This window comes from Rattus norvegicus, chromosome 10 (genome assembly GCF_021556685.1).
Source record: "Rattus norvegicus strain SHRSP/BbbUtx chromosome 10, alternate assembly SHRSP_T2T, whole genome shotgun sequence".
NCBI classification, from domain to species: domain Eukaryota; kingdom Metazoa; phylum Chordata; class Mammalia; order Rodentia; family Muridae; genus Rattus; species Rattus norvegicus.
In genome coordinates this window covers 22,397,925-22,470,013 of record NC_141543.1, presented here as the reverse complement: position 1 = coordinate 22,470,013, position 72,089 = coordinate 22,397,925, and the positions used below count along the sequence as shown (strand labels likewise).

The 72,089-nt window shown below is 41.4% G+C and overlaps 1 protein-coding gene across 9 annotated transcripts; it reads left to right on the top strand.

The window, feature by feature from the left end:
* Nucleotides 1–12,014: 12,014 nt before the first annotated feature.
* Crebrf (CREB3 regulatory factor) lies at nt 12,015–70,406 on the top strand. Of its 9 annotated transcripts, XM_087571565.1 has the most exons (11): nt 12,015–12,139; nt 12,631–12,749; nt 34,112–34,306; nt 36,399–36,524; nt 39,128–40,217; nt 52,209–52,403; nt 54,098–54,287; nt 56,622–56,695; nt 57,770–57,892; nt 65,054–65,189; nt 66,611–68,904. In XM_087571565.1, exons 3-10 carry the CDS (start codon nt 34,298–34,300, stop codon nt 65,167–65,169), a joined length of 1,923 nt encoding a protein of 640 aa, XP_087427691.1. In that variant the 5' UTR covers nt 12,015–12,139; nt 12,631–12,749; nt 34,112–34,297; the 3' UTR covers nt 65,170–65,189; nt 66,611–68,904.
* Nucleotides 70,407–72,089: the final 1,683 nt, after the last annotated feature.

Below are 72,089 nucleotides of genomic sequence, written 5' to 3'. Positions count from 1 at the left end.
ACGGGAGCCATTCCCCAGAGAATTTTGAAACCACTGCACCTTTAAATAATTTCAAATGACTTGGTTTTTCTGTTTTTGTTCTTTTTTCCTTCTTTCTTTTTTACTTTTACAGCACATTCTTTTTTTTTTTTAAACATTTATTTATTTAATGTATATGAGTACACTGTTGCTCTCTTCAGACACACCAGAAGAGGGCACCGATCCCATTACAGATGGCTGTGAGCCACCATGTGGTTGCTGGGAATTGAACTCATGACCTCTGTAAGAGCAGTCAATGCCCTTAACCACTGAGCCGTCTCTCCAGCCCCCTACAGCACATTCTTTAGCAAAAACATAACCTATTTAAAGACTTATGGGGGGAACTAGAGAGAGGGTGTGGGTCCCAATTCAAAGGGATTTCTGTTCTTCCAGAGGATCCAAGTGTCAGTTCACAATTGTTCATAACCCAACTCAGGAAATACAATAGCCTTTTTTGGCCTTTTAGACCCTTACTTACATGTGGTATATAGACACGCCCACACACACATACAGAAATGTTTCATTTTTAACTTTTGAAAATGTTTTTATGTGTGTGGATATTTTGCCTGCATATATTTCCGGGTACCATATGTGTGTCACCTTGGTGGCCAAAAGATGGCATCAGATCCCCTTGTCTGGAGTTGTAGGTGGTTGTGAACCACCGTGTGGGTGCTGGGAACCAAGCCCAGGTCCTCCGGAGGAACCGTAGTGTCTTAACCACTGAGCCATCTGGCCAGCCCCGAAGGAAACAATACATTTAAAAGGCAAGTGTAATGCATGCCTGTAAGTCCCTGGGAAGTGGGAGAGTCTCAAATCAGGGACCAGCCTGGGCTGCAGAGTGAATTCCAGACCAGCCTGTACTACATAGCAAGATCCTGTCTCAACCAACACAAATGTAATAATTTAATAAAAAAAAACCATTTATTGATAAGTTAGAATATTAGAAGACAATAACTGTGGATTATAAATGTTCAATGACAAATGCATGGTAGGAAGTAGTCCACCGTACTATCATAAATGATTACTTCTTTCACAATTTTGTAGCGTTTTCAAGTTGTCCCAAAGCATGCATTACTTCTTTTTTTAAAAAGATTTATTTATTTATTTTCTGTATGTGAGTACACTGTCACTGTCTTCAGACACACCAGAAGAGGGCATCAGATCCCATTACAGATGGTTGTGAGCCACCATGTGGTTGCTGGGATTTGAACTCAGGACCTCCGGAAGAGTAGTTAGTGCTCTTAACCACTGAGCCATCTCTCCAGCCCACATTTCTTCTTAATGTATGCTTTTCTTAATGGGGGGGGGGGTGTTTCTTGTGGACTACTGTCAAAAAAGTTAGTACTTCCCTCCTCCCCCACACCCCCTGAGCATTCAGGATCAGAGGAAGTGAAGTCAGATTTGCTGAGCCACAGAAGCTATTCTGAGTCAGCTAGAAAGCAGTTGGCTCACAGGGACCTTGTGAACGGCCCTGGCACGTCAGACCCTTCAGGGTGTGAGGCCTCTCCTGGGCTTCCTTTTGTGTAGGTGTTCACAGTGACCTTGTAGGGGTGATGAAAGGGAACATTGATGCTGATTTCTGCCTGCATACAAAGTGGAAATGTGGGGCTGTGAATGTGCTGGGGTCCCACACTGGTTAAAGAAAAGCCCCAGTGTTCCAGCCAAACAAGACTGTTTTAGACTATCATCAGGATTTTGGCATGTTTTCCAAAGTGTCTTCATACTGACCAAGAGCACTACTACTGTGGGCTGCCGGTCCAAAGTGGAACAAACTGGGTAGATGTTTTATAAGCCCGTGTTTGAGGAAGTAAGACTTAGGAAGCTGAGATCGACTCTCTCAGCACCCCCCCCCCCCGTGCTTTCAGCTGGTATTTCCAGCCCCTGTTTGTACAGGGGGAGCCTACATGCAAATGATAAACAAACTGGTCACCCTGCCCCGTGCATCAAGGAAGACACATGATAAAGCGTTGTTTATAGGGCTGGAGGGGTAGTTCAGAGCTTGTCTAGCAAGCTTAGACCCTGAGTTTGATCCCCATCGACCTTTTTGTGGGGATGGGGTTTGGGGAGTGTTGGGAATGGGAAACGGCTAGAGAGATAGTACAGCTGCTCTTCCTGAGGCCCCAAGTTCAGTCCCCAGCACCCACCCATACTGGGTGGCTCGAAACTGCCTGTAAATCTAGTTGCAGGAGATCTGACACCCTCTTTTGACCTCTGCTGGCACCCATATATATGTGCTCAGACACATACAACACATGTACACATAATTGAAAATTTTAAATCTGTTTGCCTTATGTGTTTACCCCAACTCCCACCCCATCCAGTGCTTCCTAGGAAAATATATTTACTAAGTAAAGCTTTAATGCTGGGAGAAAGGATTTTGAAGGAAAAAAAAATGGCCTCTAGTGGCAGACTCATAGAAGGAGAGAGCTTAAAGAATTCCAGGCTGAGAAGAGAAGAGGTTGCATGGCCCAGGAGAGGTAAACATGCAGGGATATGGTAAACTGAAAGAAATGGAAGCCGGGAAGCAGCTGCCTTGACCATAGCTGTCAGCTCCTAAGGATCAGAGTGGCAATGGACTGACTGCAGGACAGGGATGGGGAGAGCAGGGAGAGGCTAAGGATCGCATCCAGGTCCCTGGTAGAGCAGATCTTACAGCATTTCAGCTGTGATCAGGACACAGAGTGAAGTTCAGCAATAGTCAGGGCTCAGGTGTCTGCGTGAGATAATGACCGGGACTCCATTGCATGGGGTCTGGAGGCCAAGAAGGTCTAGCTGGAGATGAGAATGGAAGAAGGTGACACAGACAGCTGGGGTCATGTGTATGCATGATTGTGTGAGGAAAGGAGCTGTCTAGTGGTCGTCACACTCATGCACCCCTCCCCAAGAGGCAGGCCAAGGAAGAAGTCTGTAAGGAGGAGCTGTCTGAAAGGCCCATGGCCCAGGTAGCTGTCAGCACCACCCTCCCCTATGATGTATCAAAAATTGTATGGACATTAACTTATGAAGTAAACAGACCACAATCCTATTGTAACTGGAAAAACAGGCCAATGGTGTATCGAATTCTCCTCTCTGAGGCTCTGCTGCCTGAAAGTCCTAAGTTATAGAAGCCCATTTGGGGGACTGTAATGAAATACACAAGGCAGGCTACTTTATAAAGAAAAAGGGTTTATTCTAGCCTACACTTCTGGAGGTAGGAAGTATAGTGCTCACATCTGGTGCTGACAGTAGGGACAGTGTCCAAAGGCAGCACAATGTGTCACACGGCAGAAGATGAGACACGTCCAGTCTATAAAAACCAGGAGATTCCAGCACAGAGGCTTCACCAGAAAGGTTTTAATCTCCACCATTTCCCAAAGGCATCAAAACACCATGGTAAGGGTCCAACCATTCAGCTGAGACCTACATTAGATACAGAACGCGTTGGGGGACATTTAAACCAAGAATAAATAACCAGACTTTGTTCAACTCACCCTATACCCATGTCTCACCCGGCTTCTGAGACCTTGGTGCTTTTAGAGCTGTTTTGGGGGTTGCCTTGGCTCACTGTTGTTTGTCTAGCCTGTAACAATGTGGCAATTCCATCTACCAGTGCTTGGGCCTCGGGTGCAACAGCAGTTGAGTGAACGGCCAGAGAGATGACTCACTGGTTAAGAGCATTACTGCTCTTGGAAAAAAAAAACAAAAAACAAAAAAAACCTTGAGCTTGGTTCCTGACACCCACATTAGCTACTCACTCCTACCTATAACTCCCGCTCCAGGGGATCCAATGCCCTATTCTGGCCTCTGTGGATACCTAGACTCACAAGTGCCCACACCCACATATAGATACACACATGATAATTAAAACATAAACAAATAAATAAACCAAAACACAGGAGAGTCTGCTCTTAGGGCCCAAAGCTGCCAGTGAGTGTCCTTGACATTTTTCCAGGGTAAAACTCCTCCCCTTGATCAGTCATGGTCTTTCTCCCCTCTCAGTTACGTGGTACTTACAGCTTTCCCTAGCTCAGATGGTTCCCTCGTGTCTAAACATGTGCCATACCTCCTGTTAGAAGCCTACTGGGACTGGTGACACATGCCTGTAATCCCAGCTACTCAAGGAGACTGGCGGAGGAGGAACTTGAGTTCTAGGCCAGTGTCTGTCCTTGGCAGCAACACCTCCTTTCTCTCAGCTCAGCTCAGCTCTGTAAAGCCCAAGATCTCTCCTAAGGGTACTTGGCGCCTCTGGCTTCTCACAGCAATCTTTGCTTATCTCTGTGGACACAGTTGTCATTTGGTTTTGGTTTGTTAGTTTGGTTGGTTGGTTCTTTTGAGACAAGGTCTTATTGTGTGGCCCTGGCTTGCTTAAGAACTCACGGCATAGATGAATCCTTTGAATGCTTAGAAATCCTGCCTGGATTCTAGGAGTGAGCCACCAGACCTGCCTGGCCTATTCTGGCATTTGATTCCCATAATCGAGCTTGCAGGAGGCATTCAGCGATGCTCATTTACTTAAAGTTACTATGGGGAAAAAAAAAAGAATCTCATGGGAGATGACTTCTAATTTAGTAAATTCTGATCTTTGGGAATTGAGTTAACACAAAGTAATGCCACAAGTGCTCTAAAGCTACAGAGACTTTTCAATGCTCTTTCTGTGTTGAAAGCTGTGATGTAGGTGGTGGCGGTGCACACCTTTAATCCCAGCAGGCAGGAAACAGAGGCCAGCCTGGTCTGCAGAGTGAGTTCTGGGGTAGCCAAGGTTACATGAGAAACCCTGTCTAGAAAAATAGAAGAGAGAGAGAGAGAGAGAGAGAGAGAGAGAGAGAGAGAGAGAGAGACAGAGACAGAGAGAGACAGAGAGACAGAGACAGAGAGAGAGACAGAGAGACAGAGAGAGAATGAATACTTTTTCTCTTCTTTTCTGTATTTATGGTGCTTAGTACTAAACCCAAAGCTTTGTGCATGTGTTGTATTAGGCAACTGCATAGCCACTGAGCTGCAGTCCCAATTCCCCCACCTCCACCTGTTCTTGAACTTGAACCTCCTGTCCCAGTGTCCCTAGGATTGCAGGCGTGCGTCACCAGGACAGTCTCGGTCTGTCCATCATTTTTGAGCCTGGGTCCTGGCCTTTCCGTTTCTTATTTGACTCTGAAGATTATATAGCTGGTCCTGCATACAAGGTGCCTCTCTCTGAGCTCCATGGTTCCCAGGTGGGATCCCTAAATTCCTGCATCTATGGTGTTCTTTAGCCTCCCCCCACCCAGAAATGTTCAGAACCATTTTTATTAGTGATAACAGCCAGTGGTGGTACCTGCCTCACTCCCAGCTTCTCAGAAGGCTGAAAGAACACGTTTAAGGCCTGCTTGTGCAATCTAGTGAGACCCTATTCCACATAAAAAAATAAAAGACGCCAGGGTGGGGTGTTTCTCTAACATAGCAGAGCCCTGGGGTAGGGTTCAAGCCTTTGTTCCTCAAAATAATTACAATATTAATAGCTAACATTTCAGCATTGCTTGCCATGTTCCAGGCTGGTTGTATATGTTGCCAGACTGTGACTGGGCTGGATCAAGGCAAAGAAAGAGCAGTAGAGCACTTTGCTTCCTTCCTGATCTCAGCTCCTCAGTTATCAACCCTCCGAACAGAAGAAACCCACCGCTGGATCCTCCCTTCTCCCATGGTGTTTGCAGGAGCCTAAACCCTGCCCTTACCTCCCTTGTTAAGAGAAGGGGTAACCGCTCTACTCTTTGCTCTAATCCCCACATCAGTTCCCTCATTACTCCACTCTCACAGGGGTGGCTGCCTCCTCTGCCAGGCTGGGAAGAGGGGACTCTCTGGCAGACAGGCGCTAGTTGCTAGGAGCCAGTGAGTTCCAGCCAGCTCTGTGGGCAGACTCTTCTGGCTCTCCTGACCTAAGGGAGCAAACTTCAGTGCAGTATTAATTAGCAGGTGCAGGCAGGAACTGTTTGGAAAGGCAGGCTACCCCTGGGGGGACCTAGAGAGAGACACCTTGCAGGCTAGGTTAAGTGCGGAGATGGGGACTTGGCCCTTCTCCTAGCATTCCCTCTCTTGACAAAAATCTGCAACTGCTACTCATGTCTTGTTAATCATGTTTGCAACTTGGTGATGTAGCGGTGGTTTGTCGAACCCATTAATTACTTAGTGAGCCTGGGCTTTGTGAAAACAAAAGGGAAACTAAAACTTAAAAAGCCATCAGCATAGCTGATAGGCATGTCCTGGGTTTTTCCTGCATCTGGGGGGGGGGGGGGACTTGCGACCTTGTAAATTTACATTAAATCAAACCTTGGGTTACAGAGGCCCCCCCCCCCCCCCCCCCCGGCTCTACCCTCCCCTGTCTTAACTTAGTACTACTTCTTTCCCTTAGAAATCTTTCTGAATTGTTTACTTCCTGCCCTCTAGAAGCTAGCCTTGTGGTTAGACCAGGCTTGGTTTTTTTTTGTTGTTGTTGTTTTGTTTTTTTGTTTTTTGTTTTTTTGTTTTGTTTTGTTTTGTTTTTTGGAACAAGCCTCCTCTGCCTCCTCTCCCTCCTCTCCTAGTTAGAGCTATTGTGGCTGTGGGTCTGGGTTCCTGCCTCTTAATCTTCTGTCCCTCTGACTCTGGCTTTTATCCTCCCACTCTGGCCTCGCCAGCAGAAAGTCTTATTATACCTGTATGTAGGGAGTCTTTCTACAACAAACGCTAGATTGTTCTCACTCCCCGGCCTCCCGGTTTGCTCTCATGTACGGCCACTGAGCAGAACAGTGTATGTTCAGCTCAGCACTGATAAAACAAAATTAAAAGCCTGATTCATTGTCCCAGGAGTGTTCGGTCAGCAAAAGAGATGAAACAATTTTGACAAGAACGCCGCAGTGAAAGATAAGGGAGCCGCTCTGCCAGAAGACATTGTTTTCTCTCCTAAGAAGTTTCTGGTCACATTTCTCCCTGAGAGGCGGAGATGGGGGAGCCTCTTATGTACCAATAGTCTTTCAGATCAACCTGGGAGGCAAGTGGGGAGAGGGATGTAGTATCAGATGGGCTAGGAATTTGCAGGAGTAAGCTGACAGAAAAGGGCACTGAAGCCTGTGGCCCACACTCCCGTCAGCGTGAGGGTCCCTTCTTATGAGATTGATCATCTCCCCTCACTAGTATCTGAGGTCCTTCAAGGGGAGGACAGTGTCTCCTGTGTACACGTTCAGTATTTCACAAACAAATGTCCATTTCTCTCCTTCCCCTGGGTCGTCAGTAAAGATAGGCTTGGCTGTCTAACTCAGTAGCTGTCTCGAATGCCCACTTGGCGCACTGACGAATAGCTCCAGCATGCGCAGCATGAGTATCACAAGTGTTATATGCTGTGCTTAGATGGGTCTTGCACCTTGGAAGATGGGCTAGGGTTTGGATCTCTTGGTTCATCAGATCCACAAGTCTGTCCTATGCAATGGCAGGCCTGCTGCTGAGTGTGGGGTAGACTGAGGAATCAGGATAGATAAATAATGGGGTGTTTCAGGCCGAACTTGGTATTTTTAGAGAGAAAGAGAAACTGACACTCAGAGCTATCAAATAAGGACACTGTCCCATTGTGAGACCTCCGAGGGGACAAGTTCTCCCCCAAAGAATACATCTTAGGCAGTTGGCGATTTAGCTCAGTGGTAGAGCGCTTGCCTAGGAAGCTCAAGGCCCTGGGTTCGGTCCCCAGCTCTGAAAAAAAGAAAAAAAAAAAAAAGAATACATCTTAGATGAGATGAATGAGGGATGGGATCCAGTTACCAGCGTCAATGAGTCTCTGTTAGGCTACTCAGCAAGACTGCCATCTTCTTAAGAAAAAGTCGGTGCCAAATGTCAGAGCGACAAGGCTTTTCCTGGAGATCGGCCAGGTTTGAGTTAATTAGTCCCACTTTTGAAGCTGTGACGTCTGACCGTATCCCACAGTCCAGATTGTCCAGAGAGAAACGCTTAGTCCCAAAAGGCTGACACTTAAAAAGATGTGTCGGGAGTCAGCAAGCAGAACCCAGTCTGCTAATGAGGGTTCACACGCAGCATAATGTTTAGGTCATAAGGCAGTGTAGGGCTGGGTGTGCTGGTGCCCACCTGTGATCCCAGCACTTGGGATTCAGAGGCAAGAGGATCAGGAGTTCAAGGACAGCCTTAGGCACGTAAGGCCCTGCTTCCAAACAATCAGAAATAGTGAGAAAATGCTAGGCTTTCGACAGATGATTTTTTAAAAAAAGAATAATAATTTCTCTGTTTTTCATGTCACCTGAATTTTTGGTTGCACATGCCAGCACTACTTTGCATGGCTGGGCACTCCTTTTAACTTTTAATTCTCTACTAGTGCACACAGGATCATAAAGAATGATGGAGAACAGCTGGAAACCCGGCTGCCTTGGATCTCATAGCTCAAACTAGGCCAAATTTTGTTTTCATTTGTTTGTTTGTGTATGCGTTTTTGAGAACAGTATCTTACTGTGTCTCTCTGGCTGGCCTAGAACTCACATAGGTCTGCCTCCCCCTCCTCAATACTGGGATTAAAGATGTGTGTCACCATTCCTTTCTATTTCTGAGAGGGAATGAATACAGAGTTACCCAGGCTGATCCTAAAGCCCTGGCCTCAAGCTGTTCACTTGCTCCAGCCTCCTGCACTTAAGGTTTAAAGTGAGGGAGATGTCCATGTACACAGCGAATACCTGAGAAGCCTCCGCAGAGCCCTAGCGAGTTAATGCTCATCAAATACATTTTTGTACTTTGGGTTTTTTGAGGCAAGATCCATGCTCACTATGTAGTCCTGACTGACCTACTGGAATAGAGGCATGAGCCACTGTGCCTGCTTCTTTCTGAGCTTTTAAATTATTTTGGAGAATTTAGTGGCATCCAGTGTATCTCTTGCTTGTGCCATTGTCTCACCTTTGTGGAAAACTCTTGATTTTCTGATTCAGCCTCTTGACATAAACTTTCCTTAGGAGCATCATTACACACTTTTGGAAATGGCACGTCAGCTGGTCACCACTTTGTGGCTAGGAAAAAACCTTTTACCCCTCAAGCCAACACTATCCCACAGTCTTTCTGCCAACTCTGTGGTAGAATCTGGCTGCATCAAGCCCCCGCCCCAAAACCACTGATCAATTAGGAGCTTGTGTTTGACTCCATTCAGAGCAGGGTATAGTCAATAACAGACCTTGATAGAAAGTCTCCATTGCCCAAACTCCCTCCCTTCCTAGATAACAGAAAACATGAAGACTGGACAACAGTGTAACTGATCAGTAGACGCCACTCATGGCAGGGCCCTGTGATAGGATAGGAACTTGTATTTGCAGATATACAAATGCCTGTGTCTGAAAGGTAGGTAGTGTGACAGCAGAAGGGCCAGCCTTCTGCAGTAGAGCTTCCAAAGATCGAACTCTGAGAAGATAAATAAGCAAGGGTCAAACTCCTGGCATTTGAAAGCATGAGCCCCACAGAAACAAGTCCAGGGAACCTGGCTCCAATTCCCCAAGCCAATTTTATTATGGATTTTCCCCACCAACTTTCAATTCCACCTAATGGGGAAAACTAGAAGGAGCTTTGGTCAGACTTAACGAGGTAATTATAATCCTTTTAGTTCCCGTGTGGTAACTACTCATTGCCTCGTTGGACATCAGGGTCCTATTTGTGGTTGGCATATTGGGGGAGAGATTTACAGTTACCTATTCATCTGAAGTCCCAAAAATTTGTTTCAGCCCGACATGGTGGTTCATACTTGTAGTACATGTGCTCAGGAGGCAGAGGCAGGAAGATTGTCACGAGTTTGAGGTTAGCTTGGTCTAGTGGCTGTTAAATTGTTGAGTCGCCTAGGATTTTCCTCATGTGCTATTCGGTCTACAGCTAGCTGGTCTTCCAACGATGCCCTTGGGATGTTACTGCTGTTCACTATGTACTAACTATGTGGCAGGCGCTCTGGCATTTTTATATTATGTATATGCATCTGTGGATACAGTTTGTGTGTGTGCATGTGTTTGCTTAAACTCATGAATGCAGGCATGCACGTGTGTTCCAGTGTCCACACTGTTTGAGATAGGGTCTCACCATCACTGCGCGTCAGGCTGGCCGGCCGGCCTGTGAGTTTCTGGGGTCTCCTGTCTCAGACTCCCATCTCCCTGAAGGATGCTGGGATTACAGCTGTTCCCGATACACAGCCAGCTTTAACGTAGGTTTCTGGAGATTCAAATTCAGGTCCTCACATTTGTGTGATAAGTGCTGTACCCGCTAAGCCATCTTACCAACCCTATGTAAATTATTTGACCCAATTCTTACACCAATCCCATTTTTACAAACGTAGAAATTTACCTTCATGGTCCACATGTGGTGACACAAGGATTCCAATCCAGGTTATTACTAAGCCAGTGACATAGTGACCGGCTATATAATATGTCTAACATGGAGGGTGGAGGACAAGGGGACATTACTAGTCCCACCCAACCTTTGTCAGGATTATGATCTAGGTAAACTTTTTATTCCCAAATCCATGGTTGCTTGCTTTTGAATCAGGGAGCAAATTACAATGTGGCTCCTGTTTGCCTTGAATGGAGACCCACCTGCCTGTGACTCCCCAGTGCTGGAGTCACAGATGTGTGTCATCACGTCTCATCCCAGCCCATGACTGTAACAGTGAGATGCTACCACAGTGGTTCTCAACCTGTGGATTGTGACCCCTTTGGAGGTCGAATGACCCTTTCACAGGGGTTGCCTAAGACCATCAGAAAACACAGTTATTTATATTACGATTTATAAGAGTAGCAGAATTACTGTGATGAAGTAGCAATGAAAATAATTTTATGGTTGGGGTCACTACAGCATGAGGAACATTCAAGGGTCACAGTATTAGGAAGGTTGCTCTACTGTTGCCTGGATCTATGTGCATGGGGGAGGGCTTTCTTATTTTGGCAGGGAGCTTATGGGTGTTTTGAGACCTGCTCTTATAAAGACCTTGCATGTAATTCGGTGTAGCTAGGAATAAACTTCAATCCTCCTGCTCTCACCTCTCCAGTGCTGAGATCACAGGGGTCAACTACAACACCCCCTTCCTCGATCCCTGCCTGCTTTGAAGCCACGGGTTCTCCCAATGCAAAGCTCATATTCGAAGGGAATCTGATGAAGTTTCTCTGTCCTTTAATCTTCTTTTCCTATGCTTAAGAAAATACATTTTCTGTGTGCAGACCAGTAACCCCACACCCAGAAGACTAAGACAGGAAGATCCAGAGATAAAGAGAATCCTGGAAACAGGCTGTGATAATTAGGTAGGTTATTTCTTTGAACAATAATTCTGAGGGTTTTCTTTTCTTTTGAAAAATGGTTCTTATTGTGTCTGTTGGGAGAACTATTTGGGATAATGAACCTACCCCAAACTACACATCCGATCAACTGTCAACCGGATTAAGAGGCATAAATCAATCACATCATCACTTGTTAAACAGCCTTGTCCGTAGAGCATCTAGTAGCAGTTTGTACAGCTGAATACAGGGGTCCTATCCCGAAGATGCCCGCAGCTGACTCAAGGTCTGGGGATCCAGACTCAATAAATATGAGTTGATTAATGAATAAACAACTGAAGGCCAATTCTATCGGGGAACACGAACGTCATTTACTAAACAGAATGTCGATGTAGCCCCCTACTAATTAATATTCCTTTAATCTCCCATGGTTCAGTTAAACTGTAAAGTGGGTATTCAGAATCCTCGGTTCTCATCTTAGTTCTGAGTCTACAGACAGACTGAATATGGAAGCCTCTGAAAAGAACATCACGCGCGAACGCTAGCTCGCTGCTTGCCATCCCCAGCGGCCCACGCCCACGCTCAGCAGCAGTCTCCGAGCCCCCGCTCCGCCCTCTCTTCCTGGTTTTCCCCAGCAACCCGCCCCTCGGGTGTCACGTGACAGGGCGCCAGCCGGGCTGAGCCCCTGATTGGCCAGACTTCAGGGCGCCTTGCGATTGGCCTGGGGCGGCGGGCCCCCGCCTCCCTCCTCCTCCTCGCCGCGGCCCACGTGAGGGGGGCGAGTCACGCGATTTCCGGGAACCCGTCAGGAAGGACATAAACAAAACAAACCGAGGCAGCATGGAGAGGGGCCGCGGCCGCTGCAACGCGGCCGGACCTAGTGCCTGAACCGCTTTCAGCCTCAGGTGAGTGCCGAGCGGCCGCACGGGCAGGCGGGATGTGGCGGCAGAGAACCGCGGGAGTGAGGCGCGGGTGCCCGGCTCCGGGCAAGCGGGGCGGGGGCCGCCGGGCCGAGGGCGCGCGGAACGGGGTCGCCGATGCGAGCCGGACCGGGCTGTCCCCGCGGCCGACCGTTATATAAAAGACGGGCACGCACGGGCGGGCGGCCCCGTTAGGGCCGTGCCCTTTGCGCTCCCGGGAACCGGAGACCGCGACTGCCGGCAACCGGCCTGTCAGAGCGGCGAGCGGGTGGGAGGGGCCGGGAGGGAGGGGAGGAGAGGGGCGTGTGAGGGAGACCGGCACAGCTGGCGCTCGGAAGGCCAGGGACGGAGGAGTGGGCCGGGAGAACTCAGGGCAGGGGCGTCGTGGGGCTGCTGTTCCCCCCGGCCCCTCCCCGGAGGCGGCGGGCGACGGGGGCCTCCCTCTCGGGATTTGTTTATATGTCCTCTCTAAGCAGCTTGAAAGGTCCGGAGGCGGAGCCCTCGCTGACGAGTGGCGGCCGATGCTGTCCAATGGAGGAGGCGAGCGGGGGCCGTGGCGCCAATGGGCGCAGGGAGGCGGTGCCGCGGGCCCCCAGTAAGTTAGGTTGTGCTGGGGGTTGGGCCGGTGGGGCGGCCATATTAGATGGGAGGGGACGGGGCTGGGGGGCCACTGAGCGGGGCGGAGACGGGGCAAAGGGCGCAGAGCCGAGCCGAACTGAGCGGGGCCGGGGGCGGGCCGGGTGTGGGCTAGAGTCCTGGAGGACCCGGAAGCCGCTCGGAGGAGCCTGACCCGGCTCGGCCGCTCCCGAGTGGAGGCGGCCAGGGAAGTACCGAGGGCAGTCTAGCCTCCCAGGGGGCGGTTCCTGGGACTAGATGGAGCTTAGTCTCTGGCTTCTTGGTAGGCACTCTGCTGCTTGATAAATCCTGCCGCCAAAACCTGTAATCGCCCTTCTTTAACCCAAGAAAGCAAACAGTTTCTGAACAGGCTTGAGTCTTAAGGACCACCTTGAGCTATTTCGGTAGTTGGGGGTGTGTTTCTGTACCAGACCTCCCGTGTAGAGACAGGCATTCAGAGGAACTTGTGCTTTTTCTGGGTATTGCAGAGAGAAAATTGAGACTGAAAAAGCAAAATTGAGGGACGAGCGGTGTTTCTATTTTTTCCCCCACACGTAGATACCTTCCAAAGATCAGACCCCTGTGCTTCAAGTCTTAATTTGTCTCCCTTGCTCACATAAATCCGAAGCTAACTTGCATCAGCTTCATGAGAAAACGGAACCTTGAGAAAAGTATTTGGGTCTGATGAGTCTTTAGGACTTTTGTCTTTCCATTACCAGCAGGTGAAAAAAGAATTAAGGTCTGACTTATTTTTTAAAAGGCAGAAATAGAAATTCTTTATAAATTTTGTGATCTATGGTAAAATGATTGTTACTTGATTGTACTTTAAAATATTCTTCAGTGTTCTCTCAGTTTAAAATAGCTGAGAGATACACGAAAGGGGAAAATGCTGTGGATACAAAATTGGAATTGGCACCATGTTATCCTTGTTAAATGCTTTTTCAAGCTCCTTTTAAGATGAGCTTACAACCTGTGATCACATTCATATTGTCAAAAGTACTAGGCTATTGATACATCTTTGGTTAAGTACTTAAGAGTAGGAATACATTATAGATATATCACCATAGGGGACTCTTCAAGAGTTGAGCTGAAGATCAACAAATAGTAAATAAATTATTCATCAACTTTGGTATTGGTTTTATGTGACTGACCTCGGTTTTTTTTAAAACTCGGTAAAAATATAACCCCAGGTTATTTGATATACTTTTAAAATTACATTTAATTTTAATTCTTATTTATTTGTTTGTTTCTGAGGCAGGATTTCTCTATATAGCCCTAGCTGTTCTGGAACTTACCCTGTAGACCAGGCTGACCTGGAACTCTAAAAGATCCATTTTCCTCTGCCTCCTCAAGTGCTAGGGTTAACCACCCTATATATATAGGCATACCACCACTCGACTATATATAGTTTTTGTAGTAAATAAAATATTAGCCCCATATTTTATCACTTAATGTTGTATTGCTAAGTCCCAATCTATCATAATGCCACAATCAGATAAAAGGGTATAACTAAAGTTAAAACCAAGCAGAGTTGTTTTGATGATACCTAGAATAATTAATCAAGGGTTGTTCATTGTCATTTTGTTTGAAAAGTTAGTTTCGTTACTTATGTAGTAATTTCTTAAGAATGGCAAATATGTACACTAGAGTTTATTTTGGGCTAAAATTCTGTCTTATGCTTAATACCTTGTCATTCTGTATGTTGCATACAAACTGATGAAGAAAATAACCTGTTTGATTGGTGTAAGTTCTGGAGTGAAAGGATAACTAATAAAGGTCCTTGGTGTTGGTAGTGGTGACTAAATCCATGGGATGATGGGAGTACAGAGACATTGTATCCTAACTGTAATAGTGTAGTGTTATACATTGCATCTTAACTGTATTGGTGTAGTGTAGTGGTTTTTTTGTGTTGGTTCCCCCCCCCCCCCCCAGATAATCTGCCTGCCTCTTCCTCCTGAGTGCTGGGATTGAAGGTGTGAACCACCATACTTGGCAGTGTAGTGGTTCTTAAAATAGTAAACTGAATTCACTGTTAGCTTTTAAGGCTTAATTTTTAGTCAAGACTAATGATAGAATTTTGAGAGTTATCTGCATAGGCTCATTTCCAGTTAGGTTTGTTCCTGACTGTTTTGTCAAAGATCTCACTGACTTTTACTACATTTAATAGTGTCTCATTTTGAGGTAAACACATGGGCTTGTCATAAATCTGTCACTCTATTTTGTTTGCTTTTGTTTTGGGGGCTTGCAGTGTTGCCCAGGTTGCTTTGAACTTCATGATTTTCTTGCTCAGCTTCCTGCATTACTGGAATGATAGCGATATGCCACAGTGCCCAGTTGGTTCTAATTATACCAGTATAGGAGTAATTGAACTTTTTACTGCATAGGACTAAATAGTAAATATTTAATAATCTATAATGACTGGTTTACCTCTGTAGTTTGTTTATTTACAAGAGTAAAGGGGTTGGGGATTTAGCTCAGTGGTAAAGTGCTTGCCTAGCAAGCGCAAGGCCCTGGGTTCGGTCCCCAGCTCCAAAAAAAAGGAAAAAAAAAAAAGAGTAAGATGTGTAGTGTCGGACCACATCATGGTCATTCTTAACCTCTTTTTAAAGACATCGTCTTGAGTTTGAAGTTTTTGCAGAGGGAATTGCAGAGGATATAAATATTGGATCAACAGTCTAATGTATTTATCTCCTACCTTGAGAAAGTGTCATTGTAAGAACATAGGGCACAATCCTATTGTAAAATTTTACATCTGTAGATGTTTTGAAACTGTTTAAAGTAACTATTGGTGTATATTAGCATAGTTCTGTGTGTGTGTGTGTGGTTTTTTTTTTTTTTTTTTTTTTTTGGTTCTTTTTTTCGGAGCTGGGGACCGAACCCAGGGCCTTGCGCTTCCTAGGCAAGCGCACTACCACTGAGCTAAATCCCCAGCCCCAGTTCTGTGTGTTTTAGAGGTCGTCCCCCACTCCATTTCTGAAACTTTCTTTTTGGTATATATTCCAGACTGGCTTTGAACTGGCCTACAAGTTGTTTTTTTGTTGTGTGATTTTTGTTTGTTTTTTTGAGATAGTGTCTCTTGATGGCCAGGCTAACCTCAAACTATGTGTCCAGGAATATGACCTTGAATTCCTGATACTCCATCTCCCATTCCAGAGGGGATTATAGGTGTTCACTACCATCTCAAAAGAGCCTTGTATTTTACTGGTTTGTGATAATTAGGGGTTTGCTGTTGTTGTTGTCGTCGTTGAGACAGGGTCTCTCTACATAACCCTGCTTGTCCTCGAACACTGTGTAAACTAGGCTGGCCTTGAACTCAGAGGCTGCCTACCTCTGCCTCCCATGTACTTGGGTTAAAGATGTAATCTGGTTTGTGATAATTATTCTTTTATATAGTAAGGTCCCATTTGGTGGGGAGGGGGGGACACAATTTCTTTTTCAAAAAAATGTATTGAATTTGTTTGTACAGGTCACATGTGCTACAGCATGCACAAGAAGATCAAGCACCAACTTGCAGTTGGTCTTCCTTTTTTCATTGTGAGGGTCCTATGGATTAAACTCCAAGGCTGTCAGGCTTGGTAGTGAGTGCCTGTATTCACTGAGCTGTCTTGCCAGGTTGTAAGGCCATTTTTGCTGGTTAGTCTGAGTCATACTTTTGGGACAAGGTAGACAGGAGATTTGCAGAGGACTTCGGTGCTACTTCATGTTTGTAGTACGGTTCTGCATCACTAGCCACATCTTGTCTGCCTTTCTCCCCAAAGTCTGTATCTGAAGTCACTCTGTAAGCAGTTCTCTAAGCTTCTGTTGATATCCAATTCTTCTTTCCATCTGTCTTTTTTGAGACTATCTCAGGCTAGGCTTGTGCTCTCTATAGTTGAAATTGGCTTTGAGCTCCAAGTTATCCTGCCTCCATCTCTCAGGTGCTGTGATTAAAAGCATGAGACACCATGTTTAACTATTAACACCAACACTAATGTGATATCTTGTGTTAGAGTCTTTTCTTTCTTAAGATAGGATCTAACTATGTAACAGTCCTTGCCCTTGAACTGAAAAAGGTCCACCTGTCTCCTAGGTGCTGGGTTTAAAGGTCTTAGTATTTTGCTAGGCCTGCTGATCTTTTAGTTTTTCAGACAGGGTTTCTCTGTGTAGCCATGGCTGTCCTGGAACTCACTCTGTAGTCTAGGCTGGCCTAGAACTCAAGAGATCTAATTGCCTGAATATTAAGTGTGTGCCACCATTGCTGGTCAGCAGTTTCTTGGGAGTCTCCATGTACCTTCTTGAGGATAATACTGTCTAAGGGTTTGCTGCTGGTTGCTCTTCCTAATGGACCTGTCACCTCTATTACAGACTTGCTGTTCACTGAGGAATTTGAAACACTACAAGAGTAAAATTTAAAAAGAAGTCCTTATGGATAGTGTGGACGTCTGTTCATAAGTTTCAGTGTAGAAGGGCTGGAGAGGTAGTTCAGTGGCTAAGAATACAGCTGTGCTTGCAGAAGACCCCTGTATAGTTCCCAGCACTCCCATGGCTCCTCACAACTATCTATAGCTCCCATTCCAGGAGATCCTACATCTTGTCTGGCTGCTCCAGGCACTTCCTACATTTGCAATACAGACATACATCCAGGCAGAACACTTTGTACACATAAATACAATGAATATATCTTTTTTTTGTGTGTGTTCTTTTTTTTCGGAGCTGGGGACCGAACCCAGGGCCTTGCGCTTCCTAGGCAAGCGCTCTACCACTGAGCTAAATCCCCAACCCCTAAAACAATTAGTCAATTAGTTTCTTTTTTTTTTAAAGATTTATTCATTTATTATATATAAGTACACTGTGGCTGTCTTCAGATACACCAGAAGAGGGCATCAGATCTCTTTACAGATGGTTGTGAGCCACCATGTGGTGGCTGGGAATTGAACTCAGGACCTCTGGAAGAGCAGTCGGGTGCTCTTAACCACTGAGCCATCTCTCCAGCCCGAATATATCTTTTAAACAGAGACTCAGAATACCTTAAAACAGCAAGGCTTAAAGTAGTGTAAAGTCAGGAGGAGAACTGAGGAGGTAGATAGCTCAGTGACTACAGGTGCTTGCCACAAGCCTGATACCATGAGTTCAGTACTCTGGTGGAAAGAGATCAGACTTGGATGAGATTTCCTCTGATTTATTTGTTCATTCACACAAAGAAACGTCATAAAAAATTTAAAGTCAGGTAGACTGCAATGTTACGGTGGTGGTGGTGGTGGTGGTGGTGGTGGTGGTGGTGGTGGTGGTGGTGGTGGAAGATATGTGCGTGTGTGTTCATGGGCATGGGTTTGGGCACATGAGCATGGTGGCATGTGTTTATAATGTATGCGTGGGTAAAAGTGATACTTTTATTCAAGTGTCTTCCTTAGTCATTCTCACATTATTTATGCTCTTGAGCATGCATGATGTTTGTGGGTGGGTGTGTGCGCATGACAACTTTGTGGAGTTCTCTTCCCACTTTTATGTAGGTCCCAGGGATTGAACTCAGAGTAACTGGTTTGCACATCAGACCTACTGAACTATCTTTTCTCCCCTCACTTTTTCTTTCCACTTTTAGTAAAGTGAACAGACTTACTAGGAAAAAGAAAAAAAAAGATTCCCCAAGAGTGGGAAGGTCAAAAGGGAGATTACTTTGAGATAGAACTCACAGAACTTGGAGCTCGATAACTGGCTGGCTAATGAACTCCAGGGAGCTGCTTGTCTCCCTCACCACACATAGTCCCAGTGCTGGGCAGAAACCTAAACTTAATGTATAGTTAGGTTTCTAATGCAGCGCTAGCACGTGACTTTTACATAGGTTCTGGGGACCTGATTTAGGTTTTTGTGTGTTTGTGGCAAGACCCTTTATCCACTGAGCATTTTCACAGCCCATTTATTACAGGTTATGTCTGTCTGTCTTTCTGTCCATCCGTTCCCCCATCTCTATCTCTATCTCTCTTTCTTTCTTTCAAGTCTGAATTTCTCTGTGTAGCCCTGGCCATCTCCCTCTAGACCAGGCTACCCTTGAACTCGGATCCTCCAGCCACTTCAATTCCAAATGCTGGGATTAAAAGCATGTCCTGTTACCACTCAGCCTTTTACAGTAGGTCTTTCAACTGATTGTCAGTAAGGTTTTTGCCTGTACTCTTGGAAGTGAGTTGTCAACGGAGTAGGAGAGATGACAGCTACACAGTTAGGTTTCTGATACCTATCTCTTTTTCTCTTTCCCCTCACCCCCACATGCTCTTAACTTTGATTAGTTCTCTTTTCACAGTTCTTTCTTTTTGGAGGGGTGTGTGTGTGAGTGTGTGTATGTGTGTGTGTGTGTGTCCATATGATTGTTCCATTGTGTTTTGAGACAGTGGGCCACAAACTTACACTGTTTGTTGTATTTCATCCTCTCAAGGACTAGGGTTTTAGGGATGTTGTACCACATTTAACTTCTTTCCTAGTTTTTAGTTTTTCTTTTAGTCTCTGGCTAGTGTGTCCCTGCCCCACCTCCTTGCTTCTTTCCTGATTTATAGGTTCCCAGACACCTCCTTCCTTTCACTCTTACAAGGTTTTACTTTTACCCTTTCATTTTGCTTTTTAAGTTTTTAACTAATTTTACATTTTTGTTGCACTTATTCATTAATCTTTCTAAATTTCCTTGTATTTCTGTTGCATTTATTTATGAACGTGTACCTGTGTTGCATGTTTGCAATGATGTGCATGTAGAGGAAATTCAGAGGAGTCAGTTCTCCCTTTCCACCATGTGGGTCCTGAGTAATTAAACTCAGATCATCAAGCCTAGTGGTAAGTGCCTTTATCCACTGAGCTGTCCTAGCCAGCCTTCTTATTTTTTTTAAACCTAAACCAAAAAAATTTTTAAATTTTAAAAAATTTTTAGTAAGACAGGGTCTTACTATGTAGTCTTAAGATCACTATGTAGATCAGGCTGGCTGAGAACTCACTGAGATCTACCTCTCCTCTGAGGACTGTGATTAAAGGAGTGCGCCACCACACACACCTTACTTTGCTTTTTGAAAGAGGGACTCATAATATAGCCCAGGTTGGTCCGAAACATTCTGTAGCTCAAGCTGGCCTTGAACTCGTGGCAATCCACCCTTCAAAGTCTTGAGCGCTAAGATTACAGGCATGTGCCACCACCATGGCTCTTTGAAATCAGCACAGACCCAACACTGCCCTTCCCCACCCCCAAAAAAAGATAGAAGAAAGTTCACAGAATTTTGAGCTTTAATAAATGCTACCATCCAGCCACTGCTGTGACTAAATGTGTAATGCTCTCACACTGTACCACACACTCCATGGTGCCTCCTTTGCGGTTAGCCCTCCTCCCTCAATACTGGCCCCAGGCATGAAATTGGTTTCTCTTGTTACGGTTAGCAATGGAATTTCCTAGATATGAAGTCATACACTGCATTGTCTTTTGAGTCTGACCTCTAATGCTCTTGAAATGCTCCGGGTGTCAGTTTTGTCCTTGTCAGCTATCCTGTGGGTATATACCACAATGATTCTCTGCTCACCAGTTGGTGGTAGTTGAGTTGATTCAGGTTTTAGGCTGTTGTTGATGGTGGGTGAAAACTTTTTTGTGCTAGTCTTTTAAATAACGTTTCTAATATTAACCATCTTTTACTTGGTATCCCTGTGGAACTGTTGAAAGGAAATTCCTAGAGTTTACCTTCATAACTCGGCTTTGTGAGGTCTATAGTTTGGAGCATCTTTCAGCTTAGATGCCTGTGTGTAAATGGTCTGGGGAGCAAGCTAGGGAGCACAGTGTGGAGGAAATAGTTTCAGGGTTCAGTAGACGTCTTCTTAGGAATATGTGCTTTGTGTGGTTGGGTCTGATTTTTACCAGCAAGAGAGTAATGGGAGGAATTAGAAACTTTAATTGAAATTTCTACATTAAGTGCTGGTAGTTCACCACCACCACCACCACCACCACCACCACCACCACCACCACCACCACCACCACCACCCCACCACCACCACCACCACCACCACCACTCCCCCCCCCAAAAAAAACCCAAAACCAAGCAACCTTTGTATGGGAGCTAAACAGAAGCATTCTATGGACATGGATTTGTGAGTGTGGTCCATTTGGGACTTGTGCTTTAAGACGATGACTTCTGCCTTCAGTTTTATTTACTGTCCAGACAGGGTCTCACATATCTTAGGCTGTCTTTGAACTCACTATGTATTGAGTCTGATCTTGGCACTCCTCCTGCCTAAATCTCCTTAGTGCTGGAATTATTGGCGTGCATTTCCATGGCTGGTTTATTTGATCCTATGGATGGAACCCAGGGTTTTGTGTATGCTGTACAAGTGCCCAATCTGCCAACAGAGCTACATTCTCTCTGAGTTACGTCCTCAACCCAGCCTTATGCTTTGAAATGCACTTTCTACGGTAGAATGCATTAGTTAGGTTGAACTCCTCCCCCTTTTACATAGCTGAGCATAATAATTCCGTTATTGTTCAAACCCCCAGGTTTACATATTATTTTATGTGCATGAGCTCATCATGGCACATATCTGGAAGGGAAGGACAACATGTAGGGTCTAGGGGTTAGTTGGCAGGTTGTGAACTGTTTGTGAATTCCAAGATCACTTTGTTGATTAAGCCAGTATAATTCACAATCATAATCAGAAAACAGAGACAAGAGTGTTTAATAACCTTGAATGGCCTGAGTAAATGTATTTATTAAAATTATAGTTCTCCTCTACCTATTCTCTACAACAGTGGTTCTCAACCTTTCTAATGCTACAACCCTTTAATATAGTTTCTCATGCTTCCAGCCATAAAATTATTTTGGTAACTACTTCATAACTGTAACTTTGCTACTATTATGGATTATAATCCTAATATTTGTTATACAGAATATCTGATATGTGATGCCTGTGAAAACGTTCAGCCTCCAAGGAGTCTTGACCCACAGGTTGAGCCCCCACCCGAAGGTGGGGTTGTGGGCTTGTGCCACAGTCTCAGCTCTGAGTATCCTCTCGCTTTAATTCCAGGCAACTGAGTTTTTGTAATAAGTTTAAGGATTAGATTCTGAACTTGGTTTGGGTTTATAACTTTATAACAGCAGAATCTCAAGAACTTGATTAAATACCAAAGAAAGAGTCTGAGAAAATGGCCTTCATTTATTGATAGTCTTTTTTGTGTTCTGGCTATACAGTTTAATACAGAATTACAATATTCCTACAAAGTAAGCTGGAACAGTTCTTACATAAAAAGGCAATTAAATATCTGGAATGATGTCCCCAATATTCATTAAGAAATAGAGCCCTTTCCTCGCATGGTGGTTAATGACATTTTGGAGGATCATTACTTTGAGACCAGATTGGGCTGTGTATTAGTGAGGTTATGTCTCAAACAAAGAACAGCAACAATAAAAAAAAGTGAACAGTGAAAAAGGGACTCTAGCCAGTAGCCTGTTCTACATAGTAAGTCATAGACTATATAGTGAGACCCTGACTAAAATTTTTTTTCTTAAAAAAATTTTTTTAAACTTTTTTGGGCTGGTGGTAGTTAGGGTTGTTTTTATTTGAGCTTTTCTTTGTTTTGGTTTTTTGAGACAAGGTTTACCCTGTAGCCAAAGCTGGCCCAGAACTTGTGGGTTCAGAAGGTGTAAGACTAGCCTTCAGTCTTGAGCAGTCCTGTCTCAGCCTCTTGAGCTTTGGGACATAGGCTTAAGTCATTATGCTTTGATTTGGTTGTTTTGGGATTTAAAAAAAATTTGTGTGTGTGTGTGTGTGAGATGTGTATTATGTGTGTGTCATGTGTCTACTGAGTCCAGAAGAGGGCATGGGTTCCTGGAGCTGGAGTTAGAAGTTGTTTTAAGGTTTCTGATATGGGTTCTAGGAACCCCACTCAAGAACTTCTAAGAGCTGTGAGTACTCTTGATCAGTGAGCCATCTCAACAGCCTCAGTTTTTCCCCCCTGAAGATTTATTTCTGTGTGTGATTATGTCTGTGTATGTCACGTGCATGTGGGTTTTGATGGAAGCAGTTGTGAGCAACTCAAAGTGGCTACTAGGAACCAAGCTCCAGTCTTCTTGAAGAGCCCTAAACTGTTATGTTGAGCCCTTAGAGTTAGTATTTGAGACAGGGTCTTAATTTAGCCCAGACTGAAACTCAGTACTCAAGTAAGATGGCTTGAAATCATCCTGCTGCTGCTGGTGCCTCTGCCCCTGTCTCTGCCTCTCCCTACTGCAAGAATTTCAAGTGTAGGCTACTATGTCCATCTGAAGCAGAATATTTAATCTAGAATCTCCTTATCATAGAAGTCTTTCTGGGCACTAAGCTAAAACAACACTCAGCTCCTGTCTTTTGAGTTGAGAAGAGGTGACTGCAAACTTGACTCCGTAGTTCCTCCAGCCCCATGTCTAACCTGTCAGACCTTGTTGCTGTAGTGCCATGCTCACGTTGCAGCTTGTTATCATTGAAATGTGCAAAATCTGAAACAGAGGAACAATGAGTTTTGAAGAGCAGCCCAAGTTACGGAGGACAGGAGTGCTAGAGTTGTGAGGGTGCTTTCAGGTGTCTCTTGTCTTGGTGCACACGGGTGCACATTGCAGTGTGCACATATTGCAGTGCATAAGCTGCTGCTGTTAATCATAGTTTCTCTTCCTGTGTTCTGTAGCTTTCTGTAGAACACTTGAGAAGACCATCTGTGAAGGGAGATGGATTATTTTAAACAATCTGAACAAATGACATCTATGTCAGTTCAAAGCATGGGTTGAGTTGTTTTTTACTTTTTAAATCTTATTCCTTCACCCTTTCCTCCCTACACAAGAATTATTTCAGGTCTCTAAAATCTACTCAAGTTCATATAGGGTTTCTGGGAATTAAAAAAAAATTCGAGAGTTCAACTTTTAATATTTTCTCTATCTGATACTAGTGTTTTTAAGACAAATTAGGAAGCTGTTGTAAGATTCTTTGGCACACATACAGAGTGCTCAATAAGTAAGTATTGAATGTCAGAGTTCTCTCTGGTGACCTCATTGAGTATGAAAGTCAGAGTGCTTTACCTCTGACTCATTGTCCCCAAGGACTTGTGGTCTTCAGAGATTTTTCATTCATTGTCAGCCAAGCTACCCAATGCCTGGCATTGGTTTTGGCACTATAGACAAAGGAATGTGATGATTAGTCTCAGAGATATCTCTGTCAGTGAAAGCAAGGAAGAAGAAAAATGTGAGCAAAAATACACAAGCCAAAGTCTCACTGTTGGGGAAGTAAAATTGAATTGTAAGCAACTCAAGGGTGCCAGGGAAACTGATGAGGTCAGTATAATATTCATGTTTATTTAAAGTAGACGATAAGGTTGGGAAGATTGTTTCACTTGTTATCTTGAATATTTTAGATATTGCAGAAGACTTTAGAGTACAGTGCTAAGTAAGGTCTGGCAGGCAAGGGAGATTAACTTCAAAATAGGCCTCTTGCCAGACGTGATAGCACATACCTGGGATCTAGCATCCAGCTGGCACAGGCAGAAGGATTGAATTCAAGACCAGCCTGAGATTCTCTAGGGAAATATTGCTGTGTGTGGTGGCTGGCATATACCTTTAAACCCAGAAAGGCAGAGACAGGAGGATCTTTGTGAGTTGGCCAGCCTGGTTTACATAGTGGGTTCCAGTTCTAGGCCAGCCAGGGTTGCACAATAAAACCTTGTCTCAAAAATATCAAAAATAGGAGTAAAGCCTAAGGACCGGAGAGAGGAAAATGTATAGGCAAATGCTAGAATGATTAAAGGTAACTAGAGCCAAGTACAGGTTACAGTTAGATGGATGTATTTGTGAGCTTAGTAGATCTTTATTAATAAGTCAGCAACATGATTTAGTCAAGTGCTCAGGGAAGAGTTGAAGCTGAGATCAGTCCTCCACACCTAACTGTCAGAGAGATAGTTCTGTTTTCTAATAGGACTTTGATGGAGTTGCTGGCATAGTATCTGTGAGGTGGTGGGATATTAGCACAGAGATAGCCTAGCTGAAGATGGTAGGCACATGCATGTCTATGTGGAGGTTGAAGGGAATTTGGGAGTCTTGCAGACATTGGGGAATTGTGAGCACATAGTGTCTGCAGTGGAAGGTTTGTTTAGAGGCGTCATTTAGTTAATGACCTTAGGTATGTCTCTTTCTCCTGCTGAATGTTTTTAAAATTAGTATAAAATAGATAACATGGGAAAGTGATGAACTTTCACCAGTATAATTTTATCACAACAGTGACTCCTATTACTTCACTAGATTCTGTCATGTGCTTTGAATCTGTAAACAGCAGTACAACTATTGAATATTTTGTTGATAGCGACCACTAGGTTAGAAATGAAGTCTCTGCTTCTGTCAGTAATTTATCCCTGCTTGTGTGCTCTGGAACAATTTAAATAGAAAACACGGTCTCTACTGAATGTCCCTAATGTCCTCTTGTTCTTGTAAAAATATAAAAATAAAACGGTACGGTTGTCTTTTACCTCGCTAGGTCCTGCACCGCGGTGCCCAAGATATCTGCTAGATATCTTGGCGGAAACACATCCCAGCCGCACACTTTCCTACACTCAAACCCTCACATAAAAGAACATACAACACAATAATCTTCAACCCAATTGATAAGATATAACTGCCCACTTAAACATACAAAGCCCGGTACCATCCATCCCTTGAGAACATTAATAACAACCTGTAAATACACAGAGCAGAATCTTAACATCACCTCTCACTCTCTCCGTCTCCCTTTCTGTCCTAGTCTCCTCCTCTTCCTTCAAACTTCTCTACTGCCCATCCTTCCTTCTCCTCCAATGACTGGCCTCCTTCTAACCTGTACCTGTCCCTCACCTGTACTTTACAGATTCAATGGGGAGAAGGTTCTGGTGAAGTCACCTGATTCCTGAGTACTGACAGGGCACCTGTCCTTGGGGCAGTGGAATTAGCATCAAAATACAGATAACTCCAGGGCAAACCACAATATCCTCTAGTCATTAGTTTTTAGAAATAAGAAGTAGTCCTTCCATTTAACTTAGATTTATTTGTTAATGTCTTCCATGTTGCTTTAAAAGGGCTTTATAGCCTAGCCTTCCAAAGGAACTGAACAAAGTGCAAGAAGTCTTCAAGACTTGAGTTCAAGGAGAGAGATCACTTTAAAAGAAAGATTATTTTATTATGTGTATGAGGGTTTTGCTTAATATATATGCATGTGCACTGTACGTGTGCCTGGAGCCCACAGATGTGAGATGAGGGCTTTGGATCCTCTGGAACTACTGGGTTACACATGATTGTGTGTTAACCACCATGACAGTGCTGAGAACTGAACCTCTGTAATAACAAGTGTTTCTTTGTTGTTGTTTCGTTTTTCAAGACATGGTTTCTCTGTGTTCCTGGAACTCACTCTGTAGATAGACTGTCAGTGCCTGCCTCTGCCTCCAGATCTGAATGCCTCTGCTGGAATTAAAGGCATGTGCCACCACTGCCTCGTTCACAAGTCCTCTTAACCATCTCTCCATCCCCAAGAGAAAGCACTTTTGAGACTTGAAGATACTCTTAGTTCCTCAGGATTTTCAGCAAAATGTGACTTTCATTCTCTTTATTTTTTTGATTGCAAACTTATTTCAGCCCCTGTATTTTTAAAATTTGTGAAGCTAATATAATATGTGAATTGGCTGCAATAAAGGAGTTTACAGGGTAGAAGTACAGAAGAATTACAGTGGCTCAATACTGTTTGGGCTACTCAAATGACCTTTTGACCTTTATTTTTAATACTATTTATTCTTTGAGAATTTCATACATGCACACACTTCATTTTTATCATATTAATCTCAAGTCCTCTCCCTTGATCCTAAAAAAGAAAAAAAGGTATCTAATCTGTTTTCTTTGTCTTGTCTTCCTTTGTTTGTCTCTTTAAGATCTACCAGCAGTAGGACTTGAGAAATAAACAATGAGGGTCTTTTACTAACAATTCTTGATAGAACCTGTAATTGTCTATTTGGAGATTTACATGTCTGTAAATTCTTAAGTCTAAAGAACTCTAGCAAAGTGTGAACTGTAGTGAAGTTCTTCAACAAGGCAGGACTGTGCTGTGTGGGGCTCTTGACCCTGACCTTGCCCCAGTGCATCCTTGCAGAAGAGACCTTTGCTTTGTCAATGGTGTAAAGGTCTTGTGATCGCTTAGCTTTGCTGTACTAGCAAGCAGTGACTTAATTAATAATGTCTAAAGGATTATTTTGACCAGAGTAGAGTAGTTTTCAAAAGGGAAAGAATTGTTAGAGAGTGAATGAAGTGTAGCAGGATGGGACCATGTGTGGCAGATGGGCTCTGGTTTGCTAAGGTACTTAGATGACTAGTAAGCTGCCTTTCTTGCCAAACAAGGGAATTCTGTGGTTCATTTACTGTAAAACCTTTCTACATATCCAAATTAGTAGTTTAGTCTTTTGCTTTACTGTCTCCTCCTCCTGACTTCTGTCTTCTCTTTCCTTCCTTCACATATTTCCTAAATTTTATTCCTTTGTTCCCTTCCTTTCTTCCTTTTAAGCCCTTGGAAAAACCTATTCTTTAAATCAGTTATTGGGAAAGTTCCACCCATTGTTTGTTTTTCTGAACTTGGGTTTCTCTATACATTACTCTGGTTGCCCTGGAACGTGAGTGTAAACCTGGCTAGCCTCAGACTCACAAAGATCTTCCTACCTCTGCTCACTGAATGCTGGCATAGTAGCTGTGAACAATGTAACCAGTCTCAGTTTCCTTACTTTAGAATGGTTAGTCTGTACAGTTAAAAATGACAGATACCAAAATCTCTTATCATGTTGAACAAAACCTTGAATACAGACTAGTAGAGATTAGGACAGATCAAAATAAACAATGGTCTGTGAATTACATTTGTACACACACCTTCAGTATTTACCGCTTTATTCACTATAGCAAGGAATTGGACCAATCTAGTTGTCCATCGGCAGGTAAATGGATAATGAAAATCTGGTACATACATAAAGTGGATTACTGTGTATTGATTAAGGCCACACAATCTCAGAAAGAAGGAATCAACGTCTCCTCATACAGTTCCTAGTCTATAATGTGTATATGCATATACTCACAATGCACGTATGGGTATAACCCGTAGGAGATCAAGGAAAGTCAAGTGTGTGATGAGGTGATGAGAAAGGACGGAATTCAGGTAACGGACATGTGAGTTATGAGAAAAGAGCAACGCTAGAAAGCTAATTGTTAAGTTTTCACTGTCATGGATTTTTTGGTTTTGTGTGATGGATAAGTACAGATTGTTTAAGTGTAAATCCAAAAAGGATCTCATAGCTTCAACATGGCTGCTTTACCTCTGCTCGTTGAGATGGATAGACTTTTAGGTCTTTCTAATCTTTCTATGTGGTATCTTTTATTTACAAGTTCTTTATAATAAAATGTTAACTAATAACAGCTTAGAAATGTAAAATAAATGTAAAAGTATTTCACATTTGTTTGTTAAGGGTTCTCACTGTGTGATCCTGGCTGGTCTGTTAACTTGCTGTGTTATTACGGGTCACATCAAACTTGTGCAAATTCTTCTGCCTCAGCCTCATGCATGAGTGCTGGGATTACAGGCATGAGCCAACATTTCCGGTACCATTTTACCATTTTTAAGTGTGTAATTGACAGTGTAGTATAGCCATCACCACTTGTTTCCAGAACATTTTAGATTTACCATCTTAAAAAGAAACTGTCCATTAAACCACAACTTCTAGCCCCTGGTAACCCCTGTTCTACTTCCTGTGTTTATGAATTTTCTTTCTTCTATGCTCATGATATAAATGGAGTCACATACAGTTGTTTTTTTGTATTAGGCTTATTTCACTTCACATTGTTTTCATAGTTTGTTGTAGCATATGTTAGAATTGCATTCATCTTTATGGTCAAACTATTCTGTTGTGTGTCCACACATGGCTATTTCAGTTGTTTTCACCTCTTGGCTCTTGTGTTTAATGCTGCTCTGAATGTGGGAGTACACATCTGTTTGGATTTTGCTGTTTAAGTCAAGAATAGTTGCTGGAAAAAAATTTAAAAAAAAAGAAGAGAAAAAAAAAAGAAAAAAGAATAGTTGCTGGATCATGTGATAATCCTTTAACCTTTTTGAGGAACTGCCAGATTCTCCCTTACCATCTGTATATCTATATCTCTACCAGCAAGCACTTCATGAGGGGTCTGATTATTCCTGTCCTCTTCAACACCTGGTTTTTTGTTTTTGTTTTTGTTTTTTTTTTTTTTAAAGATTTATTTATTTTGTTTTATGAGTACACTATAGTTGTTTTCAGACACACCAGAAGAGGGCATCGGATCCCATTACAGATGGTTGTGAGCCACCCTGTGGTTGCTGGGATTTGAACTCAGGACCTCTGGAAGAACAGTCAGTGCTCTTAACCGCTGAGCCATCTCTCCAGCCCCCTGTTTTTTTTTTTTTGTTGTTGTTGTTGTTCTTTTTTTTTTTTTTTAGATAATAGCTATACTATTGGGTGTGTCAAAATTTTTAAACATTATTCTGATGATGTTGGATGACTCAGAAAGCAGTTTACTATTTACTGTGAGGAGCTATTTTCAAATTACTAAAAGGAGTCAGTGGCCTAAACTAAGGCAATAAACAGGAATTCTTACTGTCATGTATAATATCTGCTTACTCATTCATAAGATACTTCATTTATAACGTGTGTGTGTGTGTGTGTGTGTGTGTGTGTGTGTGTGTGTGTGTGTGTTCCTTTCCTTTTTATCTTGAGAGAGAGAGACTGATTTATTATGTAGTCCAGATTAGCCTGGAATTTGAGCAATGATCCCCAATTGCTGGGATTATTGGCATGAGTCACCATTGTCCAATAGTCTATAAAGAGCCTTCTATGTTTCTTTTTTTTTGAAATATTCATTTATTATATACAAGTACACTATAGCTGTCTTCAGACACACCAGAAGAAGGGCATCAGATCTCGTTACAGATGGTTGTAAGCCACCATGTGGTTGCTGGGATTTGAACTCAGGACCTCTGGAAGAACAGTCAGTGCTCTTAACCACTGAGCCATCTCCCAAAGAGTTATTTATGTATTTATATAGATAAAGGTACTTTTCTGCGTGTACATCTGCATACCAGAAGATGGCATCACACAGTAGTGAGTTGCCATTTGGGTACTGGGAATTGAATTGAGGACCTTCGGAAGAGCAGTGAGTGCTCTTAACCACTGAGCCATCTCTCCAGCCCTTTATGTTTCTTGATGTGACTAGGAAGTATGCCAAAACTCAGGAGCAGAGGGTCTTGGAGCTTACCAGTCAACTCTTGGATCTGCTTTTGAAGTCATTTATGATGAAGTTTGCAGGGCACTAGTAATCAGCTTTTGTAAGCTGACCTTTGACTGTGTGTACTGTCTTGCTTCAGCTGTTGCCTTGTCTAACATATATAGTAAGCCTTAGCATATGTTCAGAGAATGAAAAACCTGAGAACAGAAACAGGGCTGTGAAAGAGATTGGAACTATCTTCTTGGTATACTGATGTTCCTCAACATTTACTGACCCCCGCCTCCCGCCCTGCCTCAGACTGCTGGTTCTCTGGTGCAGAATTGATTATGTTACCTAAGAAGTGTTGCTGAGTATTTTTTTTTAAGGCCAAGTACAAAATCACTATTGGCAAATATTCTGATAGTCCAGTTTTGTCTCCTCTGATAAACACACACAACTGTCTTGAGAATTGATAAGCCATTGTGCTGTGAGCAAAAGGAGGGGTAACTGGGAAACTTGAACTTCTTCCTTATTTGTATTTTATCTGGAAAAAGTAGTCTTTGGGGCCGGAGGAAGGTTTCATGAACAGTTTTAGAGAATGGCATGTGCTGTGTTCTGCTCTTGAGATTTACAGTGCATAGCAGCTCCTTAAAAGTCCGAGGAGTCCTACGTGATGGCAGTAGGTTTTTTTGTTCAGTGTTTCCTAAACCATAATAGCCCTTTGGTTGAGTAACTATACCTTGTAACAAGTATTTTTTAGTCACATTTTTGGGAAGTTAAAACCCTTGCTTTTGATGTATTTTGATATCAAACATTTGAATTTTTTGAGGCCTATGAAGTATAAAGTTGTTAGACACTCCCCTGAGTGTTATTCTGCCATCTTTTGAGTACCTGGACTCTTTCAAGGCTCAACAGATACTAATGTCCTATTTTAAATGCTGGTCATTAGAGGGTACACTTTTGGAGCAGTGTCTCATTATGGGAGATGCTGTGTGATGCTAAATGCTATAGGATAGATATCTTTATTTTTCCTTCCACTCGTGTTATACAATTAAAAAAAAATAACCCACATCACAGATCTAAGTAGTAAGACATTATTTTAAGACAAGGTCTCTTGCTATGTAGTCTTGACAGGCTTGAAACTCACTATGTAGACATATTGGCTTTGAACTCAAAGAAATTTGCTGACTTGTCTCCTAAGAGTTGGTATGAAAGCTGTGCACTAGTCCCTTTCAATTTTTAAAAATGTATTGTTGTACATGCTGTGTGTGTGTGTGTGTGTGTGTGTGTTTGTGTGTGTGTGTGTGTGTGTGTGTGTGTGTGCATGCCAGAGTGTACATGTGGATGTTGGAGCACAACTTTGTGTAGTCATTTCCCACTTTTATGTGGATTCTGGGAATGGAACTCAAGCTTGAGAAGCAAGTGCTTTTGCCCTCTGAACTAGCTGGTCAGTCCTTTAATTAGTTCTTAAAGGTAGCTTACAAAGTAATGGGTCTCATTACACAACACCTTCGTACATATGAGTAATTATACTTTGTTCATCCATTTTTCCCATTGTTCTACCCCATTCTTGCCTCTAAATAGTCCTCCCCCTTCTACTTTCATGTTATGTTTTTCATTGACTTTTCTTCCTACCTCCCTCTGAGCTAGAATTCTGCTGTGTGTAGAATTCTGCTTCCAGACTGGCGTTGAATTCACCCCTCTCTGCTGAAGGTTTTCTGGGTACCTGGCATTACAGACATGGTGTCTCACCAGTTATGTGTTTCCTTTTCCTTTCCTTTCTTTTTCCCTTTTTTCTTTTTCTTTTTCCTTTTAGAGCTGACTCAGTGCTGTGTAATGTGCAAGTGAAAATTGTGACTGAGTTCCCCTTTTCTGGCTGCTCTGATAGGCCAGGCTGTTAGTGTAGCATCATTAGTAGACACAAGTAAGTGTGTATTGATTAGGTTTCTATTTCTTCTTACTTTTTTTTTAAAGATTTATTTATTTATTATATATAAGTACACTGTAGCTGTCTCCAGATACACCAGAAGGGGGCATCAGATCTCTTTACAGATGGCTGTGAGCCACCATGTGGTTGCTGGGAATTGAACTCATGACCTCTGGAAGAGCAGTCGGGTGCTCTTAACCGCTGAGCCATCTCTCCAGCCCTTCTTCTTACATTTTTAAACCCTGCTGCTTCTAATGGTAAGTTTCAGGTTTTAGAAAGTAACAACCCCAAATTCAGCTGATGTTAATGTAGACTACCAGGATTTTACTAGTCCATTTGATTGAGTGATGTAGCATGAGGGAGTTGTCTTCTTGAAACTAAATAATCGGTCTGGAAAAGATGACATGACTTTCTTCCCATAGGAATCAGGTGGGAAGATCAGAGTAGGACTAGGCTGCATACCTCTAGGGCCTCATCAGGATGTTACCTGAGCAAAAGCTTATCTGTCAGGTGTGTGCATAATCTTTTCTCTTTTTGGACCAGTGGTTCTCAACCCTCCTAATGCTGCATGCAACCCTGCATGCAACCCTTTAATACAGTTCCTCTTGTTGGGGTGACTCCTAGCCATAAAATTATTTTGATGCTACTTTAAAATTAATTTTGCTACTGTTATGGACTGTAATATAAATATTCTTCGAGGTAGACCTTTCAGAGGGCAAAGGAATCAAGACCTACATTTGAGAACCACTGCCTTAGACTGTTGCACTAAACTGAAAGGCATTGTTGACTCTGTTTCTGGGCCTATCCTTCCATTGTTTTCCTCAGCTGGGACAGTGTTAAGTAGGAGTGAGAGAGCCAGCTATGGAAGGGCCAGCAGACATCCAGGAAATACAAATGGCTATTAATTCATTAGTCTAATTAAATGAACAATTAGAGTTCCTTCGCCACTCTCAATTGTTCAAGCAATCAATCTTTGAAATCAGAGCAGTGTACCACTCTTATCCTCTAATCTGCTGAATGTGAGAACTGCAGAAGGCAGTTCAACTTAAGAAGTGATGCCTTGTTTTCTTTTTAAAGAAGTGATATTGTGTCTGGAATGAACAAGACCAGGATACTGGTTCTTAGTCCCTATGGAGTCCAGGAGAGCATATTAAACTGCATTGATGAGCTCCACCACTCCAGTGTATGTTCTGGTGGAGAAATTAGGACCTGGGATTCTGTAAATCTAATGCATCCAGGTTGATGTTGTTGGTTTTAAGATCGTACCTTGAGAATCACTTTTTGGAGAGGATGAAGGTGGGTGTAGCTTTTCAGTTTCTTTCCATTAAGGTCTTCATAAGCAAGGAAAGAAAGCCTCCACCTCTTTAAGACCCCATGTCAGGCGATTACTGTCAGCCTAACCCAACCTTTGGGAATACTCTGCAAGGTAGTTCTTGTTACATTTACCATATACATTTTCTTTCTTTGGGAGCAATAGCTTAGAGTATACTTCATGAGGGAACTGGTCTGGACAGTATGTAGCTAGCTCCTTGCAGCCTAAAACAGTAATTTTTGAAGGACAGCTTTCACATATATATAAATTAAAGGATAATGTTGATGTATTTACAGATGTTAATGTTTAATGTAGAGGATATGTTAATTTCTCTTTCTGTTTATTCATGACAGTTGTATAGTTATAAGATATATAAACTGTAGATCACTTTTACAGTCAGTGATTATACAGTAAAATGTTAAGATTTATTTCTTCACAACAATGATAAAGGGAATGAAAACTTGACTTTAGAATTACTATACCTTTCAAATCACAGAAAGGATGAGGATATATTAATTTTTTTAAAAAGCCTGTTACTAATTTATTTGTTTATTTGTTGGAGAGTCTTTCTGAATAGCCTGGGCTGGCCTAAAACTTGCTTTGTAGCTCAGGGTAGCCTGTGATCTTCCTGTCTCATCCCCAGAGTGCTGCCCTACATCCATTACAGGTGGTTGCTGTTGTTTATTGACAAAGTTTATTTCAGAAATAATGTTAAAGGCTATATTTCAAAATAGTAGATATTACTGCATGATGAAATTCTTGACAATTCAACTATAAGACTCATTTAAAGCACAGTTTTTTATTAATGTTCATTTGAAAGGTCAACTTGTTTTCAATGGAGCTCAGTGAAGTTACTCTCTGTTATTTGACAGAACCGCACATTTATTTTTTTAAAAAAGTGGTGACCCAAGCAGTTGAACTGAAGGTATTCTGGGGAAATCTGCTGTTTATTGTGAAAATCATCTTTGATCTTGGAATTAAAAGTAAAGCTGGAAAGGAATTTACAAACAAGAAAAAGAAGAAGTTTGGAATTGGACTCACAGAATCTGGGCTTGGAAATGCCTCAGGTAAATCACATGTGGAGTAGTGTGCAATGTGATTCTCTGTGGTGATAGAAAAGAAAGGTGCTGCTGCTGGAAGCCTTCAACAGCTTGACACACTAGCTTCCGAGACACCTTATTTCTGTCCTCACCTAGATGTGAGTATGTGCTCTTTGGTTTCTTTATTTGCTCTAGCCTTGAAAATTTCAATGAGCTTGACACAAGCAGCATGGTAAGTAAGTAGGCTAGTTGCTAAACCTGCTGGTCTTAGGAGGACTGAATGAATTACTCGGAAATTAAATTGCCACCCAAATCTCATTTTTAGTATTCTGATATTTTGCTTCCCAACTTTCCCATTTACAACAGTTGATAAGTGGTAGTTGTATCTCACATATAGAGGCACACACACTGTATGTTCTGTAAATACAAGAGTGGTATATTCATCTTCTTATCCTCATCCCCTGTGGAGTGTGTGTGTGTGTGTGTGTGTGTGTGTGTGTGTGTGTGTGTGTGTGTGTTTAGCTCTTCCTTTCTCTTGACCTGGTCTTGCTGTGTAGGTGAAGCTGGCTTCAATTTTACCATCTTCTGCCCTGGCCCTGAAAATGCTGTAATCATAGGCATACAGGGGACCAACCACATCAGGCTGAGGAAACTCCTTTTAATTGGTCTCTTTGAGTTTGAGACAATCACTGAAATAAAAACCAGAAGCTTATTTGTCCCTATTTTCTTATCATAGAGGTCTATGTTCAGTGCTAGGAAAGCTCTCTCCTATTTCTTTTCTTGGTTAATTTTCACACTAATCCCCCACCCCCTAGTTCGAGTACTGGGAAGAAATCTAGAAACAGTGAGCATATAGAGACTCCCAAGTGGGACTGTACACAATAATCAATTCCTTGAGCACAGGAATCAAAAAACAGGATGGCTTGGTGACTTTGCGGCAGAGGCTAACAAGGAATACTTGGTAACTGACACTTAAAGGACCAGAAGTCACTCCCATCCCAACCTTTGTGTCCAAAGAGCCATACATCTCTGAAGTGTGGTCGGCTGTCTACTGAGTACTTGAATTAGGTCTCTAAAACTTATTTGCTTAAAGCTACATTTTTTGTAAAAAGAAAGCCCTCAAAGTTTTGGAGAGTCTGGCAAAAATCAGACAAAGCAGAGCACCCCTGCTGTGGGAGTACCTAGGAGAACAGAGAAGACAGGTCAGGGTAGGAAACAGGGAGGCATGTAAGTAGAAAGTATGTGGGCAGGCAGCTAATGCTTATAGAACTCTTGTAACGTGTGGCAGAGTAAGAAGACTGTTTTTAGTTTTTGCAGTTAGATTTCAGAGTGTGGCTTCTCTTTTATTTGAGCCAGGGTGTGCAGCTGAAGTGGTTTGGATAGGTGATGAAATGTAGAAAGAGAGAGGAAAACAGGAGAGCTATATTTCTAGCCACGCCCTAAGGACTTAGGAGGCTATTGTGTTGTTCCTGTTGGCTAGACTGAAAATATCTAAATTGGGCTGGCAAGATGGCTCAGTGGGTAAAGAAAGGCCCTTACCACAGAGTGTGACTGGCTTGAATTCAGTCTCTCAGACCCTCATGATGGAAAGAGAAAATTGACTTCAGCAAGTTGTTCTGACTTCCACACTCCCCTCCCACAAAACTTATAAAAAGATACCCAGGATTTCTTTGTTTGGGGAAGTAAGACATTGGACTCAGGAATATAGGTCTGACTTACTATTGCTGCAGCCCTTGAAAACAGGAGGGCATTCTTTTCTTTAGGGGAATTAGAACAGAGTCTTGTTAGAGAAGGATTTTAAGAAATGTTTTTATAGCTTAAAACTAAAGAGCGCAGTGTTGTATGCTGACTCTAGTGACCAAACTCGGATTCTTAGAAGTTGTTGTTAAGATTTACTGTTCTGATCTTTTCATCTGTTCTGATTTTTATATACATCTTAGCTCTTTCCCCATAGAGGTCTATGTTCAGTACTAGGATAGGAAAGCTCTTGGTGTGCTACACAAAAGAGACAGGGTTATTTCTTGAAATAAGTTATATATTGGGGTAAGGATGGGCTTATGTGCAGTAAGTTGGGCTTGAAGCTATCTGTGAATGAAATGTGAAAATGGTTTTGTTGTAGCCCAGCGTAAGCGGAATGGATCCGCCTTTTGGGGATGCCTTTCGAAGCCACACCTTTTCAGAACAGACTCTGATGAGCACAGATCTCTTAGCCAACAGTTCTGATCCAGATTTCATGTATGAGCTGGTAAGCAACATTTTTTTTGGGGGTTTTAGTGTTAATTGATTTGAATCAAATAAATAGAGTTTTTATTTATAAATGTCTGAAAGAGAAAAGATTTTCCATGATGTGGAACCTCACACAGGTAAAACCATTACCCAAGAGGTTGAGGAAGGAGTATTGTGGGGACCACACAGATCTGGTTTTAAGAAAAGAGATGTGACTGGGTCCAGGTTTGATTCTTGTGACTAAGTCTGGTAATTTTAGAAAGATACCCAAATTGATGAACGTAGTATGTGAAGAGATTATCTGTCCAGTTGTTCCTGAAGAAAGTAAGCTGTGTGTGATACAGTAAACCGCTAAAGGACTTGTTAGCTCACGAATTACGGGATGATACTTGCACAAGATGTATGGTAGAGATGGTAAGACAAATTAGCAACTATAAGCAGTATCATAGGGTAGTGACTTGTTTCCGAGGTAGATACAGAGTTCCCAGGGTAAAAAACAACTATTTTGTGTGCAGGGATAGTTTTTTTCAAAGATAGATTTATTTATTTATTTATTTATTTATTTATTTATTTATTTATTTATTTATTTAATATAAGTACATACACTGTCACTGTCTTCAGACACACCAGAAGAGGGCATCAGATCCCATTACAGATGGTGTGAGTCACCATGTGATTGCTGGGATTTGAACTCAGGACCTTTGCAAAAGCAGTCAGTGCTCTTAACCACTGAGCCATCTCTCCAACCCAGAGATAGTTTACCTGTTTGTGTCTGTGCACTACATGTATGTAGTGCCCACAGAGGCTAAAAGCATATATGATCCTGTGGAACTAGATAATTGTGGGCCACCAAGTGGGTGCTAGGAATGGAACCAAGGACCTCTGTAAGAGCATCAGTTGCTCTTAACTTCAGCCATCTCTGAAACCCCACTACTTTTTGTTGTTGTTGTTGTTGTTGTTTTAAGGCAGGATCTCACTTGTAGCGTTGGCTGGCCTGGAACTTGCTAAATAGACTAGAACCGGCCTGAAACCTCACAGGTACCTGCCTATTTCTGCCTCATGAGTGTTTGGGCCCAAGGGTCTGGGTTGGGGGACTTATATTTTAACTGTGTGCTTGAGTGAAGGTGCCCAAGGAGGCCAGAGGTAACAGATATCCCTGGAGCTGGAAGTTAAAGGTGGTTTTGAGCTTCCAGACAACAGTGCTGGGAACCTAGCTTAGGTCCTTTAGAAAGTCAGTAAGTGCTCTTATCTGCTAAGCCATTTTTGTAGCCCAATAGAATTTTAATTACATGTTATTTAAACAACACAGAAATGCTGAAAATTTGCAAAGTTGAGTTCATTAAACATCATTGAATTCTATACCTGATAAAAGCATAGAGTATGGGGCTGGGGATTTAGCTCAGTGGTAGAGCGCTTACCTAGGAAGCGCAAGGCCCTGGGTTCGGTCCCCAGCTCTGAAAAAAAGAACCAAAAAAAAAAAAAAAAAAAAGCATAGAGTATGGCATATAAATTATGAAACTGAAGCTGCTCACACACAGACACATACACAAACTAAAAATCTATGGGAACAAAGTAAATTGGAAAACTGAAAACCCATTTTTTTTCTGATCCTTCATTCTTCAGATTTTCCCCAAAAGGTAACTACTGCTAGCAGATACAAATGAATATATAAACATTTGAATATGCCTTTTACTTTGGATGGATGATCACCTCCCCACCCACCCACACACATTTATTTAGTCTGTATGTCTACATGTATACATGTCACAGTGTATATGTTTAGGTCAGAGGGTAACTGAGACCTGTTCTGTCCTTGCATCATATGGGTCCCAGGGAATTGGACTGAGGTGGTTAGGCTTGTCATTAAGCCTTTACCCACTGAGTCTTCTCTTCATCTGGAGTTTGCTTTTTCTAAACAAAACAACATGTGATGGATAACCTTTTGTGATAGTGCATTAGGGCTCAACTTCATTTCCCATGGCTATAGAATATGACTACATTTTATGTATTTATTTTTTGATTTTTTGAGATAGGGTTTTATCATGAAACTCTGGCTGGCCTGTAACTTGCTGTGTAGACCAGGCTGGCCTCAGACTCACAGAGATGATCTTGCTTCTGTCTTCTGAGTGGATTAAAGGTGTATGCCACCACTCCAGGCCTTTTACATTATAAAATCACATTTTTGCAATGTGTCAAAAATATTTGACTTACCATGCCAAGAATTATTACTTAGGTCTTATCCAAGTTGTAACAATTTACAATTTACAACCTCTCTGGGTTCTTTGTCTCCATATTTAATGTCCTCCTTAAGTGGAAGAATTCTGTGATGAAGGTAGTCTTCAATATCTGATTCTTGAAGTTCATGTCTAAAGAATGCCTCTGAGATCAAAAGAGGCTTTGATGTTTGGACCTATATTTTATCCTCTCAAAGAAAGTATTTTCCCACTTTTTCTTGCCCAATGAAATAAAGGTATATAGATATAAAAGGAAGGTATCATGTCAATAGCCTTTATCTTAAAACAGACAAGAAGTAGACTATTTTGGCATTTTTAGGTATGGGTGGAGGTGACTAATTTCTTCCTAAAGCATGGTATGTGACTTCCCGTTTTAAACCTTCCTTAGGATAGAGAGATGAATTATCAACAGAATCCTAGAGACAACTTCCTTTCTTTGGAAGACTGCAAAGACATTGAAAATCTGGAGACTTTCACAGATGTCCTGGACAATGAGGATGCTTTGACTTCAAACTGGGAACAGTGGGATACATACTGTGAAGACTTAACTAAGTATACCAAACTAACCAGCTGTGACATCTGGGGGACAAAAGAAGTGGATTACCTGGGTCTTGATGACTTTTCTAGCCCTTACCAAGATGAAGAGGTCATCAGTAAAACTCCAACCTTGGCCCAGCTCAATAGTGAGGACTCTCAGTCTGTTTCTGATTCCCTTTATTATCCTGATTCACTCTTCAGTGTCAAACAAAACCCCTTGCCCCCCTCTTCTTTTCCTAGTAAAAAGATCACAAGTAGAGCAGCTGCCCCTGTGTGCTCTTCAAAGATACTTCAGGCTGAGGTCCCATCGTCAGACTGTGTCCAAAAAGCAAGCAAACCTACTTCAAGCACACAGATCATGGTGAAGACCAACATGTATCATAATGAAAAAGTGAATTTTCATGTCGAATGTAAAGACTATGTAAAAAAAGCAAAAGTCAAGATCAACCCTGTGCAACAGGGCCGGCCCTTGCTGAGCCAGGTGCACATAGATGCGGCAAAGGAGAACACCTGCTACTGTGGCGCTGTGGTAAAGAGGCAGGAGAAGAGGGGGGTGGAGCCTCACCAGGGTCATGGCACTCCTGCTTTGCCTTTCAGAGAAACCCAGGAACTATTACTTAGTCCTCTGCCCCAGCATGGTCCTGGGTTGGTTGCCACAGCAGAGAGTGGCAGCCTTTCTGCCAGCACTTCTGTTTCAGATTCGTCCCAGAAAAAAGAAGAGCACAATTATTCTCTTTTTGTCTCTGACAACATGAGAGAACAGCCAACCAAATACAGTCCTGAAGATGATGAGGATGATGAAGATGATATTGATGATGAGGACCATGATGAAGGGTTTGGCAGTGAGCATGAGCTTTCTGAAAATGAAGAGGAGGAAGAAGAGGAAGAGGATTATGAGGATGACAGAGATGATGATATCAGCGACACATTCTCTGAACCAGGTATAACTCTTGGAGCCTACTAAATTAACCTTTCTACTCACTGTTGGAAATAGGAAGCTTTTGTTTGGATAATTGCTATATTTTAGTTTGGGGATTAAATAAATAAATAACTTAATGTCTTAATTTGGATCAAAAGTAGCTTTTTTTCATAGTTTGTATCTTGATTCTTTGAGGGCTTATTCTTTTTTCTTTTTTTTTTTTTTTTTTTTTTTTGATAAATGATCTACTTTGGTGCCCCTTTGAGCACTTAAATAAAGACTCCAAGAGTATGTTTGTTTAAAATAGGTTTCCCTGGGGTTGGGGATTTAGCTCAGTGGTAGAGCGCTTGCCTAGCAAGTGCAAGGCCCTGGGTTCGGTCCCCAGCTCCGAAAAGAAGAAAAGAAAAAAAAAATAGGTTTCCCTGATTTGCATGTGTTGTGACTAAGATAGGTGTATATGGAATAGCATCAAGTGGTGTCCACTCGGGTCACTCATGTTCATAACAAAAGCCTACTCAGTGAGCAGTTCGAAGACCAGCGTTTCCTTTGTGTCTACTGTATTAAGAAAATACATATTGTGCTGGATACGTTACATGCTTATAATCCCAACACTTGAAGGCAGAGGTAGAAGGATCACCATAAGTTTGAGGTCAGCCTGGTCTTCAGAGTTGGTGCCAGAGCAGTCAGGACTATATAGTGATACCTTGTGTCTAAAAAGCAACAAATAGGAAAAAAGCCAAAAACCAACTATAAGATAAGAAAGTTCATGCTGCAGTTTGAAGAGCATGAGGGAGGATGCTTCATTTAGTGTACAGTACATATAAACAAAAGAGAAAAAGAAACATCTGTGGGGAGCTGACTCACTTCAGCACTTACCTGTTTGGGCTAGAGCCACTGTTGGCTTATAAACATTCATAAAAACATTGTGGCCAAGCGGCACACAGTTAAACAAAGAAGTGAAGGTTTTAAATTTTAAGCAAAAGTTACTTGCTTCAAAATTAATCTTGATACTAATAATTCTGCATAAACCCAATTAAAAATTAAACTTAGTGAAGTTATCAGAGTCCTTTTGTTTAAAATGGTGATTTCTGGCATTCCAGGCACTCTGTTGACATTTTTCTGAAACTGTGGACAGTGACTATGTCAGTGTGCAGCATTGTGTCTGTGTGCCCGTATGTGTATTATATGTGTGGGTGTCTATGTGTCTGTGTATGTGTATGTGTGTGTGAGAGCATTCAGGTGGCTGCGGCCGATTCAGTGTTGGGTTAAAGCAGCAGCCTCACATACGCTAGGTAAGCCTACTACCTCTGAGCCACACCCTTTCAAAGCATTTTTCATCAGAGATTTTCTCATTTTTGGTAATTTTTTAATTCAAATTCTTAGATTTATACATTTGATACCACAGATTGTTTGGTTTGGGTATTTTTAAAGTAAGTAAAAAGGACTTCAAGTTTAACTTGGAGGAAAAGGGCTTATACCTTTTTTTCTTTGGTTTACTCTAGAGTCCTGGATAAACTAGATAGAATTGTCTTTTCTCTTTGTGAGGACCATTTTTCTCATAGTACATTGATAAAATCCACATTGAGATGTAAGAGGGAAATTTGGCTGGGTATAGTAGGGGTAGTTTCTGTAGCTCCATCTGTTGTTCAGGTGTGACTCTTTTTTTTTTTTTTTTTTTTTTGGTTCTTTTTTTTCGGAGCTGGGGACCGAACCCAGGGCCTTGCGCTTCCTAGGTAAGCGCTCTACCACTGAGCTAAATCCCCAGCCCCCAGGTGTGACTCTTGAAGACTGGCAGATTAGATCTAAACAGTAGAGTCTTGTATAGAATTAGGGTGGGGTGCTAAGGGGTGTTGTCTTAGTCAAGGTTTCTATTCCTGCACAAACATCATGACCAAGAAGCAAGTTGGGGAGGAAAGGGTTCATTCAGCGTACACTTCCACATTGCTGTTCATCACCAAAGGAAGTCAGGACTGGAACTCAAGCAGGTCAAGAAGCAGGAACTGATACAGAGGCCATGGAGGGATGTTACTTACTGGCTTGCTTCCCCTGGTTTGCTCAGCTTGCTCTCTTACAGAACCCAGGACCACCAGCCTAGGGATGGCACCACCCACAATGGGTCCTTCCCCTTTGATCACTAGTTGAGAAAATGCCTTACAGCTGGGTCTCATGGAGGCGTTTCCTCAACTGAGGCTCCTTTCTCTGTGATGACTTCAGCTTGTGTCAAGTTGACACACAAAACCAGCCAGTACAGGTGTGTTAGCATGGAGAGCATAGAGAACTAAGGGGAATGGAATGTGAGGAAGGAAGTGCCTTCTCCAGTAGCGCTTTAAAGCAGATGGATCCTAGGATCAATAAATCTCAGTGCCACCAAGGCAAACTTACCCTGCAGAACAGCAATTTGCTCTTTGATGAACACCTCACATGTCCACATGTCTTCAGTTCCTGACAACCATGTTTTCTACTTCTATGTGTTTGATTTTAGTCTCACATGTGGAGACTTTGCAGTCTGTCTTTCTGTGCCTGTTTTGTTTAGGTTGGCATAACAAGTAAATTCAACTTGTCATAAATATAAGTCTTAAAGGATGAGTTATATTGTATGTACTTCCATTTTTGTATCTGTATATTTGCTTGGATGTTAAAAGTATTGTGGTAAATGTAGGAGTACAGGTAGCTTTCAAGAGAATACTTTCTATTTTTTATTAATATTTTTGGAGACATAGTCTTATTATATAGCCTTGGCTGTCCTGAACTTGCTGTATAGATCAACCTGGGCTCCACCTCATAAGATTTGTATGCTTCTGTCTTCTGAATATCTTCTGATTAAAGGTATGCATCTGGCCTTTTAAAACAAACCAAAAAAAAGATTTATTTTTATTATTTTAAACTATTATTTGTGAGAGGCTGGAGAGATGGTTCAGTGGTTAGGAGCACTTCTGTTACTCTTACAGAGGACCCGAATTTAATTCCCAGCACCCAAACCATGACTTTCAACCATTTGTTACTTCAGTTCATGGGGTCCAATGCCCTCCTCTGACTACCTTGAACAGCAGGCACACATGTGTATATGTACACATGCAGGCATAATACTCTTACACATAAAATAAATCTTATTTTTAAAAAAATTATGTGCGTGTGTGTGTGTGTGTGTGTGTGTGTGTGTGTGTGTGTGTGGGTTGGTATGCTCACCTGAGTGTAGATGCTTTCAGAGGCCAGAGGTGTCAGATTCCTGAAGTTGGAGTTGCAGGCAGTTGTGAGTGGCCTGACATGGATACAGAGTATCAAACTCAGGTCTTCTGAAAGAGCAGAGCCATTTCCTCAGTCCACTTTTCATTGCTGGATCATTTGATGTTTTTATTTTTATTTAGTTTAGATGCTTGTGCTCAAACTCAGGGCTTCTGTGTATTCTGTGCTGGGCTTCCACTGAGCTGTATCTATGGCCATTGGTTTCTGTATTGTTTTTCCGTACTGGGCAAACCCTGTTCTTTCCATGTGCTAGACAGGTCCTGTATCAGTGAGATACATCCCCAGCGTCTGGCCTGCCCTTTTTGAGCTAGGGTCTACCTCTCTCCTTTATACTGGCATGGAATATGTAACCTAGGCTGGTCTCTAACTTGGAGTTCTCTCGCAGCACAGGCTCCTGAATACTGGGATTGTAGGTTCATGCTGCCATACTACCTATTTTCAGTTTTTTGAGGAACTTCATGTACTGCTTTCCATAAAAACCATACCAGTTTACATTTTCACTGACAATGAAAAGAGTTCTCTCTTCCCCATTTCTTTGACAACAGTGTCTGTCCAAGTTCATTATGACCTATGTGATACAGTGTCTCTCTGATATTTATTTGTATTTTATTGATGACTAGTGGTATTGAGAATGTTTTCATATACTTGGTCATTTGGATATCTTTTGAGAAATGCCTATTTAGGATCTTTACTATCATTGTAAGGTTATCTTCTGGTGTGTGTGTGTGTGTGTGTGTGTGTGTGTGTGTGTGTTTTGGATATTAACTTAATGTTGTATATACTGTTCGTATATATTTCTTCTGTTTTATGGGTTGTCTCTTCACTATTTTGATTGGTTTTGTTCACAAGCTTTTTAGTTTGACAAAACCCCATTCCACTGTTTCTACTTGCATCACCTGTGTTATGGAGTCTTACTCCTAAGACTTTCTTTCATCTACCAGATCAAAATCAAGAAGCTTCCCCCATGATTTTTCTATTACCTTTGTTATTTAGGGTAGATCTATGGCCTTCTCCACTCTGCCTCATCTCCTTCCTACTTCTTCACTCCTTGCTCTTTTCTTCTCCCTCTTTTTCTTCTCTGTTCTATCTACTCCACCTCTCTGCTGTTTTCCTTCGCATTAAACTTAAGGTTACTTTTTAAACTCTTCCTAAAGCACACAACTTTAGTGTGTTAAATGTACAATCTCTACACTGTGTAAAAGGAATTGTACTGGCTGGTTTTGTGTTGTCAACTTGACGCAAGCTAGAGTTATTACAGAGAAAGGCGCCTCAGCTGTGGAAATGCCTCCATGAGATCCAGGTATAAGGCATTTTCTCAATTAGTGATCAAGGGTGGGAGGGCCAATCTTGGGTGGTGCTGTCCCTGGGTTGGTGGTCTTGGGTTCTATAAGAAAACCAGCTGAGCAAGCCAGGGGAAGCAAGCCAGTAAGTGGCATCTTTATATGGCCTCTGCATCAGCTCCTGCTTCCTACCCTGTGTGAGTTCCAGTCCTGACTTCCTTGGGTCATGAACAGCAGTGTGGAAGTGTAAGCTGAATAAACCCTCCCCCCCCCCCCCCCCAACTTGCTTCTTGGCTGTGATGTTTGGCAAGGAATAGAAACCCTGACTAAGACAGGAATTAAAGGGAAAAACTTCAGTTGGCCTTTGTTCTGTAGTATGTTGCTCTTTGTTCTTAGTTCCTGTCTGTCCCTCCCTCCCTTTCTTGCTTTCTCTTTCTGAAAGTCTTACTGTATTGTCCTAGCTGACCTGGCACTTGCTGTGTAGCACAGATTTTTTTCTTAAATTCATGGCACTCTTCCCACAGCCAATTGAATTACAGACAAGAACCACCATGTCTGGCAATAAAATTCTTAAACCATTTTTGTTTTTCATCGTATCAATATGCGTGTTTATCAGAAATTTTAAAAATGATATGGTTTCATCCTTCATAAGTTTGTGAGACTAATTTAGTTTTGTAATTTTAACAGTCTGTCCTGGAGAATGCTGTTTATTCTCTAGATTCTGAAGTTCATTGCTATGGGATGGAAGGTTCTGTGTGTGTCCATCTTGTCTTTAATGTTGTTCAAGTCTGCTGTGTCTTTATTCTTTTTTGATCCATCCATTATCAAAGACGGGTAGTATTTAAGTTCCTCACTACTAAATTAAGCATTTTTTGTCCATAATGCTATTATTTGCTTTATATTTTTGATGTGTGTATATTTACAAATTATATCTTCTTGATGAATTAACCCATTTTATCAGCATACACAGTTTTTCTCTGTCTTTAGTGATAACTTGTTGCAAAAGTCTGCTCCAAGTTTAGCACCCACAGTGTCACGGACTGCCTTCCCATCCACTTTCACTTCATTGTCTTTTCTGCCTAAAATAATGCTGTGTACCTTAGGCTGGCATTGAACTTGTGTCCTTCTGCCTCACCCACCCAAGTAACCCAAGTACTGGGTGAGAGGCATTTCCCTATCACACTTAGCTATACTTTGTAATTCTTTAAGTGTTAATAGGTAAGGGCTTATTTAATTTGGCTTCTGACTGTCAGCATGTAATTTTGATGTGCTGGCATCAAATCTTGGGGCTTGCATATGCTAGGAAAGTATTCTACCACTGTTGGTACACTTCCAGTCTTTGTCTTTAGTTCTTTGATATTCATATTCATTCTCTCCCTCTCTCTCCCTCTCTCCCTCTCTCTCTCTCTCTCTCTCTCTCTCTCTCACACACACACACACACACACACACACACACACACACACACACAAATATATACTGAGTACATTCCCTTCATACCCTAGTAAACCCATTCCCAATTGGTGGTATTAAATATCAGATATTTACATTGTGATTGATAAAGGTAGATAAATTACAGTTATGAAATAGCAACAAAATAATTTTGTGGTTTGAGGTCAGCACAACATGAGGAGCTGTACTAAATCATCAGAACATTAGGAAGGGTGAGAAGCGCTGCGCTGCTCCTGCTCGCCCTCCTCCCTGTGCTTCCCCTTCCTGTGTGTCGTCTTTTCCCTCTGGTTGATGTCACTTGTACTTCCATGTTAGAGATGATTTGATCTCTCTGCAAAATCTAGGGAATCAAAATGAGAGAGAACGTATGTGTCCTTATAAGATAGACAGATCCCTTCATGGGATGTATCTTTCTCTCTAGCTCAGAGCATTCCTTCAAGTGTCTTCTGTAGAACTGGTTAGGTGATCACAAATCTCTAGTCTGTTTTTATCATTTAAAAACTAGCCAGCACTTACGTCTAGTGCTACTTTTTTGTTTGTTTGTTTGTTTAGCTGTTTATATTCTCTTGGAATTCATTCAGGAATTTATGTCCTTTTGTTTTTTAAATATAATTGTCTGGAATTTCATCTCATTCATTGTCATCGGAGGATATTACTGTCAGATTGGTAAATTTTGAGAGGGGTCATGTTGCCTTTTTGTTCATTGTTTTTATATTTTTGGATAAGGATTTATGCATCTGGGATTAGATTGTTGATTGACTTTTTTCTAAGTCACTCTTACTCTTCTAGTAGACATGTTTAAAACATTTAAGAGAGACTAAGACGTAATAGGATTGAGGTGCTATATTGGTGCTTGAAGTGAAGTCCCCAGGACTCTAAAATATTGTCTACAGAAAAAAATCACTAGCAAAATATAGGCCTACTATGAATTTACAGTCATAGTTAATTAACAATCATCCCCTAAGCTCTAATTATTTTAGGAAATAAAGGAACACTGATTGCATGATAGACTAAGATGTCAGTTACTGTCAAAATGAGTAGAAGTAGGGAAAAAAGTGAGTGATTAGTATTGGGTTGATACAGAAAAAATAAAGGAAGGAAAAGTACGTACCTTCTCTTGAGAAGGTGAAATAGGGACACAGTGAGGCATTCTGCCTAAAGGAGAATGAAAAGAAAGATGGAAAGAAATACATCAAGATAATTTAAAAGAGTCCCAGGACCTAGTAGGATGAGATAAGGAAACTACAAATCAGGCTGGCCAGTCATTTTTGGGATAACCTATAAAATGGAATGTGAAAAGGCAGAATATAAGCTTAGGAGAAAAGAAAGGACCAGAGAGTAAGGGTGAAAGAAGCACAGAACAGACTGACTCGGTTAAATTGGCACTGGGTATTAAATATAAGGGGAAGAGCTTGATAGGGTGTAGTGTCTGAGTACAGTCTCTCCTGATTGCTGCATGCAACCTCAACTCTCTGTGGTCCTTCTTGCTCGCCCAGATGTCTGTTAAACTCCGAATTACCCTTCACAGTTAGGGTCACAGGTCACTGGTCTGTCTTTGGGATGGTTCTTCAGTATTTCAAGGCAGCTTGGAGCGTTCGTCTTTTCTGTTTCTTTGCCAACTCTGTTTCCAGCCAGGTTGTTGAATACTGAGTGGTTCTGATGCAGACTTTAGTCAGTCTGCTTGGCAGGTTTCAGCACACAGCCCAGTAATGCTTTTCCTGTGTTTTAGAAGAGTGTGGTTTTTAAAAAAAATTTTTTTAATTTCAGTAGAGTCGGCTTAACCTTTTTAGTAATCTTCCTTTCCTTAGCACTACCACAAGGTCTCAACAAAAGGTGGAGGTGTACTTCTTTGAATGTTGTGTCAGACAAAGCACATCACTCTTGTAGTGATGTAGATCAACATTTGCTGGTCAGGAAAAATTCTTCCTTATCTTGGATTGTGGCCTTTATGGTTTCCAAAGTGTCTGAGGGTTTAGCAAGAGTGTGATGACCTGTCCCATGAGGGTCTTTATGAAAGACTGTGTCTTGACACCACTTCTACTGTAGCTGGCAGATAAGAAAGGTCCTCCTTTACTTTATACATTTCTGTTTTCCTTGCTACTAGATTACGGATGTGCAGCTACTATGCACATCTTCAAATGGCTGGCATCTAGCTTTTCCCAGGTATTCCCCAGAGATTCTTCTCTAACAGACCACATTGGTATGTCCACCATATTGGATTTGCATTTTTAGTGTTTTGAGATCACATAGGTGAACTCAAGAACTCTTGAGTCCTCCTGGCACCATTTCCATTTTCTCAGAATTTTGATTTATACAGAGACTACACATCTTTTAGTCTGTCTGATCACATCATCTTTCCTTATCTTCCATAGCATAAGCCTTGCTTGGAGACTGCTCTTCTTGAGCAGCTAGGCAGTGGCTTTATGTATTAGTAAGAATTTAGTGAAATCTGGTGCTCTGTCTGGATCCAAGTGATAATGCTGCCTAATGTCTGGATGAATATGCCACTTAAATCCATTCATTTTCAGTTGACTTGAAGTGAATCTTTTGATTAGGATTGCATGTGCAGTCCTCTAGATGTTAGTGAATGACATACTTGAACCATAAAATTAACACAATTTTGTAGAACTTAATTGGGCTTTAAAATTTTTTCTGGTGCAAATTATTTCTTTTCTTGAAAGAAAGATTTAAACCAACTTGAGGGGTGCAAAAAGAAATTGTGGGTGAGAAGTAGGAAGACAATTTTTTTTAATCAATAAAGTAAGGCTAGTTATACTCCAGTCAGAGCATGAGTCTGGGGTTGGGTGATTGGTTTACAAAGGCCCTTTTGTGATGACCAGCTCCTGAGATTCTGTTTCTTGGCAAATGGCTGTGTAGTTGGTGAGCTTGCAAAGTTCCAGGAGAGGTGCAAAATAGAGTTTCGGTCTCTCTTTTGAACTGCCTGCCAAGGGCTAATAGAGCCTATTCTGTAGACCAGCGACAACTGTTTTGAGTTGTAAAATTGCAAGGTTCAAGAACAAGAACTCACTTCCTTAAAAGTGAGAGCTTATTTTGTAATTCTCACTGAGCATTTTTCACAGTTGACTTTACCTGTAGTCTGTTCAGACCATAGATGAGTGGCTTGCCATTTGTAAATACGGCATTCTTAACTTCCTTTTTGTTGTCATTGTTTGTTGTTGTTGGGCTTTTTGTTGTTTGTTTGTTTTGTTTTTTAAGACATGAGATCTACTGTAGTTCAGGCTGGCCTAGACTTGGTATATACATACAGTTGACTTTGAACTCCTGATCCTCTCACCTCTATTTCCCAAGTACCAGGATAAAGTGGATACCACACTCCTATCTTAATTTAATCATGTCAGCAAGTGAGTTAGATAATTATGGCAGTATATCAAACAAAAAAAGAAGTGAGGTAGAGAAGGGAATCAAGAAATCATTTATCAGAATATGTTTTAGTATCTTTTATGTTAGGCATTGTGCATATTAGGTATTAATTACATGGAGATTAATGGAATCCTTAATAGAATTTAGAGTCGAATTTGTTTTGGGGATTGTTTATTCATTCCTCTCTACCATTGCAGTGGTGGTGATTGAACCTTTGCCCTTCCACATGGTATGCCATAGCTTGCTCTACCATGAAGTAGCTTCCCCAGATATTCTCAAAGTCTTGCTTTTAGTTTACTTTTATTTTTTTGAGACAAGGTCTCTCTGTAACCCTGGGTCCTGGAACTCACTATGTAGATAGACCAGGCTAGCCTCAAACTCACAGAGACCTGTGTGTTCCTACCTCCTGAGTACTGGGATTAACTATGTGTACCACTGTACCAGGCTCTTTCAGAGTCTATTAATATGTTTATGTGCTCTGTGGCTTTGCCAGCCAGGGATGCAGGATCATGGTTTTATAAAACTTAACTTGGCCACAGATTCATTTTGGGTGGTGGTGGTGGTTAGACTTCTGTTACAGAAAAGAGGAGAATGAATGGCCTTGGATGTTAGATCAGTGAGTAAGTATGCCATTTTTCTATATTTTACGTGGTCACCATGGCCTTTATTGAAAAGTGTTGGGAGTGGGGTGGTAATAAATTTATGGGACATGTTAGCAGAAAAGGTTGGGTCAGAAAGCTGGCAGCTCCTAAGTGTTCCTTGAGAAAAGATTGAACACATAAGTAAATCTAATACATGATTTGGGTAGGATGAAGAAATAAGCGTTGCTGTGACTCTGAATTCAGCATAAAGTGAGCAAGACGTTTAGACCGATCAACCAGTTAGGTAAGGGAGTGAGATGTGGACTCAGAGCTGGACTCTTTGAATTGTAAGAGCTGACCCAGCTCAGCTCTGCTATTCATGCCAGGCTCCTCTCATTATGTCAGTCTGCGCAGCAGAGGCAGTCACTTCTTAGAAACATCAAATGAATTGAATTGCGTTGAGTGAATGAACGTGTCTTGCCACCTGCAGACTAGCAAAGGTAGATGCTGACTAAGGGAACATGTTGAAATATGGAGGGAAAGGGGGTGGAAATGGAATAAAATCTGTCCCTATGCTTTGGACTGGGGTAGAACTAAATTATAAAATACTGGTTATGGGTGCTTGTAGGGAGACACGATTTCTTTTGGTTATCCATCTGTCTGTTTGGGGTTGGGTAATCTCTGTAAGCCAGTATTTTTTGCTTAGTTACTGTGGAACAAGTGCCAATTAAAAACGCCTCAGCTGGTGCCATAATGTGACCCTTTTCTCTTTTCCAAAGATATGTTAATAACTAGAAAAGGTAAAATCCTTTATCTAAAATAAAATATATATACCATACCAGTTTAAAATATCTTTATTTCATTTATCTATCGCTGTTTGTTTGTTTATTGTGTATGTGTAGGTGCCACAGTACATAGATGGAGGTCAGAGGATGACTTGTAGGAGTCAGTTGTCCCTGCCCACTATCTGGGTCCTCAGGTTGTTGAATCCGGCAGCAGGTGTCTTCACCTGCAGAACCATCTCACTATCTCCCTCACCCAGGCAGCGCCTTTTTTTTTTTTTTTTTTTAAGAAAACCTAGGGTTCATTGTCACACTGCATTCCACATTGTTATTGATGAAAGGTAGTCTACGATGATTTTGTCAGGGGTGAAGTGAAATACATTCAACACACACATCCGCATGTACCTTACTATCTCTCTGTGCACTCTCTTGGAAGGCCAGAAGAGGAAGAAACTTAACTTCACATTTCTCTATATTGTCGAGCTATACAGCATGTACTGTAAATGTTAGGAATGAAGTACAAAACTCGTCTGCACCATCGCTCAGACACCAATCTGTGAATTTATCTTTTTCTTCCCTTGGAGTACAAACCTCACATATTCCAACTAAGTGTCCCCAACTACTGAGTTACGATCCAGACTTCTGTTTTTAAATCCTGTGTATTGAGCAAAACTTGACTCTGCTCGTCACGCACCGTTGTATGAGTACTTTGGGTGTGTGAGTTCTGACAAGTGAATGTAGTCACTTGTGTAATAACCGTCACAATCAAGATACAGAAAGTCCCTTCACGTTCCTTCATAGTTACGCCTTCAAATCACACACACACATGTGTGAGTACTTCTCAGTGTATCACAGCAATGGCATCTCTTCCAGCTTTGCACCGTCAGAACAAATTTATAAACCTTCGGCATTCTTGATTTGTAAAAAGCTAGACATCAGTGATGTTAAGTTTCTACATGGTGCCTGACATCATTTTTTATTCCTTATCATAATGGCATGTTAATTCCTATGTAGTATTTAGTTGTGTTCTTAATCATGTGAAGATACTACAATATCCTATACTAATTTCCAAAAACTGAAAAGAAGCCCATGCAAGATAGCTATGATATGAAATATTTATTAATTTCTGGATATTATGAGTTTGATATCTACATACTGGACTTTATAAACTTGATTTATTGTTTTTGACATGATGTTGATGCTTCAGATGAAAGAAATATCTTAAGTTACAAATAGAAGGATTTTTTTTTTTATTCTAAGAGACTTATTGACAGTTGTGGGTTCATGTTTTTTAAGGCTATGAAAACGACTCTGTAGAGGACTTGAAGGAGATGACTTCCATATCTTCTCGGAAGAGAGGGAAAAGAAGGTACTTCTGGGAGTATAGTGAGCAGTTGACGCCATCACAGCAAGAGAGGATTCTGAGGCCATCTGAGTGGAATCGAGACACCTTGCCAAGTAATATGTACCAGAAAAATGGCTTACATCATGGTAAGAGGGTCTGAAAAAATATTTAGTCCCTTCTGTCTTTTTTAGTGGGTGGAGATAGTTTTTATTTTGAGTGTATAGCCTAGACTGGCCTCCAAGTCTCTGTGTAGCCCAGTTTAGCCTTGAACTTTGAATGCTCTGCCTCATTCTCCTAGATTCTGGGACTATAAGGTATATGCCACCACACCTATCTTCTGTCACTCACTGTAAACGGAGATAAGGAAGCAAAACGCTTAGTGTGCTTGGGTTTTCAGCCATTCGTAGGCAGCTTGAGAGGGCATCAAAGAGTTTTTCTGTCACAACTGCTTCCTCTTACACATAGCTTCCATCGATGTGGAGAACCATCTTTTCTGGTCCCTTCTTCCTCCACTTCCTTGAAGAAATGGCCAAGAGATTATTGGTTCTTGACCTGTCAAAAAAACAAGCAACACACGGAGGAGAAAGGAGAAGACTTTTCTCATCAGTTTCTTCCAGTTTCACCCACCTCAGACCTCATTTAATGGGGAGATTAAATGGCTGTGGAGAGAAGAACAGGGGAAAAAAGAAACATGTTTGTGGAAAAAAGAGTAGAGAGGAGTTTATAGGAATCAGGAGAAGCTTATGGTTTAGAGAGATCAAATCTAGAGTTGTGGATCCAGAAAACTATGATTGAGTAGAATGTCTTTTATTGTTTCACATTGACATCAATTAGTCTGCCAAAAAGGCAGAGAGAAGGTATGAATGAGCTCAGTAAAGAAAGCACAGTCATGCCACAGACTTCACTTGCTGAGCATTTTAGAAGATGAGAACTAGCTCCCAGCATGTTTGTTACTCTATAGCCTTGTCTACCTAGTCCCAGGTCTATTACTCTATTCTCTCTCAGTGAATTTTTATAGTCAGGCTTTTTAAAAAATCATAAATGAAGAAAATAAGTTCCATTAAATAATTCCATGTAGCTCAGGATAAATCTTAGGAAAGTCATTGGGTGTACTGTACTACTTGAGAGGAATGCACTGGTGTGCGTGGTGCAGCGGTCAGTGCTTACTTAGTAGGCTTGAGGCCTTGTGGTTATTGAGTTGGGGCACTTAGGAATGGTGGAGGAGAGACGAGAGTGAGTAAGGAAGCTGAAGAAGAGCTTTTGTCTTATTTTATTTACTCCCAGACTCACAACTTGGTTTAGGCAAACTCTCCTGGATTTTTGTGTGCAATTGAACTTGTGTTCCAAGCTGAGATGTAAGATTCTTAGTCCTAGTATGCAAAGAGTTAGGACTCTGTAGCACTGGGAATATGACCACGAGGGGAGCAGCAGTGAGGAGGTGTTGACAGCAGGGGGTCAGCCTGTTTTGTTGCTAGAGACTGGTTCCAGGGCTTTGGGTGTGCTAGCTAATGTTCTGCTGCTTACTGAGCTATATAGCCCTAGGATATTTCCTGTCTCTAGCCACAGGGCTAGATGGAGAGAGAGGGCTAGTCCTTCTAAGTTAGGACATTCTGTGCCTCCTGAAATGTACCAGGAGCTCTAAAATGAAAAGTGATGGCTGCTGGTGGCTATAGAAATGGCATGTCTTCCCCCCCCCACCCCCCCGGAACTGGGGACCGAACCCAGGGCCTTGCGCTTGCTAGGCAAGCGCTCTACCACTGAGCTAAATCCCCAACCCCAGAAATGGCATGTCTTGTTCACTAAGATGATGTAACTTACACTCCTTTCAAATGACTTGTAGGGAAATACGCAGTTAAGAAGTCACGGAGAACTGATGTGGAAGACCTGACTCCAAATCCTAAAAAACTACTCCAGATTGGTAATGAACTACGGAAACTGAATAAGGTGATCAGTGACCTGACTCCAGTTAGTGAGCTTCCCTTAACAGCGAGGCCAAGGTCAAGGAAAGAAAAAAATAAGCTGGCTTCCAGGTAAATTCTAATAATGTTCACCCATGTGAATGGTCTCTAGGAGGTAAGATTAGACCTTGAGATATTATAGAAGAAGTGACCTTCAGAAATTACTTGTTAAATAACGACTGTAGTGAGTTTTTTTGTTGTTAATTATTGTTTTAAAGTAAAAGAGGCATTTATGCTTTTAAGAAAAAGTTTTGGGGGTAAGGCAAACACACTGGAAAGTTTTAAAACTTACGTTTGCTTTTTTGGTAAGTCAATTTGACTATATAGTTAACAAAATTTAAGTATGCTATTATGAATTTGAGACATGTACTTAGTTAAATAACTGCTAACATGGTCAAAATATATTAACATACTCATCACCTTAAAAACTTACAAAGCCTGGTGGTAATGGCACACGCCTTTAATTATAGCACTAGAGAGGAAGAGGTAGGCAGAACTCTGAGGTCAAAGCCAACCTGGTCTAGTTGGCTAATCTAGAACTAGTTCCAGGACTAGGAAACCCTGTCTGGAAAACAAAACTAAAAAGGAGGAAGATTATAAAACAACCCTTTCACTACCATCCTTTCACAACCATCGATTTATTTTATTTTATGTGTATGGGTGTTTTGCCTGCATGCATGCATGTATGTATGTATGTCCATATAGCCTTTGCAAGCCTGGTGCCCACAGAAGCTAGAAAAGGTGTTAGGTCCACAGATGATTGTGAAACACTGTGTGCGTGCTGGGCATTGAACCCAAGGACCTCTTGAAGAGCAGCCACTCACTACTCTAAACTGCAGGACCATCTTTCAAGACCCCAAGATCTTTTTATAAATTAACAGTGTCTCTCCTAGTGATCTGTTCCAGAATGTCACATGGATGGAATGTACTTTAGTAGCCTGAATCTGTCTGTCTTTAACTTATTGGGATGCCTTTGAGATCTGCCCATGTCGTCACATGGACAACTAGTTTCTTTTATTACTTATATATACAGTCTTTTTTTTTTTAATATATAGACTGTAGCTGTCTTCAGACACACCAGAAGAGGGCATCAGATCTCATTACAGATGGTTGTGAGCTACCATGTGGTTGCTGGGACTTGAACTCAGAACCTCTGGAAGAGCAATCAGTGCTCTTTTTTCTTTTTTCTTTTTTCTTTTTTTTTCTTTTCTTTTTTTCGGAGCTGGGACCGAACCCAGGGCCTTGCGCTTGCTAGGCAAGTGCTCTACCACTGAGCTAAATCCCCAACCCTGCAGTCAGTGCTCTTAACCACTGAGCCATCTCTCCAGCCCCATATAGACAGTCTTTATAGGAATGGTTTGCAGTTTATCTGCTTATCATATGAATGCCTTTGAGATCTTCCCAGTTTTTGGCATATTTGAATAAATCTACTATAAACTTTGACTTAGAGATGTTTGTGTAGGTATGAGTTACATTTTTTTAATAAATTCCCAGGCCTATATGGTTTATCTTTGCAAATAAACCTACTGGTCATCTGGGCAGTGGTGGGGCACATATTTAATCTTAGAATTCCAGAGGCAAAGGCAGGTGGATCTCTCTGAGTTCGAGGCCAGCCTGGTCTATAGAGTGAGTTCCAGGACAGCCAGGGCTACAACAGAGAAACCTTGTCTCAAAAAATTAAAAACAAAGACAAAACAAACTGTCTTCCACAGTAGCCCAGAGAACTATTTTAACCCATCAGGACAAACAGAGCTCTGCCTGCTTAACATCCTCTACAACGGCTGGGGCCTTGTCTGTTGCTGTTTAACTATTATAAGCATTTGGGGGCTTGAGAAATGGCTCAGGTTAAGTACACTCGCTCTTTCAGGGGACCCAAGTTTTGTTCCCAGCACACACATAGTGCTTACAACTGCCTGTAACTCCAGCTCCATGAGGATCCAATGACCTCTTCTGGCCTCTGCAGACACCTGCAAACATACAGCATTATACTCACACTGGCACACAAAGTAAGTAAAACTGCATCTTGAAAAGAAAAGGTGCGGGCGAGATGGCTTCAGCAGATGAAAGCACTTGCCAGCAGAGCCTCGTGAGCAGTTCAGTTCCCAGATCCACAGTAGAGGGGAGAGCCACCTTCTAAAGTCTGAACACACAGATACATACACATACACTCATTCACCCACACTCGCTCTCTTCACTCTCTTGTTCTCTAACACATACCACACACTCACGTATACGTTCATTCTCTAACATGGACACAAGAAAAAGAAAATTTCAAAGAGAAAACTATCTGATAGTGATAAAAAGAAAGATACTAATTTTTTAAAAAATTTTTATTCTTATTTAAGGAAATACATTCTGAAGTCTTAAAAGGAAAAAGTGAACTAATAATAGTTCTTCCTTTCACAGAGCTTGTAGGCTGAAGAAGAAAGCCCAGTATGAAGCCAATAAAGTGAAGCTCTGGGGCCTCAACACTGAATATGGTAAACCTCAGTCTCAGCTTTGCTTTCTCTTTGGTTTGCATATTCTTCCCTGGGCTCTGTATACTGTTTAGCTCCCCTCTGTTGTTGTTGTTGTTGTTGTTGTTGTTGTTGTTGTTGTTGTTGTTCTTGTAGAGGGAGAGGGTTTGAGACAACATAGCCCCAGCTGTCCTGGAACTCACTGTATAAACTAGGCTGGCCTAGAACTTACAGAGATCTACCTGCTATTGCCTCCTGAGAGCTGGGATTAAAGGGGTGCACCACACCCGGCTTGGCTCTCCTATTTTTCATTTATCTATTCAGAACACCACATGCCCAGCATTGTTTCATACTTGTCTATAAGTGTGACTGTCTGGATCTCTGGTCCCTTAGATAGATGCCACTACTGTTGTCATGAGCTAACCCATGGTTAGGTCTTCCTTGTTGGAGTTGTGTTTCTAGCAAGTGTGGACAGCTGACTTGAGGATCTCCCTTCACCTGAATAGGATAGATCGTGTGCTCTGTGCTCTTCAGGTTACTGCACATTGGAATAAACCCATGTGTCTTCATGAGAATACAGAGTCCTGGACTTCCTTAGATTTTCTGAATTGTAATGGAACCCAGGAATCCTCTTTTTCTTTTCTTTCTCTCTTTTCTTTCCTTTTTTTCTTCTTGGTTGTCGTTGAATATCTCAAGCCTGTAACTTTGGCTAGCCTAGAACTTACCATAGATCATGCTGGTCACAAACTTGCAGAGACTCTCCTGCTTCTGTTTCCTGAGGACTGGGTTAAAGAGATTCACCATTATATCCAACATAATCCATATTTTTGACTTTCCCCAGATTCTGGGTTATTTTGTTGTTTTCTTTTTTTTTTTTTTTCTTTCATGGTAAAAAATCCATTCAAGGCTTTGTGCATGCTAGTAAGTAAGGTGAGTGTTTGTCACGGAATTGTGCACGTTAGTAAGTAAGGTGAGTGTTTGTCCATGGAATTGTGTTTGCAGCCCTTCCATTTTCAACTGAATATGGTTTCACTATAAACTGAAAAGTAAATTCTCTCATGTTAGTGACATTCTAAGTGGTTTGTTTCTGTTTTATAGACAATTTATTATTTGTAATCAACTCCATCAAGCAAGACATTGTAAACCGAGTTCAGAATCCAAGAGAGGAGAGAGGACCCAGCATGGGGCAGAAGCTTGAAATCCTCATTAAAGACACACTCGGTAAGGAGAACATTGTTAGATAACACCAGCTTATGATATACAGTGCCAGAGTCAAAGAGGAATTCTTTCCCCCTCCGTTCCTGCCCCATCTGCTCCCACCTCTTGGTAGGGATTTATCTTCCTTAGTATATTCACACACCTTACATATCTGACTTTTCATCCCTGACGAGATTGTACACTGTGGAGAGGATCGGGGAGGCAGGAACAGAGAAGCTAGGCTAGGCTGGTTGGTGGCCTGTGGGAGGAATATCTAGTACATAAATTTGAGATGCTACAAGGTCAGAGCTCAGCTGCAGTAAGAGCAAGTCACCTGTCAGACACTGCCTTGAGGGCTGCACAGCTTATTGCTGTCCCAGAAAATCCCAGACATATCACATGGAAAGGCCAGGTGTTTATCTTGAGTACAATCAAAAACAATCTCAGATGAAGAGCAGCTCTTAAACCACCCAGTATTGTCCTAGAAAATCACCTAGTGCCTGTGAAATTGCATATAGGAAGAAGTAAGGCAGTTTGCTTGACCTGAGTAGATGGATGATTTTATAAATTCTTTTAAAGTACTTCCATTATTCTTTTTCTTTAAAAGCACCTCATTTTTTTAATGTAGTAGTTTGAGAGAGAACTTAGTTTTATAAGATAAAATTTACTTTTTTACCTTTTTGGTTTTTAATTTAAAAGCTTTTGTATATCCACTAGTGTATGTTCTCTTATACTACACAGATAACTTGACATGTTACAAAGTGCTTGATACACATTTTCTTTCCTTGCCTATCTTGAGATTGTTTCTCCTAGAACCTCTTCTGGCATAAACTATTTTCTATTAAAGAATTGATACTGCATTGGTATTTCTTGGTGGGTTGTTTACTTTTGCCTAGATACAGACTGTCCTCAGGCCATGCTCCCCTCCACACTTTGAATCTGTTACTTGACTTTGCTCTGCTTCTCCTGGGTACACCTTATCATCTGTGGGTCATCTTTGCTCATCTCTGCTCTTTGTTGCTTCTTCTTTAACCTTTTTTATCTCCTTACTTTTTTTGTCGTCACTTTTTCTTACTCAGTATTCTTGTGTCATGTTGTGGGGTATGAGTGTATATGTCCCTGTGTATGTGCCCTGGGCATGGAAGTCACATACACTTGGCAAGAATACTACCACTGGATGTAATGTATGAGAAGAGAAGGAGGAGGAGGAGCAGGAGGAAGGAGGAGGAGGAAGAACATGAGGAAGAAGGAAGAGGAGGAAGAAGAAGGATAAGGAGTGTGAAGGAGGAGAAGAAAAGAAGGAGGAGGAAGAAAGAAGAAGGAGGAGGAAGAAGAGGAGGAGGAGGAGGAGGAGGAGGAGGAGGAACAAGAACAGAGAATGTTACCATTGAGTCATAGCCTCACCTCCTCTTGTTGTTTCCATTTATTTATTTTTTAATTAAAGGAATTTTCCTTTTATTTTCTGTGTTCTATGTTTACCAGGTTAGAGGACAACTTGGAGGAGTGGTTGTTTCCCACCATGTGGGTCCTGGGGATCAGACTCAGGTTGTCAGGCTTTGCAGCAACCTTTACCCCCTGAACCATATTTCCAGTTCCCTTCCATTTTTGAGGGTCTTTCTATATAGTTCAGGCTGACTTCAAACTTAACCAATCCTGGTCTTAGCTTACTTTCTTCATTTATTTATTTTTATAGTTACACATTTTCATGTGTAGGAGTGTGTCCCATGTCATAACATGAGTGTGGAGGTCAGAGGACAACTTGCACCATCTATGCAAGTTCCATAGATAGAACTCTGGTTATCAGGCTTGGTGGCAAATGCCTTTATACACTGAGCTGTCTTACCTGTCTTCTTTCATTTATGGACATTTTCTTTAATATAGTTTAGTTTATTTTGAAATAATAATGGGTTAGGGCATTCATGATCCAGTCTTTATTCATCCTTCCATTGCTCGTAGATAAGATTTTATTCTCTTTTTTCTTTAAACAACTTTTACATGGTATTTTAGGGGTGAATATTGGAGTTCTGAGGGCACCTGCTGATGTTGCTAGATTCTTAGGTCCCCTGAACAGAAATTTGATCAGAAGAAAAGCTTTTGAAGGAGAAAGGCACTTGTAAGGATAGACATGGCTTGTTGTGAGTCATTTATGTAGTGCCCACTGTGTGCCACATTTATATGCAGTGAGGTTTTCTCTCACATGCTTGTCCCACACATGGAGCCTTTGGGAGAATGGTGATGGGGGTGTTGTTCCAATCTTCTTTTATGTCAGTTTTTCTTTCCTATGGTAATCTTTTTTTAAAAGGTTTATCTTTATGTGTATGAGTGTTTTACTTGCATATACGTGTGCATGCCACATAGGTACCTGGTGCCATTAGGGGTCAGAAGGCCTTGGGGCTCCTGGAACTGGGGTAGTTGTCAACTGCCTTGTGGTGCTTGTGGAAGGTCTAAGTCTGGGTCGTCTAAAAAGAGATCAGACAATGTTAACTTCTGAGCTCTCTCCAGCTGCTCATATGCTAATGTTGGTGCCTGCTGTCCTGACAGTGTTCTGGTGGCTCCATTTTTTTTCTTGTAATTTTTTATTTAAAAAATTAATTAGCAAAAATAATATATTAGGTTTTGTTAGGACATTTTCAAACAAATTTATTCTTGTTCATTCTCCTCCTCTGTTCTTTTCCATCCCCTTCTATCCACTGCTTATGGTCACTTTTTCATTTCCTGGTGTCCTCCCCGACTCTTAACCCTTCTTTAGTTTCATATCCCCACACTCCCCACTCACATTCATACTTATAGACATAACTTAGGATTGACATGAGGCCATGAGATGTCCTTCTGAGTCACTTTGTTAACAAAATGCTTAGTAAATTCATTCATTTTCCTGAGGCTGTCATGATTGCAGCTTTCTTTACAAGTGGAATTTACAAAATTTCATTGTGTACTTAGAACCCTTTTCATTATCCATTTGCCTTGGCTCAGATTAGCTTTTCTAGCCTCAAGAAGTCCTCTCTTTTCCGTTAATAACAGCTTATTTCTACAGTTTTTCGTTCTGCTTTATCTGGTCCATCTCGTTTTTTTATACATCTACCTTTCTTGTCAGTTTCATTTCCAGTCCTACTATAAGAACTGTGGAACTTCCAGCTCTTCTCTCTTCTCCTGGCAGAGTTCTGACCAGACAAGGTTTTTAAATTTCTTTGCATCTTTCTGAAGTTTCTCTCACTAGCCTTACACTTACTCCTCCCTGATTGAACAAAATCCCTATGGTTTCATACACAGACCTTGTTGACTTCAGTTTCTAGGGAATTCCCTGTTTAACTGCTTTAGACATTTTGTTGTCAAGTCAGTTGTTTTCTTCTGTATAGGCTGTTAGTGTTGACATCATGTGGGTCTTGCAGATAAGGGTACCTCGTTCACAGCTTGAAAGTTAGGGATGCAGGAGAGTCCAGATCTCATGGAGATTCCTTTTCACTTGTTGATTTCTCCCAGGTGTGATGCTGGATGTCCATAATTCTAGCACTTGGGAGGCTAAGTCGGGAAAAGCCCAATTTTGAGTGAACTAAAGGGAGATCTCTTCTCGAAGAGAGAAAAGAAAGAGTTGATGGAGGTGTGTTCCAGGGGCGGGGGAGGGGGCCAGGGCTTCCAACTCCTGAGCCAAAGTGGTCCTTGTTACTTCGCCTTCTGGGCCGCTGGGACTATAGACTCAAACACCACTGAGCTCAGCTTTCCAGGGATAGAATTTTTGTGGAGTTTGTTTTATTTTGTTGCTTTGGGGACAGGATCTTGCTATGTACCCATGGAAGGCATGGATTTTAGGTGACATCTTGTTTGTCTACTTGTTGTTTTATGTGGAGAAACAAAATCCATCTCTGTCACCACAGATTTGATGACATATTCCCAGACATCACAATTACTTGAATTCATGTCATGACCATCCTGGCCAATACAAAGAAACACTCATCCTAAACACTTTAAATTAATGAAAGAATGCCTGACTAATATCATCCCCCCAGTCTCTGTCAGGTTAAAAACATTGGGGTTTCTTTGTATTACTGGTTTGCTAGAACATTTGGAGCAACTGTTTAGCTAATGCGTGTGAGAAATTTTCTTCTGGAAATCTTGTCTCTTTTATGGAAAGCTGTACATTGCAAATTTGTTGAGTCTGCTGAATATTTAAATAGTTCTAGAAAATCCTACTTCTTCCAGATCCTTAAATTTACTAAAATTGTGAAAAAGTAGTATTTGTTTAGTTTTCTCTCTGCCCATGGTAGCTGTATTTGAGAGGGGTGGATGGGGAGGGAGAGAGAGAGAGAGAGAGGTGTATGAGTGTGTGTGTGTTTTGTGCTTTGCTGTTCTTTATTTCTTGGATCAATTACTTATAGATAGTGGTGTGCATTTTTCTTGGAGAGACATGAACTAACATGTCTGAGGCTAGATGAACACCAATAACAGAACAAAGCAATGATCTCTCACAAGTCCACCTTGGGTAAACCAGTACACATGATTGGCTTAGAGACCATGAATAAGGAGTTGCTTGCAGGAACATCTGTTAGCTCTAGACAGCTGTTATCATCACAGAGTCCCAGACTATCAATAGTGTTGACCTCCTGGCACCTGCATCATAGGGTCAGAGGTAGAGGCAAGATGATGGTTCAAGGTCATCCTGAGCTACATCAAGAGTTCTAGGCAACCTATGCTACACAAGACCCTTTCTGGAAAAAAAAAAAGGTAAAATAAAATTCCCCAAAAGATAGAACATTATTTTTTATCTTTTAGTCATGTTATTTGTTGAGGTTTTTTTTTTAACTACCAAATATATAATTGCAATTTTAGGTATTTTGTGGGCATCTGAAAAGATGCTGTCACAGTTCCCATGTATGTTTTGTTGACTGTGAAATTCTTAAGTCACCTTTTTCTTTTATGCTGTCTTCCTCTTTGCCTATAGGTCCATATGTTCTTTTTTTTTTTCTTTTTCTTTTTTCTTTTTTTTGGAGCTGGGGACCGAACCCAGGGCCTTGCGCTTGCTAGGCATGCACTCTACCACTGAGCTAAATCCCTAACCCCGGTCCATATGTTCTTAACAGAACTGAGAAAGCCTCTAACAAATATGTTTTGAGTTTTACCTCCTATTTTGTTTTGAAATGCTTAATGTTTGAATAGGAGTTAGTACTACTAGATCTTCATTATGTATTAAGATTTGAATCCTACAGTGGAAGAGGAGAAGGAAATGGAGCACAGTATATGTCTGTATTTCATTGCCCTCATTTCACCAATGGCTGATACTTCTTTCTGTTCATGTGTACATGTGTATTTGTGGGGAATATTTGGAGCTAACTTGTAATATTGTGATTCTTAATTTCCTCTTTCAGCATGTATCTCTTAAAACAACAACAAAAAACATGGTTTTGTTTTTAAAACTGAGTCACTCTTATGTAGCCTGGCTGTCCTGGAACTCGCTATGTAGATCAGGCTGGCCTCAAACTCACAGGTGCTGGAATTAATTGTGGGCACCACTTCATCCAGCAAGTGTGTTGTCTTAGCCACAGTACCAGATTTATATCTACTCCTATGAGTACTGAAGTGATCTCCAATATCAAGCCCGAGCTTCTGCCTGCTCAGCGCTCTCTCGCTCTCTCGCTCTCTCTCTCCCTCCCTCCCTCCCTCCCTCCCTCCCTCCCTCCCTCCCTCCCTCCACTCCCTCCTTCTTGTGTTATTGTGTGTGTCTATTCTATTTGAGAATGATTCATTGTATTTAATTACATCTCTTTTGCCCCTGTTATTTCTCAGTCCCCTCCCCTGTTTTTTAAACGAAAATTCTAAGTAATTGATCCTCTGAGTGCCCCGACATTTGGATTTACCTGTTTCTTCATGTAAAGTGGGGTGATTTTTCTGTCTGTATGTGTGCAGGTACACACATATGCACGGTGTACATGCATATATTGTGGGGGCCTGTGTGGAGGTCAGAGGTCAGCCTTAGAATTCTTTCCTCAGAAGTCATCCACCAAGATTTTAGGCTGAGCTGGATGGCCGACAAGCCCCAGGGATCCTCCTGTTTCCAACTCTGCTGCTCTGGGATATACAAACACATACACCAAACCCAGCTTTTTACGTGCTGTCGTCTAGCTCAGGTTCTTCTGCTTGGGGAGCAAGGGAGTCACTGATTGGGCCTAAGATAGAGTTAAGTTTATGGGCAAGAATAGATCTCTCATGTTCAATTAACCAAGAGTGTAGTGTAAGTTCGTTGTATTAGTGGTCATCCTGAGCTTGACTGAATAGTTAAGGTAGCATTGATATCTTTATGATTTGTTCTATGTCTTTTAGTCAGTGACTAATGTTTTCTGTTTCCACTCTTTTTTCTTTTTCTTATGTGTCACCATTTCTCCATTTCACCCTCAGACAAGCTCAGCCTAGCTTTGAACTCACCATCTTCCTTAACCACTTGAGTGCTGAGATTACTTGTGCTATCCTGCCTAGTTTTATTTTCTTTAATACTTAAAAAAAAATCTTATACCTCTAACATTCCTATACCTGTGCTATTTAAGGACTTACATTAAATATTTTCCTGGCCTTCCAAAATGAAGATGAGGAAGTCAGCATATTGTGCTGTTCCTATTTTCTCTTCTTTGTCTAGTCTACCTTTTCTTACTCATTTTTATTTAAAATAAAGAGAACTTACATTGTATATAGTAATTTTAAAAATTGTCAGGTGTATCTTTTGTGCTTATAGTTGTAGTTGTGTGTGTGTATATAATACAGAACACAGTGAAGTCCAGACAGTTGAAGGAAACAGGTAGCAAACTCATGGGCTTAAGAAACAACCTCCCGGGGCTGGGGATTTAGCTCAGTGGTAGAGCGCTTACCTAGGAAGCGCAGCAACCGCAAGGCCCTGGGTTTGGTCCCCAGCTCCGAAAAAAAAGAAAAAAAGAAAAAAAAAAGAAAAGAAAAGAAACAACCTTCCAGTGGGCTCAGGTTGGCTTTGTGGATGGCTACTTGTCATTTACCACATTAAAGTGCTTCATGACTCTTGGCGTGGGTCTCCTTGGGAGAAAAGTCTGCCATAGGATGGTTTTCTGGGCTGCAGTAGCAAGTAGTGGAGCCTTTGTTTGGGGGCCAGTGTCGGGTTTCAGACTTCTTCCCTTTCCTTTATGCCTTCTCCATATTTGTGTCTTAAAGTGTGCCTTTTATTCTCTTCAGGTCTCCCAGTCGCTGGGCAAACCTCAGAATTTGTTAACCAAGTGTTAGGGAAGACTGCTGAAGGCAACCCCACTGGAGGCCTTGTAGGACTAAGGATACCAGCATCAAAAGTGTAATCAGCCTCATTGGACCACTGGTCAGAAATGTCTGTTTTTTGTCACGTTATCCATTGTAAATTTTCATTCTGTTTTGCATGTCAATTAGCATTATGTAAACATTTATAATTAGGTTACATTGTTTTGAGAACTTGTAGCATAAGTGAAGCATGATCCAAAATACTTGATTATTGCATTTTCAGAGCATAAACCAGTGACCCTGCTGCTGGCATTAGAAAGAAGCTCACACATTAAGTAAATGTGAGTTACAGATTATAAACATTTGTTGAAGCAGAATGTTTTGGATGAGTGAATATATTAGTATGATGCTAAGTGTTAAGGTGGGTTTATGCTCTGAACCACACAAAAATACCGAGGAAGCATTTTTTCAAAGTCCATTAGATTGTTTTTAGAATGACTGCTTTTTGTTCTAATTTTTTACAGCCATTAATCTCACTTGTACATGGCGCACCCAGCACTCACATGTGTACCATGTTTAGATGTTTATTTTCAGAACTCAATATGATATATATAAATACATAGATTATATATATATATATATAATTGTCTGTGCAAGTAAGAAAAAAGCATATTCTTTGTGCCTTGTATTTTGGGGAAACTCTAAAACTGGTAATATTTTGTATGATGAAAACCCTAATGAGGAAAACCAAGATATATAGATGAGAAAATTGTGGGGTTTAAATGTCTTTTTGTTCCAACTCTTTTTCAGATTTTTTGAATGTATATAGGACTATGTTGAAATGTAGATATATGCCACAGAGTCTGTGTATTGTATAAAAAACAAAACAACAAAAACAAACAAAAAAAGATGGCTCTAGAAAACTCCTATTTCGGTACTTGACCGGAAGAAATACTTGCACATTATTACGATTGTTTTATTTTTTCTACCAAAGACAAATGCAACTGGTATGGCAGACTGCCAGTCTAAGTAAAGTTTTGCACAGCTTACATGATACTGTATGAATGTATGAAAAAAAGAGAAAAAATTAAAAGGTCAGGGTTAGGGATCTTACTCAACTGTGAATTTTATTTCTGTTTGGGTCCAATTATCTACAGAAGGAGCATCCATACATACAAATATTATTTTGCTGTCCTCTAGTTTGCTTCCATAGTAGATAAGTTGGTGGCCACTTAGGTGTCTTTTATTTCTGCAGTTATTGTAGGAAATTTTAATATATTTCATATTAGTAAGCTATTGATAAAATAGTTTTTGACTTTGAAAATTAAAGTTTATTTAGCTTATTGTAGTATACTTCCACCAAACAACCAAAATACAGATTATTTTTATTGTATTATGTATATATATGTAAAGAAAGAAAAGAGCTAAAAATATCTAATACTTTAGTTGCCACTTTTCCAATTGATGTATTATTGTGCATGTAATATTTTCAAAGATCAACACAAGCTTAAACAAATTTATAAATTTTATATTTTTGTACAGGTATTTTCTTCAAACGTCCATGTGACTTATCTTCTGTAGTCTCTAGACTTGAGAACATGAACACGTTTAGTTTTAGGTGCTCTTCTTTGCTCACATAAGCGGCTTTAGTAGTCAGTTCCTAACTGTGCTCAAGCTTTACCTCTTGATGAGAATTCCTCTGTCAAGGCAGCATTATAAACCTTTGCCACATATCCTTCCATCCTGTCTTTCTTGACTGTTTTATCTCAAATCTTGTGTTTGGAACTATGAAAACTGGTGACTTCAAAAGTTAAAAACTATCTAGAAGGAAAGCCTGACATGTCAGACATAGTTGCTGTTTCTCCACCACCTTTTGATAGAACTAAGGTAGCTGTTCTTGGTCTGCACAGGAGTTTCTTTCCTTTTCTTTTTCCTCCCCTTCTGTAAGCTATAGCACATGAAGGTTCAATTAGAGAACACAGTTACAATCCAAAAATGTGTCTTACTTGCCTCTTTGACATCATGAATCCTAAGAAACCAAGACTTGTCTTGACACGTTAGCTGAAACTGTGACAAGGTTCCTGTGTGTTTGGTGGAAATGTACCTGTTAGTTCATTCATCCTAACAGATAATAAGCTCACATGGCTCACAGGGTTAGTAGAATTCAAGGTTTTACTTTTGAGGTGGGAAAAAGCAAACCATAGGTTCACAAATGGAAGTCTTGAAGGTGTTCCACAGTCTGGCACTTTTGCAGTCAAGGGCATATCGCTTCATGATAGCGATTCAGTTGGTAAAGTTTATAAACTTGCCCCTTTCTAGCTATCCTGTTAGGAATTCTGGTTTTTTGATACCCTTTTCTTGTCTGCAAACCAGAATTTGATTTTTTTGGTCTTGCATTTCAAAAAACTTTGAATCTGTTTAGTAGATTCCATACCCGTGCATTTCAGTGTTTTATATGTACTCCTTAAGTTAAATAGTTGAAAGCCTTTAAATAGTTGAGCTTTTTAATGTTGACACTTTATTTTGTACCTATTTATATATGTATGTATATCTTAGAAAAGCACTTTGTTATAAAATTGCATTTTATATGATTCCTGCCATTTGCTGCTAAACCTGGGCTGGTCAGAGCGCCGCAGCGATACTTGATCTAGTCAAACCTGGCAGTGAAATGTAGAGTGCAAGTTAATCCTCCTGCTGTTGGAGATGACATAGGCAAGCTGTGCAGCTTTACATTTTCACCAGGGGACTCTGTGGCATTTAAAACCGTCTAGAAATGGCTGTACTTTTAATGCCAGTAATGAACTGCTTCCTCTATTGTCTTTAAAATACCTGTACCTAGTGTGTCACGACAGTTCTCACAAGCATGTAAAAACCCAGCACTTGTACATGTTGTGTTTTGTAAAATCGTGGCATGTGTTTTTGGGTGGAAATCATTAGAGTGAGAGCTGTCTAAAGGTTGTCTGTGTTCATACATGGTATACAGATAGCTCATGAAGTCCAGAACCTTCCCTCAAGTGAAGGCATTGTGAATTCTCCTCAGATAACCCACTGTTCCAAAAGCAACCAAAACTGACTATAGTACTACTACAGTAAAAAATAATAATGAACCTTCTGCTTCCTGGTTTCAGATACACTGGATTCTTGTAGTCTGTGCCCACATGAGAGCATGCTGCTGGGCTGCTCCTGTTAAGGTCATGTGTGAGTTTTTCAAGTCAGTGTGGTTGCTTGCTGTGCTGTACCACGTATGGTTCTTGTCCTTTCCACGTCCTTCATGCGAGATTCGGGTGTGGCTTAATCTTGTGCCTTACTTGTACACTTAAATGAGACATCTTCATTCCTTCCCAATTCCCAAACCTTAACTTTGTCCTTCTTGTAAGAGAATCAGAACTATTCCAGAAGCATCATGAAGGATTTCAGATGGGTGTGGTTTCATAGTTCCCTCTCTCTGTATTGTTTTATACTTCTATGAGAGACCAGTTTTGAATGACCTTTGAGTAATCTTTGCTACATCCCTTCTCTCTGGCTTTTGTGAGGTTGTCCTGCATCTCTATGATGCTTGGCTTCATTCGCACCTTAGCGAGAGTCTGCATTTACAGACAGGTGTGTTCACTTCATCTGCTTGAAAGTGATTATTTTGTTTTCCAGAACTTTTTAGGAGAAGAATACCCATTTTGTTTGTTTTTTTACAACTGATGACAAGTCTCTTTAAAAGAAACTGAAGTACAGTACTTTTGAAATACAATGTTATTGGTATGAATTTCTCTTTTATATATAATATTCATACAATTATCTGATGTTTGCCTTCATTAATAAAGCTGTTAGTTTATTCACCAAAATGTCAAGAATGGATGTGCTTTTTCTTTATTCCATACATTTAAACAATATTTTAGCTGCTAAGATTTAGTTAACTTCCTAAGAAATGAATTCAAGTTGCCTTCAGCAAGAATTAACAAAACTCATGTCCCCTTTCTTTATATAGTCTTCCTAAAATTCTGTTTAACTACTTTCTAGTTAATTATGTGACAGAATGTTAGCATCTCTCTAAATCTTGAAACTTGAATTTTGAGAATGCATTGAATTTCAGTGTTAATGGAAAAGGTCTCAACTATGTTTGTAGTGGAGTCTTTTGTGGAATACCATTTCCCATGGAACTGCGACCACTTGCACAACTTTGCACAGAACTGCAGTCTTGTTCTTCCCTGGATCGTGACAAATGAGTCTCACACAGTGCCGTAATACTTGTGGATTCTACCGTGATCTTTGTCATCTTAAATAAGGGCATTATGAGAAAATGATGCCATGTCTTCTTTGTTAATATTTCAAACACAGTGAGATGTAACAACAATGTCAGAAGTAGGATGGTGGTTTTGTTTTAAGGAGTAAGCATGTTGGAGGAATGTGATGAAAATGTACTACTGAGAGCTACACACTTCCACAGGCAAGTGGGATTATGTGTTGAAGCATAGTTCCCATGCTTAGGAAACTGACTGAAATAGAATTTCACCTAGGAGCTGCACTATGCCAAATTGCCATTTTGTTTGGAAGAGACTTTTGGAGGTGGTAACAAGGCGATGGAACCTCACAGCTACTTCCAAATAGTATTTTGGAGTTGAAGACTTTGCGGCTAGTAAAGAGCACCCAGGTTTATGTCTCAGTGTGCCAAGTGTGAACTGGGCTTGCCTCTTTAGTAACAGTGTAAACACCTAGTATAGTTAATCAGTTCCGGTGCCAGGAGTGGGGCTGATTCTGTGTCTGGCCCTTTGTCCTTTGGGATTTTTGTTGTTGTTGTTGTTTGTTTGTTTGTTTTCAGAACTAAATAACAAAACTGTATGTGTACTGTATCTGCTTCTCCACATGTTTTACAACACTGTACTCCCACTGCCTGCTATTGTCTTCTTGCCCTAGAGTCTGTCCTATGGCGTAGCATTTGTGGTTAACAATGACTCCGGAGCTGCCAACACGGAAGGGCAAGAATAAAACACATGTTCCTATGGTTTGGCAGCCTCTTCGAACAGTTGCGCTTAGGATCCTGTATGTGATATGATCATAAATACTCCATACTTTTGTTTAGTCCCTGCCCCCAGCTGGAGCTGTGACACGCTATTGGATTCAGTCTTGTCTCTTGTCTAGAAAGAATTGTTATTTTGTTCACGCATGAGCTGTTTCAAAATGACTCAATGTTGGTTAATAGCCGTGCAGTTTTCCTTTTAGGAGAAGGCCATGCACAGGTTACTTTGTTTTCTGTCACCCTCTACCTGTCAGCACTTGTAGTCAGACACAGAATCATCAGTGTATGCAGCACCCTTTGTAATTTAAAATAAAAAATATGAAAAGAAAAGGTTTTGAATCGTTTGCCTCATATTTTGTCTTTTCTCCTTTCCGTTGCCTGTGACACAGCAGCCATCCATTCCTCAATACAGCCTGCTCAAAGACTGTTCCGGCCTCACAGAGCAGAGGGAGCTGACTGTGCTGCCTCTCTCTGGGGCATATCCAGAGAGCTAAGGTTTATTGACACCCTAAGCTGGCTTTTAATTTATTTCAGTGAGATTTTAGCTATACAGAAACAATTTGATAGAAACATTTGCTTTTTGTAAACAATAGTTTATACTTGATTTGTCCTTTGATAACTTGGACAAGATATTTCTTCAAGAAAAACAAATATCAAGGCTAAGGGAGCTGTGAGCCTACGCCAGTGGAACCTGCCGGGGTGAAGGTGGCATAGGCGTTAGGTGTTCTTCAGCAACAAGCATCTGTTGAGAACCTACTCTGCCAGAATGGGTGTGTAAATGCTGGGTTACAGAAGTTTTGAAGAGATCTCCACAGTCAGTCCACCAAAGGGGTTGGCATGTGGCCAGAAAACAAAAGAAAAGTTGAAGGTATAACATCCTGTGGAGATGTTAAAGAAGACAGTGAGGGCTGGAGAGAGAGCAAGGTTTCTAGAGTGCCAGGCAAGCATGAGGACCTTAGTTCCATCCCCTACACTAAATGATCAGCAAGGTCTGATGTGGACACTTGGTAGATCCTGGAGGCCCACAGGCCAGGGGAGCCTTCTTGGAAACTTGGAAGCCAGTGCCATGTCCCCAAAACAGGACAGCACCTGAGGGGATGACACCTGAAGCTGACCTCTGGCCTATACATGGACACATAAGACTTGACATTTTTGATACCCCCACTCCCATTTGTAAATGTACTTTCCTGTGGATGGATTCTCCCTCAGGACTTAAATTTGAAGACCACCCTTTACAAGGGCCCTTCTCAAAGTATTGGCTGCTCTTGGGAACTAGGTGAGCTAGGTCAGTGTGGTCTTTAGCAAACTAAGTCTGCCATGATAACATCAATGAGATTCATCAACTAGTGAGTTCCTGAACTCCTTTATTCTATTTTGGGGTGTGGAGGATCTGGTTCTCTGTCCTGGTTTTCCATCCTTCAACCTGCTTTGCTGGTCTCAAACTTGCAGAGATCTGCCTGCCTCTGCCTCCTGAGTGCTGGAATTAAAGGCACCACCACACATGTTTAACTGGTGAATTCTTATTCTTAAGCTATAGTACAATGAAGAATTTGAAAGGAAAATACTGAAAAGTTCTGTCCTAATTCACTAAAAGATTCAGAAGTAGAAGGTAGTAGGTATCTGTAGGTATGGAGTGGCACCCCTTAAGCCTTGCTAGTTGTCTTAATAAGAGCCCTCAGCTACTGTCAGGCCCGGTGAGGGTGGTGGCCCAGTCCCTAATACCGAAGAGTCTTGACAGCACTCAGGTGATAGGACAAGCCCTATATTCCAGCCAAGGATAATAGAGTTCAGTTCACACTCCAGTCTGCCTGAGGCATTCTGAGGACAATTCATACTTAACCTCAGGTTTACCAGGCCAAACCTTGACCAGCATTTGGAACAATGCTCATGCAGAGGAGAACAATCTGTTTAGAATGTGAAAGTCAAAAAGATCTAAAGCTAGGGTAGTCAAAGACAGATACTGAACAAAAGGAGCAAAGTACAGTCAGAAGGAATTCAGGACTGGGCTCAGAG

Coding starts and splice junctions, on each gene's coding strand:
- Crebrf (XM_087571563.1), top strand. Junction 40,218..52,208: donor CGACACATTCTCTGAACCAG/GTATAACTCTTG, acceptor ATGTTTTTTAAG/GCTATGAAAACGACTCTGTA. Junction 57,893..65,053: donor CCTCATTAAAGACACACTCG/GTAAGGAGAACA, acceptor TATTCTCTTCAG/GTCTCCCAGTCGCTGGGCAA.